Source organism: Oncorhynchus tshawytscha, linkage group LG28, assembly GCF_018296145.1.
Source record: "Oncorhynchus tshawytscha isolate Ot180627B linkage group LG28, Otsh_v2.0, whole genome shotgun sequence".
Classification (NCBI taxonomy): Eukaryota; Metazoa; Chordata; class Actinopteri; order Salmoniformes; family Salmonidae; genus Oncorhynchus; species Oncorhynchus tshawytscha.
In genome coordinates, this window is record NC_056456.1 from 8,323,605 (window position 1) to 8,395,693 (window position 72,089).

At 43.9% G+C, this 72,089-nt stretch overlaps 2 protein-coding genes across 3 annotated transcripts; one reads left to right on the forward strand and one right to left on the reverse strand.

Moving 5' to 3' along the window:
* Nucleotides 1–7,708: 7,708 nt before the first annotated feature.
* Nucleotides 7,709–32,940, reverse strand: LOC112226595 (fizzy-related protein homolog). Of its 2 annotated transcripts, XM_024391026.2 has the most exons (14): nt 32,778–32,940; nt 30,977–31,086; nt 28,504–28,574; nt 22,532–22,660; nt 22,350–22,413; nt 22,120–22,250; nt 21,876–21,958; nt 21,526–21,709; nt 18,485–18,550; nt 16,561–16,663; nt 16,111–16,295; nt 15,536–15,769; nt 9,551–9,748; nt 7,709–9,359 (listed from the first exon to the last, which is right to left on the reverse strand). In XM_024391026.2, exons 2-14 carry the CDS (start codon nt 30,987–30,989, stop codon nt 9,318–9,320), a joined length of 1,503 nt encoding a protein of 500 aa, XP_024246794.1. In that variant the 5' UTR covers nt 30,990–31,086; nt 32,778–32,940; the 3' UTR covers nt 7,709–9,317. The 2 variants fall into 2 exon arrangements, with proteins under 2 accessions (XP_024246794.1, XP_024246795.1); XM_024391027.2 differs by lacking the exon at nt 30,977–31,086.
* Nucleotides 32,941–33,623: 683 nt separating this feature from the next.
* Nucleotides 33,624–37,866, forward strand: LOC112226596 (splicing factor 3A subunit 2). Its single transcript, XM_024391028.2, has 8 exons — nt 33,624–33,780; nt 34,064–34,350; nt 34,444–34,490; nt 34,580–34,689; nt 34,794–34,843; nt 36,667–36,807; nt 36,930–36,998; nt 37,108–37,866. Exons 2-8 carry the CDS (start codon nt 34,153–34,155, stop codon nt 37,417–37,419), a joined length of 927 nt encoding a protein of 308 aa, XP_024246796.1. The 5' UTR covers nt 33,624–33,780; nt 34,064–34,152; the 3' UTR covers nt 37,420–37,866.
* The last annotated feature ends 34,223 nt before the right edge of the window (nt 37,867–72,089 follow it).

The following is a 72,089-nucleotide window of genomic DNA, read 5'->3' on the forward strand; positions in this document are numbered from 1 at the left end:
AAGACTGCTTCCATCACGTGGACTGGGAGATGTTTCGTATTGCGTCAGACAACAACATTGACGAATACGCTGATTCGGTGTGCGAGTTCATTAGAACGTGCGTTAAAGATGTCGTTCCCATAGCAACGATTAAAACATTCCCTAACCAGAAACCGTGGATTGATGGCAGCATTCGTGTGAAACTGAAAGCGCGAACCACTGCTTTTAATCAGGGCAAGGTGTCTGGTAACATGACTGAATACAAACAGTGCAGCTATTCCCTCCGCAAGGCTATCAAACAAGCTAAGCGCCAGTACAGAGACAAAGTAGAATCTCAATTCAACGGCTCAGACACAAGAGTCATGTGGCAGGGTCTACAGTCAATCACGGACTACAGGAAGAAATCCAGCCCAGTCACGGACCAGGATGTCTTGCTCCCAGGCAGACTAAATAACTTTTTTGCCCGCTTTGAGGACAATACAGTGCCACTGACACGGCCTGCAACGAAAACATGCGGTCTCTCCTTCACTGCAGCCGAGGTGAGTAAGACATTTAAACGTGTTAACCCTCGCAAGGCTGCAGGCCCAGACGGCATCCCCAGCCGCTCCCTCAGAGCATGCGCAGACCAACTGGCCGGTGTGTTTACGGACATATTCAATCAATCCCTATACCAGTCTGCTGTTCCCACATGCTTCAAGAGGGCCACCATTGTTCCTGTTCCCAAGAAAGCTAAGGTAACTGAGCTAAACGACTACCGCCCCGTAGCACTCACATCCGTCATCATGAAGTGCTTTGAGAGACTAGTCAAGGACCATATCACCTCCACCCTACCTGACACCCTAGACCCACTCCAATTTGCTTACCGCCCAAATAGGTCCACAGACGATGCAATCTCAACCACACTGCACACTGCCCTAACCCATCTGGACAAGAGGAATACCTATGTGAGAATGCTGTTCATCGACTACAGCTCGGCATTCAACACCATAGTACCCTCCAAGCTCGTCATCAAGCTCGAGACCCTGGGTCTCGACCCCGCCCTGTGCAACTGGGTACTGGACTTCCTGACGGGCCGCCCCCAGGTGGTGAGGGTAGGCAACAACATCTCCTCCCCGCTGATCCTCAACACTGGGGCCCCACAAGGGTGCGTTCTGAGCCCTCTCCTGTACTCCCTGTTCACCCACGACTGCGTGGCCACGCACGCCTCCAACTCAATCATCAAGTTTGCAGACGACACAACAGTGGTAGGCTTGATTACCAACAACGACGAGACGGCCTACAGGGAGGAGGTGAGGGCCCTCGGAGTGTGGTGTCAGGAAAATAACCTAAGGAGATGATTGTGGACTTCAGGAAACAGCAGAGGGAACACCCCCCCATCCACATCGATGGAACAGTAGTGGAGAGGGTAGCAAGTTTTAAGTTCCTCGGCATACACATCACAGACAAACTGAATTGGTCCACTCACACAGACAGCATCGTGAAGAAGGCGCAGCAGCGCCTCTTCAACCTCAGGAGGCTGAAGAAATTTGGCTTGTCACCAAAAGCACTCACAAACTTCTACAGATGCACAATCAAGAGCATCCTGGCGGGCTGTATCACCGCCTGGTATGGCAACTGCACCGCCCTCAACCGTAAGGCTCTCCAGAGGGTAGTGAGGTCTGCACAACGCATCACCGGGGGCAAACTACCTGCCCTCCAGGACACCTACACCACCCGATGCTACAGGAAGGCCATAAAGATCATCAAGGACATCAACCACCCGAGCCACTGCCTGTTCACCCCGCTGTCATCCAGAAGGCGAGGTCAGTACAGGTGCATCAAAGCTGGGACCGAGAGACTGAAAAACAGCTTCTATCTCAAGGACATCAGACTGTTAAACAGCCACCACTAACATTGAGTGGCTGCTGCCAACACACTGTCAATGACACTGACTCAACTCCAGCCACTTTAATAATGGGAATTGATGGGAAATGATGTAAATATATCACTAGCCACTTTAAACAATGCTACCATATATCATGTTACTTACCCTACATTATTCATCTCATATGCATACGTATATACTGTACTCTATATCATCGACTGCATCCTTATGTAATACATGTATCACTAGCCACTTTAACTATGCCACTTGGTTTACATACTCATCTCATATGTATATACTGTACTCGATATCATCTACTGTATCTTGCCTATGCTGCTCTGTACCATCACTCATTCATATATCCTTATGTACATATTCTTTATCCCCTTACACTGTGTATAAGACAGTAGTTTTTTGGAATTGTTAGTTAGATTACTTGTTCGTTATTACTGCATTGTCGGAACTAGAAGCACAAGCATTTCGCTACACTCGCATTAACATCTGCTAACCATGTGTATGTGACAAATAAAATTTGATTTGATTTGATAAAAAAACAAAGTTTGAGTTTCCCCACCAAGATGTACATGCTAAAATCACCACTAAGTGACCCCTGTATCGAAATTGACCCCTGAAACATTCCAAAGTGTAGCTGAATGTGTTTTGCAGGTTGTCCTCTAACCAGTGATGTAAAAACATATCCAGTTTCCATGTGGTTTTTGGTGCCTGTGCAGTTTACAAGGTGCTCATTTAAAAAAAGTGATATGATTACTATTGTTGCACAGTCACTTCAGAAATTATTCACTCACAACCCTTGAATTTTTCCACATTTGTTGTTTGTTGTGTTACAGCCTGAATTTAAAATCAATTAAATGTAGATGTTTAGGTACTGGCCTACACACAATACACCATGTCAAAGTGGAGTTATATTTGTCAAAATTTTTACAAATTAATAAAACATGAAAAGCTGAAATGTCTTGAGTCAATAATTATTCCACCCCTTTGTCATGGCAAGCCTAAATAAGTTCAGGAGTAAAATGTTGCTTAACAAGTCACAAGATAAGTTGCATAGACTCAGTCTGTGTGCAATAATAGTATAACATTCTTTTTAAATGACTACCTCATCTCTTTACCCCACACATTCAATTATCTGTAGGGTCCCTCAGTCGAGCTGTGAAATTATTTAATATTTTTTGCTCCCCAATTTTTTGTGATATCCAATTGCGATCCCATTACGATCTTCTCTAATCGCTTCAACTCCTCAATTGGCTCAGGAGAGGCAAAATTTGCATCATGCGTCCTCTGAAACATGACCCGCTAAACCTTGCTTCTTAAAACCCGCCAGCTTAACCCAGAAGCCAGCTGCACCAGAGTGTCGGAGGAAACACTGTTCAACTGATGATTGAAGTCAGCCTGCAAGCGCCTCGCCCACCACATGGAGACGCTAGAGTGCGATGAGCCAAGAAGTTGAGTGTCATCCACATAGCAATGATAGACGATACCATGTGAGGTTATGATGGACCCGAGTGACTTTGTGTATAGAGAAAAGAGGAGAGGGCATAGAAGCAAGCTCTGGGGGACACCAATAGTGAGAGTATGTGGTGCAGACAAAGATTCTCTTCATGTCACCTGGTAGAAGCGGCCTGCCAGGTAGAATGTGCAGAGCCTGAGGGGCACAGCCATGAGAGGGTGGAGAGGTGGATCTGATGGTTCACCGTGTCGAAGGCAGCGGACAGATCTAGGAGGATGAGGACAGAGGAGAGAGAGTCAGCTTTAGCAGTGCGGAGAGCCTCCGTGACACAGAGAAGAGCAGTCTCGATTGAGTGACTGGTCTTGAAGCCTGACTGGTTAGGGTCAAGAAGATCGTTCTGAGAGAGATAATGAGAGAGTTGATCAGAGACAGCATGCTCAAGTGTTTTGGAAAGAAAAGAAAGAAGGGACACAGGTCTGTAGTTTTTGATGTCAGGGTGTTGGTTTCTTGAGGAGGGGAGCGACTCGGGACATTTTGAAGTCAAATGCGACGCAGCAGGTGGTCAGGGATGAGTTGATGAGGGAAGTGAAGAATGGGCCAAGGTCTCCAGAGATGGTCTGAAGAAGGGAGGAGAGGATTGGGTCGAGCCGGCAGGTTGTCAGGCGGCCAGGGCACACTAGTCACAAGATTTCATCTGGAGAGAGGGGAGGAAGTGGTCAAGGCGTAATGTAGTTCTGTGTGAGTGGGACCAGTGGACTCAATAGGCTGAGTAAATGAGGAGTGGATGTCAACAACCTTCTTTTCAAAGTGGTTGACAAATTAGTACGCAGAGAAGGAGGAGGGAGGGGTTAAAGGATTAAGGAGGGAGGAGAAGGTGGAAAAGAGTTGCCTAGAGTTAGAGGCAGAAGCTTGAAATTTAGAGTGATAGAAAGTGGCTTTAGCAGCAGATACAGAGGAAGAGAAGGTAGAACGGAGGGAGTGAAAGGATGATAGGTCCTCTGGAAGTTAATTTGAATCTATTTTCGCTCAACTGCCTGCAGCCCTGTTCTTTAAGCTCACGATGAGTCACTCAGCCACAGTGCCGGAAGGGTGCCAGGAGGATAGGGGACAGTGCGAGTCATATGATGCAGAAAGAGAGGAGAATTAGGGGACAGGAGGGTGACGAATTTAGCAAAAAGGAGAGATGATAGGATAGAAGAGGAGAGAGTAGTGGGGGAGAGAAAGCGAAGATTACGACAGCGCATTGCCAGCTGGGTAGGGGCTGAGTGGCTAGGGTTGAAGGAAAGGGAGACAGAAAAGGACACAATGTAGGAATCGGACACCTGGGAGGGGGGGGGTTGCAGTGAGATTATTCGGCGAGCATTCTCTAGTAAAGATGAGGTAAAGAGTTTTGCCTACCTACCTGAGTTGGAGAGGATTGGGAAAGGGTGAGGTCAAAAGAGACGAGTAGGGGAAAGAGAGAGTTGGAGAGAAATTAATCGAAGGCAGACGTCGGGAGGTTGAAGTTGCCAAGTACGAAGAGCGGTGAGCCATCTTCAGGAAATTAGCTTATCAAAGTGTCAAGCTCATTGCGGAATTCTCCAAGAGCCCCTGGTGGGCGTTTGATAACAACAATATTTGAGTGAACAACTGACAGTTTCAGCATGTAATTCAAATGAGTAAATGGACAGGTGAGTAAAAGTTGTCAAATAGTAAAGTATAGATACCTTAAAAAACTTCCAGAAAAAATTACTAAGGGAGTACTTTTAATTATTTTTAATCAAGTACTTTATACCCCTGCATGTTGGTTATTGATTTGGCCACTTTAAAAAAAAGAATTAATGCAAGTCTTGTCAACAGGAAGCAGCGACAGCATCATTTTCAACTTAAGTTTAAGGAATATGTAACTTTCAACATGAATTTCCAATGTATTGTACTTAATCAGGTAAAAACTGGTGAATGAGTCCAAAAATGTTCTGTTATTGATACATTTTGATGATATACCAGAAATCACCAAAATGTGTTTGGTTTTTTGATAACGTTGAGTTTTATTGCATATTTCCGGTGGTTTTGACCCACAGATTTGCAGATAGACTGGCAGGTCAACTATTTTTTGGCTTGTCTAGCTAGCTAATTGTTTTTATTATAATTTTTTCGAATGATGCACCTGGACACTGTACCATTTATTTATTTATTTTTTCACCTGGCTGCTGGATCCTGATATTTTGAAAACATAAACTGAAGAGTCACCTGAAGCTTAAGAGGAATATGAGATGCGGTAGAGGGCTTGTAGTAGCAAGGAAGACTGGCTACTACTGTGAACTATGTGTGGTGGGCTTTCTGGCACCCAGAGCTGCTGAGGCATCATCCAAGTGTGTGCTATACATAATGAAGGAGAAGTACAGTGGCTACATGACACACAATGGTTCCCAGAGTAGCCTTCTACAAGATTGTCGCCAGACTCTTCATCAACCATCTCCCTGACCACCCTTCTTTGATCAAGCCATAAACTGTCTCTCTCCATCTTTGGAGGATGCATCATGCACTCAAATACTTACTATTGGTTGACCTAGCTAACTATATGGGCTACTCATGATGTATTGCTTCTTTGCTTTTTTTTGCTTTTGAAGCGCTTTTTAAAATAATTTATTATTATTATTATTGAGTGCACAACCTAATGTTTACCAGTAAATAGGCTATGCATGGTATTATATCCTATTAATAGGATATGGCATCAAATCATATATCCTTACAATGTTGTATTGCAAACCAACCCAAGATATAGGTCTATCCTGTCTTTCAGGTCTGAAGAAATCCTTCCATTTTGAGCCAACAGGTGGTTGGGGGGACAGGCAGGATGAGAATCCATTTGCAAAAGAGCTTTATGACCCACTACAGCTCCATTCTGTTCAGGAAATGTCAGCAGGGCGGGCCTGGGTAGCCAACACTCAGCTCCACTCCTTTGGTAGCCAAGAAGCCTGGTGGTGACTAGCACTACAACTGGGTTTAATATGGATCATACAGACCTCTCTCTCTGGGCTGTCTCCTGATAGACTCATCGGGAGGCAGGATTATCCAGATGAAGACATGTACCTCTATTCTCCAACCTTCTCTCAAGGCTTAATGATACAGGTTCTAAGCTGGAGCTGCTGTAGAGATGTAATGCTGTGCGTGTCCTGGTGTATCCCTACATCACAATAGAATATCTGTGTAATTTGCATGGGATTATGATCGGTCTGGAGGAAAGGTTTCTACAAGAAGATGGAAGACACAATCCATTATCTGTCTGGTGAGCACACCGCTTTGATCCTTCATTGTTTTGTGGTCCAATAGTCTTCAGTAGTTTCCATTTGTCTATCTGGTTGAAAAACAAACTCATATCTGCTAACATCTGTGTTTGCAGAACTGAAGGGACTGGATAGGTGAAAACAACAGATTTGCAAACAAGCAACCAGTTTAGACAGGGGGGAGGGGGCTTGGTAAGTTGTTTTTAGAATGGGCTTCTATCCCCTCTCTCACCATGACCAGTGAAGGGTAAAGAGACACCTTATTGGCCTCTCCTTTCACTTCAGTGGTCATGAAGAAAAGGAAGCAATTCAATACTGTTAAGAAGCAGCTGTGATATGGGCCCATATGGAACATTACCAGTTCCTGACCCTTTGATTTTGTCTAGTCTCTAAAAACAATATTGTTGAAAATCTTAACCGTTTGAAGGACTAGTTTAAGCAGAAGCTCCATATTTCTCACAATTCCTCAGTCCTTTCACATGTGAACACTGAAGGGGTGGGAGCTAGGGCACTAGCTCAAGAGGGCTCTGAACGGTCAGTGTGTGTGCTGGCACATTCAACCCATTCAACAAATCCACTTACTTTTTTTATGCAACCATTAGTTCAATCAAATAGCACTGGGCTGGAACAAAAGTTTGCACATACTGCAGCCTTCCAGAACTGGAGTTGTCCACCACTGGCCTGATCTTGGTGCGGAAATGGAACAGAGGTGTGGATGAAAGGCTGCTGCTGCTGTAGAAGAGAAGACTGGTGCCCTCTGGTGCTTCCTTTGTATTAGGACAGCTTTACAAGAGCCATCTCACACTCGACTTCAGTTTCTGGTACAATAACAACATGTGATGAAACCCACCAAAAAAACAGTGATGAAACCCACCAAAAAAACTGAACTACTGCTGCTCCATTTCACACATCCCTTTCAGTCCTGGCAGAATCTCTCGGTCTACATGCAGAATCTGCCCACGGGAGATTAACGGTATGATAGTCATCAACACATACAGCAGTTAAAGCTCTTTAGCAAGAATGATGTCTATCAGGGGACTATTCAACACTACGCCAATCATACATGCTCTGCATTCCCTCTCCTACACACACACTTTATAATGCAAACCGATAATAGCATACACTCGAAAATAGTGATGTGATCACTTTATTTTTTTCAGTACAGAAATATTTTTTGACCTTCATAACATTCTTTATGAATTTCAATTTGGCAGCATTCTTTGTTTTGTTTCTGTGGCATAAAATAATAAGTACAAACACTTAGCTAGGACTGGAGCTAGTATATACACTGTACAGGTCAGCATTCCATCTTTCAACTATCAGATAATAATCAACTCTCAGAATAATACACACATGCTGTGTGTACTGGACACTTTTACACAGCTCAAATAAATAGCACTCATTCAAAGACGGCACACAAGGTCACTCAAAACCCACATCCAAACTGAGAAAATGAAAAAAGGTACCACTACAAGAATCAAACAAAGCAATGCTGAGAAAAAAAATAAGTACACTGGATTAAATATCTTTATACCACAGACAGAAACACATAGCACAATGCAACCATCAAGGCCTTTAAGAGACCATGAATGTTTTTCCCTTTTCTTTAAAGCGCATTTCAGTTACTTCTACACCCAGGAAAAAAATTACATTTTTAATATTTTTCAGGTTTTATCCTGTATAAGTATAAATTCCAAAGTTTATGCCTAGTTTTTTACCTATATGTTCCCAAATACTACTTGCTCGTTATCAGACTGAGTGCAATGACATTTTCTTAGAACTCAAGACACCAAAAATGGTCATTTGTCTCTGTAAATGTAGGTTAACCTACATATATCCATGCAAGTGATTACTGAGTACTGATACTTTGGTTAAAAAAAATTAAAAAGACAATTAACTGGCAAAACAACACAATTTACAGAGAAAAACTGTAAGTGATTCTATGTAGTTAGTATTTGGCCACTGCTCAAATTTCAAAATGACAACTGCAGATTTGTTTTCTAATTAAAAAAATGTAAGATTTCCACCATTATTGACACGCATCACACAATTAACTTAAAACTTTTTTTTTTTACCGTGTGAATAAATTAGAATGGTCTACAACATGTAAAAAAAAAAATGTTTACAAATAGGTACAGGACAGCTCACCCTGAAGTCAAAGCATGTCACACATTTTCATACCTCGTGAGGCAAAAAAATATTTGACACACTTTCATTTTAAGATGTAAACTATCCCTTTAAGGCAGGCACAAACAAAACTTTCAGGCTCTTCGCTGAAGAGTCCGACACTCAACATTCACTCACACAGGAAACAAAACAAAGTCTGCTGTTGCACACTGGCGACGTTACGTGATAAACAATAAATAAAACATTTTAAAAAAGGACAAACTTCATATTTGGCAGGTATGCACAGTCTGTCTGTAAACAAAACAGAATCACTTGGGGAAGATAACAGCCCAGAATCCTCCTCTTCCAGGGAAAATCACCAATGGTACTATATGGGGGTGTGGCCTTGTAATGTCACACTGGTTGTGATGGGTGTTGTGAGGATAGGATTTGTTCCACTGGAATATTGACTCCCATCTATCGGCTTGACGACCTGGCCTTGGGTATTTGAAAGGACCATAGGCTACCAGAGGCCGAGGAGGACATAAGGGGGGCAGAGAAAGGGGAGTTGTTTTTTTAGAATGAAATCCATTGTGCTGGTTCACCCCCTTGTTGGACACAAGCTTCCCTCTGGCTACCGGATCCTGGTAAACAGGTTCAGAACAGATACGGACTCCTGCAGAGGAAGAGAGCAGGGGTCAGTTCTCTAACACACTAGAATCTTCTATACCAGTGTTTCCCAAATGAGACACTGGTTTTGCTTATTGGGTTGGTATTGGTAACAAAATCATTTAAAAACAGGTAGACTTTAAGTGGGGCACAGGCAGCACAAAATCAATGTCGCCAGTCAATGAGGTGTGGGGTTACCTTGGTGGACCTCATCTTGCTGAAGACGTTCCAGAAGCGTAGGGTCTCGTCTCCGGCGCCTGTCACAATGGCCTCTCCGTCAGGGGACATGGCCAGGTAGAGCACTCTGTAGGAGTGGCCTGTGAGTTTCGCCACCTGTGTGAGGGAGGGGTACTTCCAGACCAAGATCTGGTTCTGGGAGTAACCGTGTGTGCTCACCTGGAAGTAAAAATAATAGTTACAAATGCTTAAAGGGGATAATCCACCCAATTTTGTGAAAGACTATGTTCAGTAAAACATTTTTTCTCCCCCATGATTTAACTTCTAAGTGGTCGGGCTGAAATAAAGAAATCATGTAGGAATGTGTCATAGCTACATGGTTCTTGTTACTGGAGATCGGGTTATAGCCCATCACATTTCATAATTACCTGGGTCTGGATTCACAAAACATTAAGAAAAAAAAAATAAAGAAGTTTAAGGAAAAATATAAGTTCCTAAGATAGTTCATTCTTAGGAACTTCGTAAATACCTTGTGGGCGGCAGGATAGCCTAGTGGTTAGAGCGTTGGACTAGTAACCGGAAGGTTGCAAGTTCAAACCCCCGAGCTGACAAGGTCTGTCGTTCTGCCCCTGAACAAGGCAACCCACTGTTCCTAGGCCATCATTGAAAATAAGAATTTGTTCTTAACTGACTTGCCTAGTTAAATAATGGTAAAATAAAAAATTAGTGACCCAATAAACAAGCCTGTGACCGGGATGATAGGATTTGGCCCACTATAATAAAGTGTTGATATTTGTTTTTTGCTTTGAGTCTCGAAATGATTCTTTTTTTGTTGGCTCGCGAAACCTTGATGCACAAAAACAAACATTTTTTCCACACATTACAGCCATAAATGGATAACCAAGGAAAGCGCAATAAAATGTTCAGCAAACAAGAGTTTGAAGTGATGGTGGAGGAAATAGCAGGTTGCTATTGGGGAGGTTGCTGTTGGGGAGACTTAAACTGTGGGGTCACTGCAGAGACCAAAAAGATAGGATTGGCGAGAGTGGGCGAGTCGGTCTCTGCCGTCGGGGGTATGGCAAGTGATGTCACCGTAAAATAAAATAGTGGTCCGACATCAAGTCGGCTGCTAAGAAGAAGGGAGCTGAGAGACCATTCATGGGGACCAGCTGGAGAAGGTGTTGTCCATGATAAGAGAGATGGTGGTAGAGGGACTGCACGACCGGTAAGTTAGCTATCATAAACTCACCCCATTCCGTACAAATGTGCGCAACCGCGACATTCAAACGAGGCTACAAAGAAAACTAATGGGACTGTATTGCGACTGTTGTTGACTTCAAAATCTGGGGTGTGAACTATGTTTCTATTCAACGGTTGATTGACATGGTAATGGCTCTATAGTATTGGAGAAAAGTTGAAAAAAATGGACATTATGACGTGTCATGCCGTAATGTACAGCACGCATAAAGCTACTATTTCTGTCTTACAATCTCTCTCCACCAGGTTTAGCACTTCTCTCATCGTTTAAAAACAAGAAATGGACAGTGACGGGGGTATATTTTGCATCGTCACTGCAAGCGATCACGACTCTCAAAAAAATGGTTTACTTATGAAGATCACACAAACCTTCAAATAGGTATGTAATCACACATTATACAAACTCTTTAGTGTTTTATTTACATTTTAGAGGCGATAAGGTGGACAGATCGAGTGAAAAAAAGCAATTTTCCCACACATCATCTCTCCTTCTTACTATCATGCATTAGTTTCGCTTCCTCACCCGCCATTTTTAAAAAGACCCGACGGGGCTCATTGCCTGCTTGAATTATGCAGAAACGGGCAGCGTTTAGGTCATGTCATTTATTTTGTTTGAAAGGGGAAAAAGTATGATTTACAATGGTGTTGATCTGGAAGTATTACGTTTTTGGTGCGCTAAAATAAGGTCAATTGTACGGACCAAGGCGATGTGCAAAAGTGAGTGAGTTTACATTAGCTAACGCATAACGACATTATAGCCAACATTGCTAACGTTAGCTAAGTTAGCCAAGTTCTTCTTTGCCATTTGACGAGCTAACGCTAGCTTTTTAACACTTCTATAATATGGTAATATATTGTTAATTACTAGCTAGCTAGATAACTAATTAAACGCGCTTCATCTTTCTTTCTGAATGTAAATGTCCGGTAGCCAACTGTGTGTGACGCAAGAAAATGTTAATTAATGGTTCCAACAGTATCCACTCGTCACAAGACACGCATTTAGCTGTCCTAAAGTTAAGTACATTTCCAAGAAGAAATCCTAGAACATTATTTTCAAGTATCCCATTTAACTTTTTGGGGGGAAATAAACATAGGAAAAAAATGAATAACATTTCCAATAACTTTGAGGTTACGGAAATAAAAGGCAGTTAAGAAATTTCAAATTAAGATTGCATTGTGGGTTTTATACACGACTTCAGCTGCAACAGATTTCCACAATGAATTTCATGTTGAAACTAACCTTGTTTTAACAAAATAGTGTTATTTAACACTTAATCATAGGCATTAGTGGATTGTGGTGTATTGGGGGGAGGGGGTACTAAGCAAACATATGGAATTGTTTTAACCTCTACGGGATCGGTCTCCCTAAACCAGGACGGTTGTTGCTAACATGCGCTAATGTGACTAGAATGACTTCCATTCAGTAATCTTGCTCTGATTTGTCATCCTGAGGGTCCCAGAGAAAAAAATATAGCATAGTTGTGTTTGATAAAATCCATTATTATGTTCAAATGTAGGAACTGGGGTCTACAGTTCGACCCCACTGCTGTCTCTGGCTCCACACCCACCCCGCCATCTAGATGTGTAAAAGTATATAAGCTAATGATCCATCATGTATGACATTCTTGGGACTATGTTAATTTTGTTTTTTTAATGTCATAGCATTTTTGTATGTTCTCTATAGTTATGTACATAAAAATGTATAAATTCGGCACATTTGGGCAAACTCCTGGCAGATTTGACACAAAATATTGTGCAGTAATGTAGATCTTCACAGGATCCAAATTACACCGACTCCTATCTGAAAGTATGGCCTTGGTCTAGCATTTCAAAGTTGATGAAAAAGCATGTTTTTTGTTTGTATTATCTTTTACCAGATCTAATGTGTTATTCTCCTACATTAATTTCACATTTCCACAAATGTCAAAGTGTTTCAATTGAAATGGTATCAAGAATATGCATATTCCTGCTTCAGGTCCTTAACTATAGGCAGTTTGAGTTGGGTATGTCATTTTAGGAGAAAATTGGGGAGGGGGGGGGGGGGCTCAGACCCTTTAAAATGGTCATACCAAGGATAATCTAGCAATTTGATTTTTAATTTTAACAGCCTTTAAGAATCCCCAAAAATGCTTTAAAAAATATTTGACAAATAAAAAAATAAAAAAGTGTCTGCCCGATATCTAAGATAAATAACAAAGATCAGGAAACTGTTTGACACATTTAATACCTATGGAAGTAGTTTAGGTACTAAAATACTTCCACAAAATGTGGAAAAAGTCAACGGATCTGAATACTTTCCCAAGGCACTGTATATGGGTTACAGCCTTATATATATATATATATATATATATATATATATATAAAAACTGAAATATCACATTTACATAAGTATTCAGACCCTTTACACACTACTTTGTTGAAGCACCTTTGGCAGCAATTACATCCTCGAGTCTTCTTGGGTATGAAGCAAAAAGCTTGGCACACCTGTATTCGGGGAGTTTCTCCTATTCTTCCCTGCAGATCCTCTCAAGCTTTTTTCGGGTTGGAAAGGGGAGTGTTGCTGCACAGCTATTTTCAGGTCTCTCCAGAGATGTTCGATCGGGTTCAAGTCCAGGCTCTGGCTGGGCCAGTCCTGCATTGTCTTGGCTGCGTGCTTAGGGTCGTTGTCCTGTTTGAAGGTGAACCTTATCCCCAGCCTGAGGTCCGGTGCGCAATGGAGCAGGTTTTCATCAAGGATCTCTCTATAGTCTCCCAGTCCCTGCCGCTTAATAAGATCTCCACAGCAGGATGCTGCCACCATGCTTAACCTGGCAGCATCCCTACAGTGTTTTCCAGACGTGACGCTTGATATTCAGGCCAAAGAGTTCAATCTTGGTTTCATCAGACCAGAAAATCTTGTTTCTCAAGATCGGAGAGTCCTTTAGGTGCCTTTTTGGCAAACTCCAAGCGGGCTGTCATGTGCCTTTTACTGAGGAGTGGCTTCCATCTGGTCATTCTACCATAAAGGCCTGATTGTTGGAGTGCTGCAGAGATGGGAGAACCTTCCAGCAGGACAACCATCCCCAGATTGCTCAGTTTGGCCAGCTCTAGGAAGTGTCTTGGTGGTTCCAAACTTCTTCCATTTAAGAATGCTGGAGGCCACTGTGTTCTTGGGGACCTTCAATGCTGCAGAAATTGTGCCTTGACACAATATGGTATCTGTTTTATATCTTTAATAGTTGGAAAAATTTCGAAAAAACAGTTTTCGCTTTGTCATTATGGGGTATTGTGTGTAGATTGATGAGAGAAATAATACAATTTAGAATAAGGCTGTAACATAAAATGTGGAAAAAGGCAATGGGTCTGAATGCTTTCCAAAACTGTATAAAACTGTGCAATGTATACTATATATACAAAAGTATGCGGACACACCTTCAAATGAGTTGATTCAGCCATTTCTGCCACACCAGTTGCTGACAGGTTTAATAAAATCGAGCACACAGCCATGCAATGTCCATAGACAAACCAATGGCAGTAGAATAGCCTTATTGAAGTGACTTTCAACTGGGAGGTCCGTGGGGCGACGCACATTGGCCTAGCGCCGTCCGGGTTAGGGTTTGGCCGATAGGGATATCCTTGTCTCATCGCACACCAGCGACTCCTGTGGCGGGCCGGGCGCAGTGCACGCTAACTAAGGTCACCAGGTGCACGGTGTTTCCTCCGACACATTGGTGCGGCTGGCTTCCGGGTTGGATGCGCGGTGTGTTCAGAAGCAGTGAGGCTTGGTTTGGTTGTGTTTCGGAGGACGCATGACTTTTGACCTTCGTCTCTCCCGAGCCCGTACGGGAGTTGTAGCGATGAGACAAGATAGTTCCACGAAATTGGGGAGAAAAGGGGGGTAAAATTCAACAAAAAAACAAACAAAAAAATTACTATGAAATGTGAACTTTTTTTATTTATTGTCTATATTTATACATTTTGAAAATTTTTACAGTGACTTTCAACGTGGCACCGTTATAGGATGCCAATTTTCCAACAGGTCAGTTTGTCAAATTTCTGCCCTGCTAAAGCTGCCCTGGTCAACTAAGTGCTGTTATTGTGAAGAGGAAACATCTACCGCAAAGTGGTAGGCCACACAAGCTCAAAGAACGGGAACGCCAAGTGCTGAAGCATGTAAAAATCGCCTGCAATACTCACTACCGAGTTCCAAACTGCCTCGAAGCACAAGTTCATCGGAGCAGCCGGACACAAAATCTGTCTAGATCTGTTCCAGATTTTTTTTGTTTTTTTGTTGAATTTTACCCCCTTTTTCTCCCCAATTTCGTGGAACTAACTCCCGTACGGGCTCGGGAGAGACGAAGGTCGAAAGTCATGTGTCCTCCGAAACACAACCCAACCAAGCCGCACTGCTTCTTAACACAGCGCGCATCCAACCCGGAAGCCAGCCGCACCACTGTGCACCAGGCGACCTTAGTTGTGCACTGCGCCTGGCCCGCCACAGGAGTTGCTTTTGTGCGATGAGACAAGGATATACCTACCGGCCAAATCCTCCCTAACCCGGACGACGCTAGGCCAATTGTGCGTCGCCCCACAGACCTCCCGGTCATGGCTGGCTGCGACAGAGCCTGGGTGCGAACCCAGAGTCTCTGGTGGCACAGCTAGCGCTGCAGTGCCCTAGGCCACTGAGCAACCCGGGAGGCCCCATTTCATAGTCATTGTTGTTCAGGTTTCCCAAAGAATGAACTCAAAAAGCACCCACTAGCTACGTACCAGTTCATTGGTGTGTTTGGACCAGGCCAGGTTGCACACCTGGGATCCGGTGTCGGTGCACTGCAGGGGCTGGCCCGTCAAGGTGTTCCAGAAGCGGATACAGCGGTCGGCTGTGCCCCCTCCAGATGCAAGCAGGCCATGCTGATGGGGGGACCAAGCAATGGCCTTCACCGCAGCCAGGTGCTCTGTGTACTGCTGCACCGGGAGAACACTGGAGTGGTTCCATACCAGTAGCTATGGGGAGGGGGAAGGATTGTTAGTTTAGGAAAATAATTCTATAGGATAAAAGGATAAAAGCAGTCGTGTAGTTAATCAAGAGAGGGTTTAACTATTGTGAGATGGGATAGGTCAGACTGCAGGTTTGTGTTTCTGTGTGTGTCTTGTAATTACACCGATACCAGTAGTTGGTGGTCTGTGCTGTGCAGGGCTGAGGTCAATTCCATTTAAAATTATAGTCAATTTAGAATATAAACCAAATTCTAAATTTTCCTCATTGATAAACATTGGAGAATCAGAATTTCAATGTACTTCCTGATTTCAAATGGCATTGACTGGTGCCTTGTCTGTGCATGTACCTTGTTGTCGTTTCCCCCCGAGGCCAACAGCTGATGGTCTGTGCTCCATTTGAGGCCGCAGACTTCCTGTCTGTGTCCCTGGAGACGGCGTTCTGACTGGAGGGGTGGGGCTCGGATATCCCTCTGCAGGATCACCCTATCACGACTGCCCGACGATAACTGGTCGGCATTCCACGCCAACGCACCTAGAGAGAAAGTTTGCAAATAAATGATATTCAAATCATACAAAATAGTTGAAATGCACTCAATTTTCATAGTTGTTTTGACTAAACGCTAAATATTTACATGAAGCCATAGCAATATAATTAATAGATTATATTCTAGATCAATCTATATCTATGTATTCTGTATCAATCTATTTCTATGGTGCATCACTACTGCTCCTCTCTCTAAGGAGAAGCTGTCCTGTTCTCTCTGTAAGACGGGCAGCATCAGTCTACACCCACTCACCCACTCTGGCTGTGTGTCCCTCCAGTACAGACAGCTTCTTCCCTGCTGCCGCATCCCAGATCTGTACATAGCCCTTATGAGTCCCCACTGCTACCAGGTTCCCCTGAAACCACACACACACAAATACAATAACCAGGCATGGTATCAGGGCAAATCCACCACACCCCCTGAAATCTCTAGAAACACATGACTACAACGGGATATAGGATCGACTAAGGGGCAGAGCCATATATTTAGCCAACTTTCTGAATTTATTTAATTCAGTTATATAGCATTGTTTAGATATTACTCATGTAATGGTAATAGGGTGCAAACAATGGCTGCCATAGAATGTTGTAGTGTCCTGTACAGTGCATTCGGAAAGTATTGAGATCCCTTTACTTTTTCTGTTACGTTACAGCCTTATTCTAAAATGGATTAAAACAACTGTTTCCTCAATCTACACACAATATCCCATAAGGAAAAAATGAAAACAGGTTTAGACATTTTTGCAAATGTATTAAAAATAAAACAAATACCTTATCAACACAAGTATTCAGACCCATTGCTATGAGACTCGAAATTGATCTCAGGTGCATCCTGTTTGCATTAATTATCCTTGAGATGTTTCTACAACTTGACTGGAGTCCCACAGTTGACAGTGCATGTCAGAGCAAAAACCTAGCCATGAGGTTGAAGGAATTGTCCGTAGAGCTCCGAGACAGGATTGTGTCGAGGCACACACAACAAATTTATGCCGTATTGAAGGCCCCCATGAACACAGTGGCCTCCATCATTCTTAAATGGAAGAAGTTTGGAACACCAAGACTCTTCCTAGAGCTGGCCGCCAGGTCAAACTGAGAAAATCGGGGGAGAAGAGACTTGGTCAGGGAGGTGACCAAGAACCCGATGGCCACTCTGACAGAGCTCCAGAGTTCCTCTGTGGAGATGGGAGAACATTCCAGAAGGACAACCAACTCTGCAGCACTCCATCAAGCAGGCCTTTATGGTAGTGTCCAGACGGAAGCCACTCCTCAGTAAAAGGCACATGGCAGGTCACTTGGAGTTGCCAAAAGGCACCTAAAAACTATCAGACCATGAGAAACAAGATTATCTGGTCTGAATGGCAAGTGTCACATCTGGAAGAAACCTGGCACCATGCCTACAGGTGGTTGCAGCGTCATGCTGTGGGGATATTTTTCAGTGGCAGGGACTGGGAGACTAGTCAGGATCAAGGCAAAGATGAACAGAGCAAAGTACAGAGAGATCCTTGATGAAAACCTGATCCAGGGTGCTTAGGACCTCAGCCTGGGGCGAAGGTTCACCTTCCAACAGGACAATGACCCTAAGCACACAGCCAAGACACTGCAGGACTGGCTTCGGGACAAGTCTCTGAATGTCCTTGAGTGACCCAGCAACAGCCCAGACTTGAACCCGATCTAACATCTCTAAAGAGACCTGAAATAGCTGTGCCGCAACGCTCCTCATCCAACCTGACAGAGCTTGAGAGGATCTGCAGAGAAGAATGGGAGAAACTCCCCAAATACAGGTGTGCCAAGCTTGTAGCATTATACCAAAGAAGAATTGAGTCTGTAATCGCTGCCAAAGGCACTTCAACAAAGTGCTGAGTAAAGGGTGTGAATGCTTATGCAAAATGTGACTTACATTTTTTAAATATTTTTTTTTTACTGATTCGCAAACATATATAAAAACCTGTTTTTGCTTTGTCATTATGGGGTATTATGTGTAGATTGATGAGGGAAAAAACTATTCAATCAATTTTAGAATATGGCTGTAACATAATAAAAAGGTCTGAATACTTTCTGAATGCACTGAAAATGCATCATAATGCAAAGTCTCAATGTCCCAACTCTATAAATACAGTACATGGCTCTGATAAGGGGTATACATGAGAACATATCGGAGGCAAAGTAGACAGACACACCCTCTCTGACCAGCCCACTGACGTGACAGAGTCCCCCTCCACTGACAGGTCACACAGACGCGTCACCTGGAGACCAAAAGACATAATTGATATATTGTCAATTACCAACTCATATCACATGAAAGAGCTTACAAAAGGCCTTTGAGATAAATGGAAACATCAAATAGTAGGCCGGTGAGAAGGTGGTCACTGATTTCAGTGTATCAAAGAGTAACTTTCATGATTATTTTTTATTGTTGCTGAAAACCAGATGTTCCGGCTTAGTTATAGTAAAACATGTCAATTCTGGTCTTCATTTTGACAGTTTGTTGCAAAAGTGACACATTATGGTCTTTTAATAGTAAATCTAGCCAGGATTTTATCATACATGTCAAGCAGTGCAGTTTCAGCTCTGTCTGTCCGTGGCCTCTCTTCCACGGTACGCACTGTCACTGTGACCGTTTCCATCTTGTCCAGCTGTGTCTAACATTTCACTTAAAACCTGTTTCATGTCTGCATCGAAGTAGCGGTCCTTGTACCTATCATCTAGCATGGTGGCAACACAGTAAAGAGACTCAGAGAATGCCACCAAATCGCTTGTTCACAGCCTCAAGTACTTTTGTAAGTTAACCCCACAGTCTGTGTCGGCAGTTTTGTTGAGCAGGCGTTTCAATGACATGACAGAGGGTATCACGTCTGCTGCAGGCGCAATTGAGCTTATTTCTTTAGTCCGTTGTTCGAATGGAGCTAGGAGTGTGTTCATGTTTCCAAGTTTCAAACATGTTCTCAAATGCCATTGAAATGGCAGCAGCGGTATGAGAACCAGCACATTCTTGAGCATGCAATAAATACGGCTTTCAAATCAAATGTATTTATATAGCCCTTCGTACATCAGCTGATATCTCAGTGCTGTACAGGGGAAACCCAGTCTAAAACCCCAAACAGCAGCAATGCAGGTGTTGAAGCATGTTGGCTAGGAAAAACTCCCTAGAAAGGTCCGTATGAAATCCTCGTTTACCAACGGTGCTGTCAGACTCCATGCTCATGGGGCTGACATCGCTGGTCCAAATGTCAGATGTGAAGCTAACAGCAGTGATGCTCATGGATGTGAATTTCAACAATACTGTGTAACTCTGGTAGGGCAACATCTGAAAAATAGTGTGTACCAGGGCTCGAACAATCAGAGAAAGCCAACATCATCCACAACAGAGGACGGTTGATTGTCAAGGGCAATGAATTCCATTATCTTGGCGTTAAATGAAGTTCGCCTTTGAGTTGTCTCGCTGAAATGTTCTTACTACTTCAAAGGACAGCTCGACTTGAACTTGTTTAGTTGTTGGAAGTGTCCGTTGAGAATTTCTCTGCTTTTGTTCTGTGTAGCGCTGTATTTTTCGTGGAGTCATTACGTCATCTACTTACGTTATATAGGTATGCACGTCAGCTTTGACATTGGATTTGGCGTTAAACTAGACATCAGGCCGATGTTGGGATTTTTAGCTAATATCGTCCGATTCCGAAATGCTCACCGATATATCGTGCATCCCTACAAGTAAGTGAAAGAAATAGGTTGATTATGTTTTCATATGGGTACATCTCTAATCTGAACTAAAATAACTATTGCCCCGTAGCACTCACTTCTGTCATCATGATGTGCTTTGAGAGACTAGCCAATAATCATATTACCTCTACCTTACCTGACACCCTTGACCCATTTCAATTTGTTTTACCGCCCCATTAGATCCACAGACGATGCAATCGCACACTGCCCTATGCCATCTGGACAAGAGGTACACCTATGTAAGAATGCTGTTAATTGATTATAGCTCAACATTCAACACCATAGTACCCTCCAAGCTCATCATTAAGCTTGAGGCCCTGGGTCTGAACCCCGCCCTGTGCAACTGGGTCCTGGACTTCCTGACGGGTTGCTCCCAGGTGGTGAAGGTAGGAAAAAACACCACTTTGCTGATACTCAACACAAGGGGGCCCCACAAGGATGCATGCTCAGGCAACCCATGACTGCGTTGCCATGCACGCCTCCAACTCAAATCATCAAGTTTGCAGACGACAGCCGTAGTAGGCCTGATTACCAACGATGACGAGACAGCCTACAGGGAGGAGGTGAGGGCCCTGCGAGTGTGGTGCCAGGAAAATAACCTCTCACCCACAACGTCAACATGACAAAGGAGTTGATCGCGGACTTCAGGAAATAACAGAGGGAGCACCCCCCTATTCACATTGACGGGACCGCAGTGGAGAAGGTGGAAAGCTTCAAGTTCCTCAGCGTACACATCACTGACAAAATGAAATGGTCCACCCACACAGACAGTGTGGTGTAGGCAAAACAGAGCCTCTTCAACCTCAGGAGGCTGAAGAAATTTGACTTGGCACCGAAAACCCTGACAAACTTTTACAGATGCACAATTGAGAGCATCCTGTCGGGCTGCATCACCGCCTGGTCTGGAAACTGCACTGCCTGCAAGTGCAGGGCTCTCCAGAGCGTGCGGTCTGCCCAACGCATCACTGTGGGCAAACTACCTGCCCTCCAGGACACCTACAGCACCCGATATCACAGGACGGCAAAAAATATAATCAAGGACAACCACCACCCGAGCCACTACCTGTTCAACCTGCTTATCATCCAGAAGGCGAGGTCAGTACAGGTGCATCAAAGCTGGGACTGAGAAACTGAAAAACAGCTTCTGTTGGCCATTGGAAAAAGAGCAACTGCGTAATAATGCAATACGGGATGGATTGAATTGAGCCCCTCATTTTCATTTTCTTCCCAGCACAATATGCAATAAATGGGAGTTTACATCTCAAAGATTATTTTTGCACCCCATAGATGTCAGGAATTCGCCACCTTACCACTGTGAGCCAACTGTCCAAAGCCCTATTTACTTGCGATGCGCATTCATTTCATCAGATTAATATTCATGAGCAATTCCCCACACTCACATCTTCTCACCTGAATGCATTTTTTTTTTTTGAAGGGGTTGGGCAAAGGCTGAAATTTGGGTTGAGAGTTACCCTTTAACACACAATCACACACACACCCCCACCTGGCTGGTGCAGGCACTCCACAGGTAGACACAGGTTCCCAGGCCGACACTGAGGACATTGAGGGAGGACCAGTCCACCAAGTTGAGGTAGAAGTCATCCTGCAGCTCCGGAGCATCCAGCACCTTGAAGGGGATCTTAGAGATCTTACGTGTGGGTTTCCTAGGCGACCGTAACAGCTTCTGACTAGGAGGGAGACAAGGAGGGCTGGATTGCTCATTCAATGTGAAACAGAAGACTCTTCTTCACCAAGAGTAATATCATTAGAATGGAATGAGAGGGAGAGGAGAAATAAAACATCACTGTTGGCCATATAATATAAAATGTATGAGAAAGTGAAGGTGGTGGTTACCTGTTGCTGCTAACAGGAGACAGGGAGTATGGAGAAACTGTGTTGCCATCCTCAGGGAGAGACCGTTTGGCACAGACAGAATACTGTAAACCCACACAAGTGGCATATTGAGAATCAAAAGTTAACATTTTGTAGTACGACTAACAAATATTAAAAGTGGCTAACTCCAGCATACAGCACACTAGTCCTGGTAGTTTTGAAAAAGACGCCATTGCCCCAGAATGTATAAGGGCCTACTACGGACACTAAAGAGGCTCCTCTTGGCAGGGGTTGAGGGCTGGAGGCGGCGATCCTCTGACTGGGGGTCCTGGACCTTCTCTATGCCTGCCCCCAGCAGCTCGTTCTTTAGCAGGGCAGAGTACGCCAGGCCGTCTGCTAAAGGAGAAATAGTGGAGGACAGAGGGGGTGAGCAGACATGCATGAGCAGCACAGATTAAGTGTGTAGGAGACTTTTAAAGAAGTCAAGAGGGTTACCTTTGCTAGTGTCTGTTGTGCCATCCTTTGTCTTCCTGTTCTGATTGTGGGACTTCTCATTCTCCTACACAACATCAACACAGTGATTACATGTGCTGAAACCCAGAAAGTGCTTACAATCAACACAGATGTAAAACTTTGGGCAGAAGACAAAATCCCAGGGTGCATTGCAGGGGACTCACGTTGATGCGGTGGAAGTTGACGCTCCAGTTGGCGCCGGCGCGGGAGGGAATGAAGCGGTCGCCATGTTTGCTTGGTGACGACAGAGGGGAGTTGGTGGGTGTCAGCGCTCGCACTGCATCTATGGCCTTCTTTACAGGGGGGAAGAGCGAAGGATAGTGTAAGACGGTGAAATCGTCAGAGGACACCATTTTTTAAGCCAATTTCCTGCAATTCTACACATTTCTCCAATGGAGCTGAGCTAAAATGTTTGCAGTTTTAAAGCTAGGGCACTATACACATATGTTTTATTTTGAGTAGATACCACAGACTTCCAGTCATTGCGCTAATGCTAGCGGCTCCCAAAAACTACCAACTTCCTTCATACTGGACAGACATACAAATTCACGACCTAATCTGCCTCTAGGGAAATAGATAGCCAAAATCCCTTTCAAACACGTTAGGAAAAAATCTAAAGAAACTTAGAATTTTGGGTGTAGTTATCCTTTAATGCAAGTGCATTTATTAATGTATTTGTATCGCCATTTAATCCACCGAAAAAAGGACCAATATAAGATTAGAAGAAAACAGACTTCAGGACAAATAATGAATAGGGTACTCTTTACATGACTATGAGCCCATTTGGCTTGGCGCGCGATCACCCAACACTTGAATTACTGTGAACTAACTGTTACGGCTTCTACGTTGAGTGCTGCGTAGATAGAAGCTTGGCAGCTCAATAAAGTGCCAGAAATGCACACTGGCCATATACTGTTACATTAAGTGTCATGGTATGGTGTTGGGTGTCGTAAAAAACAATTGATGCTATGCCCAAATGTAAAGCCGGGCTAAGAACGTTCAACTCTGTGGTGATGTTAACATTGCACCCTTTTCGTGAAGCCGGCAAAATCTGTTGTTTTATATTTGCTCTTTGCAAAGGTTATTCCTCAAGCTCGGTCATTCAAATGTTTATATAGACATACACACAAAAAAACAGCAGGTTACAAAATAACGCTTATTTTTGATATATGGGTTGTCATTTGTCAGGGACTGGTCCAAATTCACGTTTCGTCACCCCCATCTTGCCAGCAGTGTGAGAGTAGTGAACACCGTTCACTGAGGGTAGTGTTAACAGGAATCCTTGGGACGTTTAGCATAGGCTAAACCCTATCCTAATCATAAACCTTACCTAACCTTAATCCTTACCATTTTAAAAAGTTAAACTTCAAATTGGGTAGGGACGTCCCAAAGATCCCGCACTGAGGCAACGCCTTGGGCGAGAGGCAGCGCTATGCCAGCTGCAAATGTTGCGATTGTTGTTTTTCCTTTCTAGTGATTACTACCAGAATTCAGTGGCTACAACCCTACACTTTACGAAAATATAGTTAAGTATCAATACACTGAAAATGTGTCCCAAGTCATTGTTTTCCAGCTGGCTAGTATGAGGCAGCTCAGTCTTCAGATAATTATTTGCTGGAATCTGTGCAGTTTATCCTTTCAATAGAGTAACAGTTTTTCTATTTTAAAAAATATGTCTTTTGGTGCTCCTAAATTTTACGTGGTGCTTACATTAATGTCCTTTCCTCAAATTTAAGAAATCAGCTTTGAGTATCTTTGTTTGTGCTTAAAACAGCACTATCATTTCATATTTTTTTGGTCCAGCTATAATAAAAATATCAGCAGATACTGTATAAGTCAGTGAAACCCATATCGGTGGGGGTTTACACAACACACAGAGATGGACAGCCTCTCGCAGACAGTCTGAGCACTGATGGAAGGATTGTGCATTCCTGGTGTAACTCAGGCAGTTGTTGCTGCCATCTTGTACCCGTCCCGCAGGTGTGATGTTCAGATGTACCGATCCTATGCAGGTGTTGTTACACGTGGTCTGCCACTGCGAGGACGATCAGCTGTCCATCCTGTCTCCCTGTAGCGCTGTCTTAGGCGTCTCACAGTACGGACGCTGCGATTTATTTCCCTAGCCACATCTGTAGTTCTCATGCCTCCTTGCAGCATGCCTAAGGCACGTTCATGCAGATGAGCAGGGACCCTGGGCATCTTTCTTGTGGTGTTTTTCAGAGTCAGTAGAAAGGCCTCTTTAGTGTCCTAAATTTAAGCTGTTAGTGTCTTAACAAACACAGGTGCATGTTCATTAATTGTTCATGGTTCATTGAACATGGATGGGAAACAGTCTAAACCCTTTACAATGAAGATCTGTGAAGTTTGAAAGACAGGGTCCTGAAAAAGGGACGTTTCTTTTTCTGCTGAGCACACACAAACACACAGTGCCTTCGGAAAGTATTCATACCCCTTGACATTTTCCCACATTGTTAGGCCTTAATCTAAAATTGATTTTTTTATCCCCTTAATCTACACACATTATCCCATAATGACAAAAAAAAATAGACTTTTTTGCTAAGTTATTAAACATAAACTGAAATATCTCATTTACATAAGTATTCAGACCTTTACTCAGTACTTTGTTGAAGCACCTTTTGCAGCAATTACAGCATCACATATTCTTGGGTATGACACTACAAGCTTGGCACACCTGTATTTGGGGAGTTTCTCTTATTCTTCCCTGCAGATTCTCACAATCTCGGTCAGGTTGGATGTGGAGCGTTGTTGACAGCTATTTTAAGGTCTCCTCAGAGACTCGTACTCCTGACCTACTATCAGGGGATTTGGATCTCGGGTGACGCAAATATCGGTACATTTTTCTGCCAACTAACATACCTTGTTAACCAGGTTACATTTTTTTCAAAACACAAAAATGACATGGCCAACAGAAACCACATTGCATGCATACAAGGAACACACATTTTTCATTAACAGCTTAATGGAAACATGCAACAATAGCAAACCTATTATCTTAAAGTAAAAATACTCTATATATATTGGAGGTCGACCGATTATGATTTTTCAACGCCGATACCGATTATTGGAGGGCCAAATAAAGCCAATAACGACAATTTTTTTAATTTATTTGTGATAATGACAATTACAACAATACTGAATGAACACTTATCTTAATACATCAATAAAAATCAATTTAGCCTCAAATAAGTTTAAATAATTTTGGTTTAAATAATGCAAAAACAAAGTGTTGGAGAAGAAAGTAAAAGTGCAATATGTGTCATGTAAAAAAGCCAACGTTTAAGTTCCTTGCCCAGAACATGAGAACATATGAAAGCTGGTGGTTCCTTTTAACACGAGACTTCAATATTCCAAGGTAAGAGGTTTTAGGTTGTAGTTAAAATAGTATTTAGAGGACTATTTCTCTCTATACGATTTGAATTCCATTCTTATAGGGACTTAGTATTGCCAGTGTAACAGTATAGCTTCCGTCCCTCTCCTCGCTCCTACCTGGGCTCGAACCAGGAACACATCGACAACAGCCACCCTCGAAGCAAGGGGAACAACTACTCCAAGTCTCAGAGCGAGTGACGTTTGAAACGCTATTAGCGCGCACCCCGCTAACTAGCTAGCCATTTCACATCGGTTACACCAGCCTAATCTCGGGAGTTGATAGGCTTGAAGTCATAAACAGCGCAATGCTTGAAGCAGAGTGAAGAGCTGCTGGCAAAACGCATGAAAGTGCTGTTTGAATGAATGCTTACGAGCCTGCTGCTGCCTACCACCGCTCAGACTGCTCTATCAAATCATAGACTTAACTATAATAACACACAGAAATACAAGCCGTAGGTCATTAATATGGTCGAATCCGGAAACTATCATTTCGAAAACAAAACATTTATTATTAATCGCATATACCCTGACTCTGCGTGCAATGAACGCAAGAGAAGTGACAATTTCACCTGGTTAATATTGCCTGCTAACCTGGATTTCTTTTAGCTAAATATGCAGGTTTAAAAATATATACTTCTGTGTATTGATTTTAAGAAAGGCATTGATGTTTATGGTGAGGTACACGTTGGAGCAATGACAGTCCTTTTTCCGCGAATGCGCACCGCATCAATTATATGCAACGCAGGACATGCTAGATAAACTAGTAATATCATCAACCATGTGTAGTTAACTAGTGATTATGATTGATTGATTGTTTTTTATAAGATAAGTTTAATGCTAGCTAGCAACTTACCTTGGCTTCTTCGCGTAACAGGTAGGCTCCTCGTTGAGTGCAATGAGAGGCAGGTGGTTAGAGCGTTGGACTAACGTTAGTTAACTAAGGTTGCAAGATTGAATCCCGGAGCTGACAAGGTAAAGATCTGTCGTTCTGCCCCAGAACAAGGCAGTTAACACACTGTTCCTAGGCCGTCATTGAAAATAAGAATGTTTTTCTGCTGTTTTTCTGCAAAGGGACCAGGACGACTGATCCGTGTAAAGGAAAGAATGAATGGGGCCATGTATCGTGAGATTTTGAGTGAAAACCTCCTTCCATCAGCAAGGGCATTGAATGTGAAACGTGGCTGGGTCTTTCAGCATGACAATGATCCCAAACACACCGCCCGGGCAATGAAGGAGTGGCTTCGTAAGAAGCATTTCAAGGTCCTGGAGTGGCCTAGCCAGTCTCCAGATCTCAACCCCATAGAAAATCTTTGGAGGGAGTTGAAAGTCCGTGTTGCCCAGCAACAGCCCCAAAACATCACTGCTCTAGAGGAGATCTGCATGGAGGAATGGGCCAAAATACCAGCAACAGTGTGTGAAAACCTTGTGAAGGCTTACAGAAAACGTTTGACCTCTGTAATTGCCAACAAAGGGTATATAACAAAGTATTGAGATAAACTTTTGTTATTGACCAAATACTTATTTTCCACCATAATTTGCAAATAAATTCATTCAAAATCCTACTATGTGATTTTCTGGATTTTTTTCCCTCATTTTGTCTGTCATAGTTGAAGTGTACCTATGATGAAAATTACAGGCCTCTCATCTTTTTAAGTAGGAGAACTTGCACAATTGGTGGCTGACTAAATATAACCTATTACTGAACACGCAACTCCTGTAAATGAGGTAGCCAATTAAAACATCATTTAACATTTTCCAAAATGCAATTAGTTGGAAAACACAGTTCTAAACAGCGCAACTGATGGCGAGCAGTTCCATGAAAATATGTGTTAGAAACTTAGAGAAGAGGGGGAATCTAACAGCAAAAACTAGCATAGGTTGCTAATATGACTAGGATTGTACCTCCGGCTTCTGGACAACTAAATAAAGTTTATGAAAACCAATAAAACAGAAGGAGAAAAATTCTGTATAACGGCCTTTCTAAAATAATTTCCTCCACATTTCTATCGTTGGATTTTGGCTACCCTTACAAAAAAAAGATAGCAGTTTTGAAACTGCAGTAAAAGTGCATTAACTGCAGTCGACGGTGTTATTTTGGATGCAGTTATACTCTCTAGTTACGCGCTGATAGCCTGTCTACCGTTGGTAAAGCCTATGCATTCGAATAGGAGGCGCGATTTAATTACAAGTCCATAAAAATAGCTCTTTAAATCATGGCCATCAAAATATTTGCATTTAGAATTATTGGTGGCGCAATGACTGGGCTTACAAAAGCACATTTCACTCCAGTAGCACATTTCTGATGAGCTGCTCTCGCTCTGTTTGACAGGTGATAGGCTATTCCGCTCCACAAACTAGGCTGTGTGATAAATGAGATACATGACAACTAACGAAAATACACACACGCGCCAATTTAATTCCACCAAATTATGCAAATTAACCTGTACACTGAAGCGTTAACATCACCAGTATCTCTGGATAGATTACCTTCACCCCATGTCCCATCAATTGAACTAAAACTCACTCTCCAAATCTCTGAACATTCTGTGGTCAGCTAAGTGTGTGCCAAGCAATTCATACATGAATACATTTAGACACCATCTTGAGGTTTGAATTCTAAGATATTTGCAAAATGTAAACAAGGGAACATCATACCATCTCAATACAGAATGATATTGGACAACACAAGCCAATACAGAATAATAAACAGTACAGACAATACCTTTTAAAAAATCAATCCACTTACAATAGGGCTGGCATTCTCGTTCTGAATGTTGATCTGCCTGAGCAGCCGACACTCATAGTCCTGGTCCATAGCTGTAAAGGAATAGGAAATTATATAGCATTGATTTACATAAAAAACAAAACTACTGACCAAAAGTATGTGGACACCTGCTTGAACACCTCATTCCAAAATCATGGGCATTAATATAGAGTCGGTCAACCCTTTGCTGTCATAAAAGCTACCACTCTTCTGGGAAGGCTTGCCACTAGATATTGGAACATTGCTGCAGGTACTTGCTTCCAATCAGCCACAAGATCATTCCAATTCATCCCAAAGGTGTTTGATGGGGTTGAGTTCAGGGTTCTGTGCAGGCCTGTCAAGTTCTTTCACACCATTTCTGTATGGACCTCGCTTTGTGCAAGGGGCCATTGTGTTGTTGAAACAGGAAAGGGCCACAAAGTTGGAAGCAGAAAATAGTCTAGAATTTCATTTTATACCGTATCGTTAAGATTTCCCTTCACTGGAACTAAGGGGCCTAGCCCGAACCATGAAAAACAGCCCCAGACCAGTATTCCTCCTCCGCCAAACTTAACAGTTGGCACTATGCATTGAGGCAGGTAGCGTTCTCCAGGCATCCGCCAAATCCAGACTCGTGCGTCGGACTGCCAGATGGTGAAGCATCACTCCAGAGTCCAACAGCTAAGAGCTTAAAATCAAATCAAATTCTCTTTGTCAGATGCGCCGAACACAACAGGTGAAATGCTTACTTTTACAAGCCCTTAACCAACAATGCAGCTAAGAAAATACCTATATATATATAAAAAAAGAGAAATAAGAATAACATAATTAAAGAGCAGCAGTAAATAACAATAGCGGGGCGATATACACAGGGGGTACCGGTACAGAGTCAATGTGTGGGGGCACCGGTGTCGAGGTAATATGTTCATGTAGGTAGAGTAATTAAAGTGGCTGTGCATAGATAACAACAGAGTAGCAGCAGCGTAGAAGAGGGTGGGGGAACAATGTAAATTGTCTGGGTAGCAATTTGACTAGCTGTTCAGGAGTCTTATGGCTTGGGGGTAAAAGCTGTTAAGAAGCCTCTGGGACCTAGACTTGAAACTCCGGTACCGCTTGCCGTACAGTAGCAGAGAGGACATTCCACGCCAAGGGTGGCGGGAGTCTGACAATTGAGGGCCTTCTGCTGACACCACCTGGTATAGAGGTCATGGATGGCAGGAAGCTTAAACTCTGCAGTGACATGCCGAGCAGTTGCCATACCAGGCAGTGATGCAACCAGTTTGGAACATGCTCTCGATGGTGCAGCTGTAAAACCTTTTGAGGATCTGAGGAACCATGCCAAATCTTTTTAGTCTCCTGAGGGGGAAAAGGTTTTGTCGGGCCCTCTTCACGACTGTCTTGGTGTGCTTGGACCATGTTAGTTTGTTAGTGATGTGGGCGCCAAGAAACTTGAAACTTGACCTCGGATGGGGCCACAGTGTCTCCTGACCCCTCCTGTCTCAGCCTCCAGTATTTATGCTGCAGTAGTTTATGTGTCGGGGGGCTGGGGTCAGTTTGTTATATCTGGAGTACTTCTCCTGTCCTATTCGGTGTCCTGTGTGAATCTAAGTGTGCGTTCTCTAATTCTCTCCTTCTCTCTTTCTTTCTCTCTCTCGGAGGACCTGAGCCCTAGGACCTGAGCTCCAGGACTACCTGACATGATGACTCCTTGCTGTCCCCAGTCCACCTGGCCATGCTGCTGTTCCAGTTTCAACTGACCTGAGCCCTAGGACCATGCCCCAGGACTACCTGACATGATGACTCCTTGCTGTCCCCAGTCCACCTGGCCATGCTGCTGCTCCAGTTTCAACTTCCACCTGACTGCTGCTGCTCCAGTTCAACTGTTCTGCCTTATTATTATTCGACCATGCTGGTCATTTATGAACATTTGAACATCTTGGCCATGTTCTGTTATAATCTCCACCCGGCACAGCCAGAAGAGGACTGGCCACCCCACATAGCCTGGTTCCTCTCTAGGTTTCTTCCTAGGTTTTGGCCTTTCTAGGGAGTTTTTCCTAGCCACCGTGCTTCTACACCTGCATTGCTTGCTGTTTGGGGTTTTAGGCTGGGTTTCTGTACAGCACTTTGAGATATCAGCTGATGTACGAAGGGCTATATAAATAAATTTGATTTGATTTGAAGCTCTCAACCTGCTCCACTACAGCCCTGTCGATGATAATGGGGGCATGCTCGGTCCTCCTTTTCCTGTGGTCCACAATCCTCTCCTTTGTCTTGATCACGTTGAGATAAAGGTTGTTGTCACATTATTATTTTAGGTTCAAACATAATTCTAGTTTTTCCTTATCCTTCATTCCAGGTGTTGAAAACCAGTACTTTCTGGTGGATGTCATTTTCATGGAAAGATGCAACTACTCAACGTTTTCCCAAGCTATACTATATACATACAAGGAGTGATGCCCAACAGTGTCCATGTTACCTGTCTCTGCCATGTCATCAATCTGGTGGGTGAGACCTGGCAGCACTACAAATAGTTCTCTGAAGTTGCATCACGTGTGACATGGATGAGAGCTGTCTTCTTCAAGAAGCCTGCCAGAAAGAGAAGAAGGGTGAGCTTCCTCATTATGAAGGAGTTTGTGCTGGCCAAGGCTCCTGAAGCAGAGAGCTCCAGATGGAATAGCTGGTTTGAGGCAGTGAAGTACCATGCAGAGCATGTTCACCTCTACAGAGTTTTTGTTGGCACAAAAGTCATCATCCCAGGCAGTCACAAACATCCTCCAGCTGGAAACAGGAGAAGGTTGCTGCATTATGGCCTAGATTCTTGCATTATTTTTTTTAATTTATGAAACACTTAGTAAGAACTCAGTTTTGAAGCACTTGCCTTGATTTTTTTTTAAATTGTGCAATGTGTTGCATTACAAATGTACTGTTATACCTTATTAAATTGTTGACCTTTTATTCATTCACATTAATAGACTCTTTCTGATGATGAAATTAGAGTAAACGGTAAAACACAGAATTTTGAAAAATGTACGGAGAAAAAATGGAATTTGGAAAAAAATTAAACGGATTTCATAGGGCCATACATCACCACTCCAGCCGACACTTGGCATTGCGCATGGTGATCTTAGGCTAGTGTGCAGATGTTCTACCATGGAAACCCACATCATGAAGCTCCCGACAAACAGTTCTTCTTCCAGAGGCAGTTTTGGAACTCGGTAGTGAGTGTTGAAACCGAGGACAGACGATTTTTTAAACGCTACAGCCCTGGGCAGTCCTGTACTGTGAGCTTGTGTGGCCTACCGCTTCACGGCTGTCCATTGTTGCTCCTAGACCTTTCCACTTCACAACAGCACGTACAGTTGACCGGAGCAGCTCTAGCAGGGCAGAAATTTGACAAACTGACTTGTTGGAAAGGTGCCACATTGAAAGTCACAAATATCTTCAGTAAGGCCATTCTTCTGCCAATGTTTGTCCATGGAGATTGCATGACGGTGTGCTCGATTGTATACACCTGTCAGCAACAGGTGAGGCAGAAATAGCCAAATACTCTAATTTGAAGGTGTGTCCACATACTTTTGTATATATAGTGTACTTGTCAGCTGCATATTATGCATCTCCTATGTGATACTGGGCTTTGCCTTAATGATGTAGATTAATTCAATACTTTAGTTCCAAAGCACTGTTTTGTTTTCTGTAAATTGTACCTAGCTATTCGGGTTGTTTTGTGTGGAGACTTGAATAGCTGGCGCACTAATCTCGCTGGCTGTAAATTAATTTATCCTCTGCAGCAGGGGTAACTTTAGGTCTTCCTTTCCTGTGGTGGTCCTCACGAGAGCCAGTTTCATCATAGAGCTATATGCAACTGCTTCTGTCGTGCATAATCAGAAAACTGTTGGCATAGCTTACTGATGTTGTTCTCTCTAAACTAAGCCCGATGGCCTATGTTACAATTTTAATTGCCAGAAAACTAATGTTAGATCTCTAGTTCAAGAATGCCGGATAGCACCGTGAACTAGCTCGCCATATTATAGTTCAAGACTTGAGCCAATATGAAAGCCACTTTCAAACACCGTCCAAAAATACAATTATTCGACGACACTAAAGCCACTGATTGTAGAAAGCTAACTACAATTACCACGATAAAGCCATGCTAGTCATAAATCACAACTGTTCCTTTCGCTGACCAGTAACGTTAGTACCGCGCTAACGTTAGCAACCTATCAATCTCCAAACGTTCGAACTTGTTTCTCACACAAACATTTTTCAAATGGACCTACCGTGCAGTGTGAAAGATTCTCGGTTATGCACTGAATCTGAGATTATTTTTGTCTGGCGATATCTATGTGGAGAAAAAATACATATTATTTATTATCCAGCCCAGAAAGAGACGAATGTTTTCACCAACAAACGCTTGACCGGGATTCGCAAAGGAACATGGGAAAAACGCGGTGACGTCACTTTTTTCGAATCACACATTTTGCGTTGTCAAGGGAACCAGACATGCAGAAGTGATTCTGACGAGTCATGGGTAACTGCATGGAGTGTCTGAAAGTGGGTGTGTCAACAGAAGTGGGAGGATCAACATAAGTAGGTGTAAAGAAGGGCAGATTTGTTGCCACTCAAAACAGTTTTGCTTTTAGTTAAGCCTAACCCCAACACTTTTCCTAGCCTCATTCTCCTAACCTGCTGCCCATTCTACCTAAACCCAACCCCTTTCCTAATCTTAAATTAATTATCTTTAATTATTCTAACCTGCCATGTTATTTATCCTAACCTTCTATTCATTTTAGCTAAGCCTAACCCTTTTCTTATCAATGCGCTAAGTAGATATCAATAATGATCGCCATTGACTACACCACTGCTGTAATTTGTTGTACCCCCTAGCATATGTTATTATTGTCTATTTATGTACTTATTGTATGTATACAGACTTTTTCTACATGGGTAATAAAACAAATATATATATATTTTTTTTTAAAGGCAGTTAACCCACTGTTCCTGTTAACTGACTTGCCTAGTTAAATAAATAAATACAAAATACGCATTTGAACATTGTAGGCTATAAATTATAGACAAACGGACGTCTTGCATTTTAGAGAGGCTTAACTTCAAATATTCACGTTTCTGCTCAACTATCGTAAAATATATCAAAAATACATTGTTTGAACTATGTGTTGTGTAGTTTTGTCAATAAAGTTATACACATGTACGAAACGGAAGTTTGCCTATGCGCATTAGTGTTTACGTTGTGAACGGCGTGACACAAACGTTGAGGAATTGGTGAGTTTAAAAACGAGTAATTCTGTGGTAAATGAGATATTAAATATATTCCATTAACTTGATTAGATGCACCTACATTTACTACAGCAACAGATATGAAAAGAAGTCCCGTTTTGTTCGTTAAAGTCGTAGCTGCTTTGCCGGTTACCTCAACAAAGCTAACACAAGCTAATATTAGCATAGCTAGCTAATCCACCCTCTGCACCAAAACCCAGTGTATAAGATAGCTATAGTAGTTGTCTTATAATAGTGTAAACTTTTTTTCCCCAATATGTTTCTCCAGAGTGAAGACGTCTACCTTGAGTATTTGATCAGTTGTCCAGGAGGTGGAGTTGAGTGTTTTGACTGTGAGTGAATCCATTGCCCTGCAAAATGGATTTCCAACACAGAGCTGGGGGCAAGACTGGGAGTGGTGGGGTTGCGTCCTCCTCGGAGAGCAACCGGGACCGGCGAGAGCGGCTCCGCCAGCTGGCCCTGGAGACCATTGACATCAACAAGGACCCCTATTTCATGAAGAACCACCTGGGCTCTTATGAGTGTAAACTGTGTCTGACACTCCACAACAATGAGGTAAGGAAGTGCTCATTTTAACATAACTCTTTATATGATGATCAATTGTCATTGGAATTACAGATTGTAACCATTGTTGTTTTCTCTTTACAGGGCAGCTACCTGGCCCATACACAGGGAAAGAAGCATCAAACAAATTTGTAAGTACATATGGATTACTACTACTTTTGTGTCATTTTAGCACTGTGTATATTTGGTTGTGCTCACTTCTCTATTTTGTTGAATGCAGAGCGAGAAGAGCAGCCAAAGAAGCAAAAGAAGCTCCCGCACAGCCAGCCCCCGAAAAGGTGAAGGTTGAGGTCAAGAAATTTGTGAAAATTGGTCGACCGGGGTACAAAGGTAGGTTAATATGTGTTGTGTTAGTCATCATCAGGCTCTCAAAGGATTTGATGACTCTAGAACAATCTAATGTAATGTATTGATATTATTTCCCTTCTCAACAGTAACAAAACAGAGAGATCCAGAGAGCGGACAACAGTCTTTACTTTTCCAGGTGAGTCTGAATCAGAGTATGTGAGCGGAGCTGGCGAGGAGTGGAGAGTGCCCAATTTGACTGGAGAGGGGAGTGAGATTCCCAAAGGCTGGAGCGTTGGCATTCTCGCTTGCCCCAATTTCGCTCCAGTAGCGCTCACATCACAAGCTCAGGGCATGCCAGCCCCAGCATGCATTTGTAGTCTACTTGTGTGCTGCAAATAGCCCCTTGCTAATGTCATGGAGTTTGTTAAATATTTTTTATAAAGAAACTGATTAAACACACAGGTGCTAAATCAAGGTGACTTACAAAGACGAGGTCCAAGAGGGAGTGCAGTGATGTAGTGTCCACAACTAAAGAATCATTGGAATCTAAAAGACATTTATCCCAAAAGCCTGAAGCCACAGACTGGCCAAACTTTATTTTACATTTTAATTTCACCTTTATTTAACCAGGTAGGCCAGTTGAGAACAAGTTCTCATTTATAACTGCGACCTGGCCAAGATAAAGAAAAGCAGTGCAACAAAAACAACAGAGTTACACATGAGATAAGCAATCGTACAGTCAATAACACAATAAAAAAATCTGTATACAGTGTGTGCAAATTAAGTAAGGAGGTAAGGCAATAAATAGGCCAATGGTGAAGTAATTACAATTTTGCAATTTACACTGGAGTGATATGTGCAGATGAGGATGTGCAGGTAGAAATACTGGTCTGCAAAAGAGCAGAAAAACTAAAACAAATATAGGGATGAAGTAGGTAGTTGGTTGGGTGGGCTATTTACAGATGGGCTGTGTACAGCTGCAGAGATCAGTAAGCTGCTCTGACAGCTGATGCTTAAAGTTAGTGAGGGAGATATGTCTCCAACTTAAGTGATTTTTGCAATTCGTTCCAGTCATTGGCAGCAGAGAACTGGAAGGAAAGGTGGCCAAAGGAAGTGTTGACTTTGGGGATGACCAGTGAAATATACACGGGTGGGTGTTGCTATGGTGACCAGTTAGCTGAGATAAGGCGGATCTTTACCTAGCAAAGACTTATAGATGACCTGGAGCCGGTGGGTTTGGCGACGAATATGTAGCGAGGACCAGCCAGCAAGAGAATACAGGTTTCAGTGGTGGGTAGTATATGGGGCTTTGGTGACAAAACGGATGGCACTGTGATAGACTGCATCCAATTTGTTAAGAAGAGTATCGGAAGCTATTTTGTAAATGACATCGCCAAAGTCAAGGATCGGTAGGATAGTCAGTTTTACAAGGGTATGTTTGGCAGCATGAGTGAAGGAGGCTTTGTTTTCGAAATAGGAAGCCAGTTCTAGATTTAACTTTGGATTGGAGATGCTTAATGTGAGTCTGGAAGGAGAGTTTACAGTCTAACCAGACACCCAGGTATTTATAGTTATCCATATTCTAAGTCAGAACCATGCAGAGTAGTGATGCTGGTCGGGTGGGCGGGTGAGGTCAGCAATCGGTTAAAAAGCATGCATTTCGTGTTACTAGCATTTAAGAGGAGTTGGAGGCCATGGAAGGAGTGTTGTATGATGTTGAAGCTCGTTTGGAGGTTTGTTAACAGTGTCCAAAGAAGGGTCCGTGGCCTCCAACAGAATGGTGTCGTTTGCATGAATTCTAAAAATGAATTCAAAGGCACTGTTTAATTTGTATTTCATTCTAAGTAAGTCACAGCCTAAATGCACAATTTATAGACTATCATGATTTAATACAACAAAATGTTGTATGGCCTAGCCCAAACCATTATTCCTCCTCCACCTCCTCCACCAAACGTTACAGTTGGCACTTTGGGCTGCATTTTCTGAGACACTGGCTACTTTCTCTTCCTCCCCTATCAGATTGATTACCCAGAGATAGCAGAGGGCATAGGACCCAGGCATCGCTTCATGTCTGCATACGAGCAGCGCATCGAGCCCCCAGACCGTCGTTGGCAGTACCTTCTACTGGCTGCAGAGCCCTACGAGACGATCGCCTTCAAGGTGTGTGCGTGTCTTCATTTGGACCTAAGAAAATCCCCAATCACTCTCATTTGTCTTTGCTTCGTTCAGTTTTTCTATGAATGACAACTCGTACCTTTTTGGTATCTTCTATATTTATGCAGGTGCCAAGCAGAGAGATTGATAAAGGCGAGAGTCGCTTCTGGACCCACTGGAACAAAGATACAAAACAGGTAAAGTACATTTGGTGTTGACAGTCCCATGGTTGGTCTTATCTGACTTGTTCTTTGGAGTATATTTAGGTATTAATGGAATCCAACTAAATGTACCGTCCCTCTCCAGTTCTTCCTGCAGTTCCACTTCAAGATGGAGAAAGCCCTGGCCCCACCCAGCGGACCCGTACCCCCCATGGGTATAAAGCGCCCACCTCCCCTGATGAGTGGGATGGGGCCTCGACCCCCCAGTGAGCCCATGCCCCCTCCACTTCCAGGGGGGATGAATATGCCCCCTTTACCCCCTGGCGCCCCCGGCCCTCCCCAGATGCACCACCACCATCAAATGCAGCACAGTGGCCCCGGAATGGGTATGCCACCCCTGATGAGACCCCCACTCCCCTCTGACAGCCATGAAGGAATGCCCCATCAAAACAACTGATCTCCAACCAGCACATCATCCTTCTGTTAGATTGTTTGCCTATCATTTGGTTGCTATAACAGCGCCCCATTTTAGGACTATGTCAAGTGTACTGTTTCATTGTGAGATGTACTTTTTCTAAACTCTGAAAGAAACTTTGTATACCTACATATATTCTACAGATGCAAAATGGGCCATATTCAATAGGTTTTGTACACAGTTGCCAAGGTATTGGATTTATCATGCTCGTCTAATATCCACACTATCATACCATTTTTAGAATGAGGCAATATAATGTGCAAGCTTTAAGTGTTATGCTAGTGTGGCTATAGGAAGATATCCATTGTTTTAGGCACTTTGTGATGGCACCAATATTAATAGGATCCTGCTGTATTGTAAATGTTGAGTCCTGTGTATGAAACAACATATTTTAAGGTTCTTTTTTATAATAAAACATGTGGAAAAGTGTATCATGATCTTTCTCTGTGTGCTTGGCTGAAAATAAAATGTGTTTAGAGGCAAAGATATGATACATAACAGGGAAAGCTTCATTGACAATTAGGGTAGCAAAAAAAGGATTTCAGATTAAAGCATTTAAACAATTGTAACAGTTGCCCAGCAGTTATAGGCAATCTGAAACATTCCCATAGTCCCTACAAAGAGTCCCCAATAAAGCAATTAAATTTGCTTTATTGGCATGATGTAACAATGTGCATATTGACAAAGCTTACTCTGGAGATTTAGAACATTAACAATTAAAATAATAATACTGTCAATGGAGCAACAGTAACAACAAGCAAGGGTCCAAATAACAATACATTGAAAAATGACAATAAGCATAGAGGACATGTTGGTTTACAGTAGCACCCAGACAATTACTCAAATGAGACGTCTTGCTCAACTATGGTGACCAGTGAGCTGAGATAAGGCGGATCTTTACCTAGCAAAGAATTATAGATGACCTGGAGCCGGTGGGTTCGGCGACGAACATGTAGCGAGGACCAGCCAGCAAGAGAATACAGGTTTCAGTGGTGGGTAGTATATGGGGCTTTGGTGACAAAACGGATGGCACTGTGATAGATTGCATCCAATTTGTTAAGAAGAGTATCGGAAGCTATTTTGTAAATGACATCGCCGAAGTCAAGGATCGGTAGGATAGTCAGTTTTACAAGGGTATGTTTGGCAGCATGAGTGAAGGAGGCTTTGTTTTCGAAATAGGAAGCCAGTTCTAGATTTAACTTTGGATTGGAGATGCTTAATGTGAGTCTGGAAGGAGAGTTTACAGTCTAACCAGACACCCAGGTATTTATAGTTATCCATATTCTAAGTCAGAACCATGCAGAGTAGTGATGCTGGTCGGGTGGGCGGGTGAGGTCAGCAATCGGTTAAAAAGCATGCATTTCGTGTTACTAGCATTTAAGAGGAGTTGGAGGCCATGGAAGGAGTGTTGTATGATGTTGAAGCTCGTTTGGAGGTTTGTTAACAGTGTCCAAAGAAGGGTCCGTGGCCTCCAACAGAATGGTGTCGTTTGCATGAATTCTAAAAATGAATTCAAAGGCACTGTTTAATTTGTATTTCATTCTAAGTAAGTCACAGCCTAAATGCACAATTTATAGACTATCATGATTTAATACAACAAAATGTTGTATGGCCTAGCCCAAACCATTATTCCTCCTCCACCTCCTCCACCAAACGTTACAGTTGGCACTTTGGGCTGCATTTTCTGAGACACTGGCTACTTTCTCTTCCTCCCCTATCAGATTGATTACCCAGAGATAGCAGAGGGCATAGGACCCAGGCATCGCTTCATGTCTGCATACGAGCAGCGCATCGAGCCCCCAGACCGTCGTTGGCAGTACCTTCTACTGGCTGCAGAGCCCTACGAGACGATCGCCTTCAAGGTGTGTGCGTGTCTTCATTTGGACCTAAGAAAATCCCCAATCACTCTCATTTGTCTTTGCTTCGTTCAGTTTTTCTATGAATGACAACTCATACCTTTTGGTATCTTCTATATTTATGCAGGTGCCAACCAGACATGTTGGTTTACAATAGCACCCAGACAATTACTCAAATGAGACGTCTTGCTCAACTTTATAATACAAACCAACATTTTCAAAACGGCATCACTGAACAATATTCTAAGCAACAAAGACATGGCAGACTGAGAAATCAGTCATGCCTCTCTTCTGACTGGCACTTGCAATGACTGCCAATGAGCCAGCAGCAATTATAGTTGGAACATTCATTTGTGCAGAGAACCCATAATGTGTTCACAATGATGCCCATCCACATTACCTTATTTTACTATTATGTAGAACTACTGAACTTACTTAATTCTTCATCAGACTGCATGCCATTTTCCCTCCTATGATTTGCTGGCTTTTCATTTCTTAACCTTTTGTATCATGAGTTTAACTTCCTCCTCTGTTTTTCCGCCACTTATTTTTCCTCCCCTCTCAGCTTGACCTGTTTTCCCTTTTTCTTCAGCTTAGTTTCTTCATCTCTCTCTCTCTTAGCCCTCTTTTCCTCCCCTTCTCTGCCTTTGGACAGTATTCTCTGTGGTGGAATGTTGTCCCACTCCTCTTCAATGGCTCTTCAAAGCTGTTGATTATTGGCGGGAACTGGAACACGCTGGTCAATCCAGCCTGCCCATACCATAACCCCACCACCACCATGGCACACTCTGTTCACAATGTTGACGTCAGCAAAACACTCGGCTACAAAACGCTCGCCATACATGCTGTCTGACATCTGCCCGGTACAGTTGAAACTTGGATTAATCCGTGAAGAGCACACTTCTCCAGCATGCCAGTGGCCATCAAAGGTGAGCATTTGGTGAGCATTTTCCCACTGAAGTCAGTTACAATGCCAAACTGCAGTCAGGTCAAGACCCTGGTAAGGACGACGAGCACGCAGATGAGCTTCCTTGAGACGGTTTCTGACAGTTTGTGAAGAAATTCTTCGGTTGCGCAAACCCAGTTTCATCAGCTGTCCGGGTGGCTGGTCTCAGACGATCACGCAGGTGCAAAAGCCGGATGTGGAGGTCCTGGGCTGGCGTGGTTACACGTGGTCTGCGGTTGTGAGGCAAGGTAGAGTACTGCCAAATTCTCCAAAATGACATTGGAGGTGGCTTATGGTAAAGAAATGCATGCCAATCACATGCGGCAGGATAGCCTAGTGGTTAGAGCGTTGGACTAGTAACCGGAAGGTTGCAAGTTCAAACCCCTGAGCTGACAAGGTACAAATCTGTCATTCTGCCCCTGAACAGGCAGTTCACTATTCCTAGGCATCATTGAAAATAAGAATTTGTTCTTAACTGACTTGCCTAGTTAAATAAAAATACATTTAAAAAACATGCCAATTGCACGGTCCCCCTAGACATATGTGGCATTGTGTTGTGTGACAAAACTGCACATTTTAGATTGGCCTTTTATTGTCTCCAGTGCAAGGTGGTCATGCTGTTTAATCAGCTTTTTGATATGCTACATCTGTCAGGTGGATAGATTATCTTGGCAAAGGAGAAAGGCTCACTAACAGGGATGTAAACACATTTGTGCACAAAGTTTTAGAGAAATAAGCTTTTTGTGCATATAGAACATTTCTGGGATCTTTTACTTCAACTCATGAAACATGGGACAAACATTTTACATCTTGCATTTATTTTTGTGTTCCGTATAGTATATATAGTATATAGTTTGTTTGCAAACTTCAGCATACAATCACTCATCGTCGAGACACAGAGGTCTCAGCCCTCAATGCATTCAGGGCAGAGGAGGCTGGTGAGCCATATGAGTGCGGGCACATTGTAATGGCTGGAATCAATAAATAGAACCGAGTCAAACATGGTTACTCTATGTTTGATACCGTTCCATGTATTTAATTACAGCCATTACATTGAGCCCCTCCTCCTATAGCTCCGCCCACCAGCCTCCTCTGATTCAGGGGTATAATAAAAATGTTTTTGAGGAATTTAGAGGTCACATACACATTATTTCACTGAATGTCACTGAATGTGTATGCATTCACCGAATGTGTATACTACCTAATAAATGTTCACATATACTCATACCTACTAAATATTATAGAAGTATGATTCCATACACACCCGTTGTCACCTAAATGTCCTTGAGAAGCCAGCCATTTGATTGGATGCTCCAGCTAACCGTCAGTGACAGCAGTGGCTGATTTGCAAAGTGCAGATGAAAACCAGCACACACGGCAGCCCTTAGGAGTGGCACTTTGCAGCAAATCTCCTGTAATTCATACCATGTTGGGAATGAGGATTCTGAGCCCGGAGAGACAGGTGAGTATTTTGTTTCTGTGCCACTACCTCCTGTGGTTGGACTTTGTGTCTCAATGCAGAGTGCCTCACAGTCAGCGCATCAGCATACACCTCTTCCTCCACAGGCCGTTGACCTTTAATGGTTTCTATAGGATGACAGGGCGCTCACATTATGGATGGAAACCTACAACAAAAATGTGTGTCTGTATGTGTCATTGTCACTGACTGGTTTGAGTTAAAGTTTACCCCCCAAATGAATATTAATTGTGCTTTAACAACTCAACATAATTGTATATAGTAAGTGTAGTGGACTGTGGTCCACACTAGTGTACATGCCATGTAGTTTCTGAAAGCCGGAGCTGAGCAGCAGGATTGTGATAGCTATGAGCAGACAGCGGTTAAGTGTGACCCCTTCCCAGGTTGTCTCTATCTGGTTCAGGTTCTGGGGGGATATAGCCTTACGCAGAGACACTGATGAATGCAGAGACAGAGGGAAAGACACGGGTTATAACAGCATAAATCACAGTGTCGTAAAGTAAAGTGCGTAAAGTACTTTGAAGTACAGCTTAAGTAGTTTTTTGGAGTATTTCTACTTTACTTTACTATTTATATATACAGTACCAGTCAAAGATTTGGACACATCTACTCATTCAAGGGTTTTAATTTATTTTTAGTATTTTCTACATTGTAGAATAATAGTGAAGACATCAAAACTATGAAATAGCACATATGGAATCATGTAGTAACCAAAAAAGTGTTAATATGTCAACCAGCTTCATGAGGTAGTCACCTGGAATGCATTTTAATTAACAGGTGTTTTTTTTGTGGAATTTCTTTCAAATGCGTTTGAGCCAATCAGTTGTGTTGTGACAAGGAAAGGTAGGTATACAGAAGATTTAGAGAAAGACCAAGTCCATATTATGGCAAGAACAGCTCAAATAAGCATAGAGAAACAAACGTCTATCATTACTTTAAGACATGACGGTCAGTTAATCCGGAAAATGTCAAGAATTTTAAAGTTTCTTGAAGTGCAATCTCAAAAACCATGAAGTGCTATGATGAAACTGCCTCTCATGAGGACCGCCACAGGAAAGGAAGACCCAGAGTTACCTCTGGTGCAGAGGATAAGTTCATTAGAGTTAACTGCACCTCAGATTGCAGCCCAAATAAATGCTTCACAGAGTTCAAGTACCATACACATCTCAACATCAGCTGTTCAGAAGAGACTGCGTGCATCAGGCCTTCATGGTCAAAATGCTGCAAAGAAACCACTACTAAAAGATGTGCATGGGCCAAGAAACACAAGTAATAGACATTAGACCAGTGGAAATCTGTACTTTTTTTGGTTCCAACTGCCATGTCTTGTGACGCACAGTAGGTGAACGGATGATCTCTGCATGTGTGGTTCCCACCGTGAAGCATGGAGGAGGAGGTATGATGGTGTGGGGGTGCTTTGCTGGTGACACTGTCTGGGATTTATTTAGAATTCAAGGAACACTTATCTAGCATGATTACCACAGCATTCTACAGCAATTTGGTTTGCGCTTAGTCCCATTTGGTTTGCGCTTAGTGGGACTGTTCTGTTTTTGAACAGAACATTGACCCAACACACCTCCAGGCTGTGTAAGGGCTATTTGACCAAGAAGGAGAGTGATGGAGCGCTGCATCAGATGACCTGGCCTCCACAATCACCCAACATCAACCCAATTGAGATGGTTTGGGATGAGTTGGACCGCAGAGCGAAAGGAAAGCAGCCATCAAGTGCTCAGCATATGTGGGAACTCCTTCAAGACTTTGGAAAAGCATTCCTCACAAAGCTGGTTGAGAGAATACCAAGAGTGTGCAAAGCTATCATCAAGGCAACGGGTGGCTACTTTGAAGAATCTAAAATCAAAAATATATTTTGATTTGTTTAACACTTTTTTGGTTACTCCATGATTCTATTGTTGTTATTTCATAGTTTTCATGTCTTCACTATTATTCTACAATGTATAAAATAGTAAAAAATTAAGAATGAGTAGGTGTGCCCAAACCTTTGACTGGTACTACTATATATATTTTACCCCTTTTTTTATCCCAAATTTCATGACATCCAATTGGTAGTTACAGTCTTGTCCCATCGCTGCAACTCCCGTACGGGCTTGGCAGAGGCGAAGATCGAGAGCCATGTGTCCTCCGAAACATGACCCTTCCAAGCCACACTGCTTCTTGACACAATGCTCGCTTAATCAGGAAGCCAGTTACACCAATGTGTCTGAGGAAAAACCGTACAACTGGCAACCATGTCAGCGTTCATACGCCCGGCCTGCCACAGGTGTTGCTAGATCGCGATGGGACATGTAGATCCCGTTAGGCCAAACCCTCCCCTAACCTGGATGACGCTAGGCCAATTGTGCGCTGCCTCATGCGTCTCTCGATCGCGGCCGGCTGCGACACAGCCCTGGATCGAACCCGGGTCTGTATTGACGCCTCAAGATCTGCTATGCAGTGCCTAAGACCGCAGCACCACTCAGGAGGCCGACTAATATTTACATTATTTACTTTTACTTCACTACATTCCTAAAGAAAATAATGTACTTTTTACTCCCTACATTAACCTTGACACCCAAAAGTACTCATTAGTACTCACATTTTAAATGCTAAGCACGATAGGAAAATTCACGACGTCCAATTCACGAACATATCATCCCTACTGTCTCTGATCTGGAGGAATCACTAAACACAAATGCATTGTTTGTAAAGTGTTGGAGTGTGCCCCTGTCTATCCATACATTTTAAAAACAAGAAAATAGTGCTGTCTGCTTTGCTTAATATAAGGAATTTTAAACGATTTATACTTTAGGTACTTTGATTCCAGGAACACAGGATGAGATGTTACTATCCTTTGTGCAAGCACTTCTAAGAGTTCATGAACAGTGAGCCTGGTGAAATTTGGGGAGCGCATTCCCAGTAGTGTACCTTTGGTTCCTAGGGTGTTTCGGCCTTTCACACTATACACCCTCCCCAAAGGCGGCCAGCGACAGGGTGATCAATCCTACACGTGCGTCCCATTACCAATTAGTCCTAGGAGTTGCCTTGTACCCTGGGAGGACTCAGTAGATAGCCAACATCTCATGGGACTATGCATGGCAGGGGCATCCTCCTCCCTGAGTCAAGCATTGTTGACCGCATACCTCCTGGCCCTCTCACTTCTGGGCCCAGCTGGGGTCTTTCCTCTTCATCCAGAGCCACTGACTGCTGCCTTCTGCCGCCTCCGATACAGCTTTGATTGCCGAACGCTGGCTCTGGCCCTTAATTCCCAGGTTTCTAAGCAGTCTGGTTGTAGATGTTTGCACAAAACCTCTGCAGCCCACCTCCACTAGTCGGACTTCTGTGTTCCAGCCATGATGCCGTGCTTCGGCAGCTAGATCGGCATAGCGCAGATATTTTCACTCATAAGCCTCATCTACTGAGTCCTCCCAGGGTACTGTGAGCTCAATGATGAAGACCTTCTTGAGCGAACGGGACCAGAGCACCATGTCAGGTCTTAGGGTGGTGGTTGCAATCTCCGGAGGAAACACAAGTTGCCAGCCAATGTCAGCTAGCATTTTCCAGTCTCGGGCCAAGCGCAGCTGGTCTCGCTCTAATGGTATAGAGCCGCTCTTCGGTGGATTAGCCCCTTCGCGGACAAAGGTCGTCCGTAAGGGGTGTGATGCTGCTGGGGGTGGTAGGGAGTTGGTGGCAGCTCGCTTGTCCTCCAGGGTGGACGCAAGGTTTTTAAGGACTTGGTTGTGACGCCAAGTGTAGCGTCCTTGGGTGAGGCTTGTTTTACACCCTGTGAGAATGTGCCTGAGGTTGGCTGGCATGGAACAGAGGGCACAGTCCGGATCTTCACCATACCATTGGTGAAGATTAACTGGTGTTGGAAGGACGTCATAAGTTGCTCTGATGGAAAAGCTCAACCGCCTCGCTTCCATGGCCCACAGATCCTTCCAGCTGATCTTCCTCTTCTTCACACTGTCCCATCGAGTACACTGTCTCTGTTTGGCAAAAGAGACTGCCTTGGCCCACCTTGCAGCCTCCTCCTGATGGCGTACTTCCTGCACTACCATCTTCTGCCGCTCTGGTGCAGTGGCCTTACTCGAAGCAGCACGGCTAGTTAGCCCAAGGCCTCCTCTCCCTTGCTGAACATGACCCACAATGTCAGCATGTCTGAGGGCTGCTGTTGCCTCCTGGACTGCTTTTCCTGGCCTCCATTTGCGCCCAGTTGCCAAGGTCGGCGCGTTGTTGCTCACCACTGGATCTCGAGATTCATTCAGTGTCATCTGGGGCCTGGTTTTTGCACACTTGAATTCCTCTGTTAGACTGGTGAGGGGCAGCTTGAGGACACCATCTCCATAGAGGCCTATGGTGGTAAGGCATCGTGGAACTCTGAGCCACTTCTTTAAGTAGCCTGTGACTCCTCTTTCCATCTTCTCCACTGTTGAGATTGGAACCTCATACACTGCTAGGGGCCACAACAACCGGGGTAGGAGACCAAACTGCAGACACCAGGCCTTTAACTTTCCAGGTAGCTGGGTGTTGTCGATGGACTGTAGGCTACTACTGATGTCTTTACGCAGCTGTTGCACCTGGTCTTTGTCCTTCAGGCTTGCATCATACTACCTTCCAAGGCTTTTTACCGGCTGCTCAGACACTGTTGGGATTTGGTCATCTCCGATGAAGAACGTGACTTGGATGGTTTAATCTTCATACGGGCCCAGCTGATGTTCTCCTCGAGTTTTTTGAGCAGTCTCCTGATGCATGGGACAGTGGTGGTCAATGGTGTAATATCGTCCATGTAGGCTCTGAGTGGAGGGAGGCGGAAACCAGAGTCGACTCGCTGTCCACCAGCAACCCATTTTGAGGATCTGATGATAACCTCCATTGCCATTATGAATGCCAACGGAGAAATGGTACATCCCACCATTATACCTACATTCAGGCACTGCCATGAGGTGGTGAAGCAGAACTGCGGATCCTGGAAGTACGACTTCACCAGGATTGTGATGGTGTCCGGTATGTGGAAAAATCTGAAGGCAGACCACAGGAGTTCATGGGGCACAGAGGACGAGGAAGACTACACGGAGGTCCCTTTTCTCCACCTTGGCCATTTGGATCTGGTGCCAGATCATGCTGGAATGTTCCAAGCAGCCAGAGAACCCTGATATTCCTGCCTTCCGTGCAGATGTATCGGCGTACGCATTCCTTTGCAGGTACTCGGCCATCCTCTGGGCAATGAAGATTTTACCCTCGATATTCAGTAAGGAGATTGGGTGGAATTGGCTGATGTTCACCGCACCCTTCTCCTTCAGGGAGAAGGCGGGGTATATTTAGAACCAAATACTTTTAGACTTTTACTCAAGTAGTATTTTACTGCATAACTTTCACTTTTACTTGAGTAACTTTCTATCAAATCAAATCAAATTTATTTATATAGCCCTTCGTACATCAGCTGATATCTCAAAAGTGCTGTACAGAAACCCAGCCTAAAACCCCAAACAGCAAGCAATGCAGGTGTAGAAGCACAGTGGCTAGGAAAAACTCCCTAGAAAGGCCAAAACCTAGGACGAAACCTAGAGAGGAAATATAAAGGTATAAAGGTATCTATAAAGGTATCTTTACTTTTACTCATGTCTGACAATTGGGTACTTTTTCCACCACTGATAAATCAGGTGACTTTGTCATGTTATTGTGGGAAAGAGACAGAAAGAGCGAGAGAGAGACAGAGAACGAGAGATAGAGAGAGAGATGAAGGGCAGAGAGAGACAGAGGAGAGAGAGAGGTGGGCTCACTGCTTCTGCCGGGGACACTGGGTTCTCTGGGCATTATCTTGGGGACTTGCTGCTGCAAGATTGGAGGTTCCTGTTGAGAAGGCATGGTCTGTTCCTGTAGGGTTATTCTTCTTTCCTTGGCATTCATTTCTGCAAAGAAACAGTACAGTTAGCCAGGGGCTATGTTGACCACCAGATAACCACATAATATACACTGAACAAAAATAAAAACGCAACATGCAACAATTTCTACGATTTTACTGAGTTACAGTTCATGTAAGGAAATAGTAAATTCAAATAAATTAATTAGGCCCTAATATTTGGATTTCACATGACTGGGAATACAGATATGCATGTTGGTCAAAGATACCTTTAAAAAGTAGGGGCTTGGATCAGAAAACCAGTCAGTATCTGGTGTGACCACCACATAGATTGATCAATCTGTTGATTGTGGCCTGTGGAATGTTGTTCCACTCCTCTTCAATGGCTGTGCAAAGTTGCTGGATATTGGTGGGAACTGGAACACGCTGTCAAACACGTCAATCCAGAGCATCCCAAACAGGCTCAATGGGTGACATGTCTGGTGAGTATGCAGGCCATGGAAGAACTGGGACATTTTCAGCTTCCAGGAATTGTGTACAGATCCTTGCAACATGGGGCCGTACATGAGGTGACTGCGGCAGATGAATGGCACGACAATGGGCCTCAGAATCTCGTTATGGTATCTCTGTACGTTCAAATTACCATCGATAAAATGTTGGAGACGACTTATGGTAGGGAGATTAGCATAAAATGATTTGGCAACAACTCTAGTGGACATACCTGCAGTCAGCATGCCAATTACATGCTCCCTCAAAATTGTTGACATCTGTGGCATTGTGTTGTGTGACAAAGCTGCACATTTTAGAGTAGCCTTTTATTGTCCCCAGGACAAGGTGCACATGTGTATTGATCATGCTGTTTATTCAGGAGAAATGCTCACTAACAGGGATGTAAACAAATTTGTGCACAACATTTTAGAAAAATAATCTTTTTGTGCGTATTACACATTTCTGGGATCTTTTATTTCAGCTCAGGAAACATGGGACCAACACCTTACATGTTGCATTTATATTTTGGTTTAGTATAGTATTAGAAGCATCATGTTACATCCATATGTCACATTTAGCAGGGATGGACAGGGTTTTGGTACTGTATAATGGCTAGTGCATTGGCGAGGTCGAGGTGTAGTGATGTAAAATGCGGTAAGTAAAGGAGCGTGAGAGAAATTAAATGAGAGGAAGAGAGAAAATGTATACTCAGTTGTAACTAACCTCCCTTGCTTTAAGGATAGCAGCTCTGCTGCCAGTAAGTTACTGTAGTTGAAACTCCCCCAGTGCATCTGTGTGAGGTGAATTCACACTACGGTGCTCATAGGACCAGAGATCATATTTCAACAGCATGGTGAATATTTAGAGGTATGCTGATACCACCAGGCTGCACCAATTACGTTATTAGATACCGGTGTTCTGAAATAGGGCCCATAATGGTTTTAGTACACTTTGTGTAAAGGCTTCTTAACATCAAGACAGCCATGGCAGACGGTTTACATCGTTTTAATGCTCATCAAACCATTCAGTGACCACTCGTGGATCGGGGAATTGTCATTCTATGGGGGAATAGCCATGGTATCCAAAATAATGGGTAACTGGACCTGCCCAGCATTTTTATACATGACCCTAAGCATGATGGGATGTTAATTATTTAATTACCTCAAGAACCACACCTGTGTGGAAGCACCTTCTTTCAGTATACTTTGTATCCCTCATTTACTCAAGGTGTCCTTTATTTTGGCAGTCACACTATATATTCAAAAGTATGTGGACAACCCTTCAAATTAGTGGGTTTGGCTATTTCAGCCAAACCAGTTTCTGACAGGTGTATAAAATCGAGCACATAGCCATGCAACCTCCATGCACAAACATTGGCAGCAGAATGGCCTTACTGAAGAGCTCAGTGACTTTCAACGTGCCACCGTCATAGGATGCCACCTTTCCAACAAGTCATTTCGTCAAATTTCTGCACAGCTAGAGCTGACCCGGTCAACTGTAAGTTCTGTTATTGTGACGTGGAAACGTCTAGGAACAACAACAGCTTAGCTGAGAAGTGGTAGGGCACACAAGCTCATAGAATGGGACTGCCGAGTGCTGTAGCGCATAAAAATGGTCTGTCCTGTCCACAGTGCACAAAGCGAGATCCATACAGAAATGGTTTGTTGAGATTGGTGTGGAAGAACTTGACTGGCTTGCACAGAGCCCTGACCTCAACCCCATCGAACACCTTTGGGATGAATTGGAACGCCGACTGCAAGCCAGGCCTAATCGCCCAACATCAGTGCCGACCTCACTAATACCCTTGTGGCTGAATGGACGCAAGTGGAAAGCCTTCCCAGAAGATTGGAGGCTGTTATAGCAGCAAAGGGGGGACCCACTCAATATTAATGCCCATGATTTTGGAATGAGGATTTTGAAGTGTCACATACTTTTGGTCATGTAGTATACCTATAGATCACACAGCTGGTAAAGGAGAAAAGCCAATCACAATGCTTGGTTGTGTCACTCATGTTTCCTGGCTCAGTAATACTTAGCAATATTTGATTGATGGTCTGCCACAGGAACTAAAACAGTGCCTGACTCATGCTCTTTGTTGCGGTCAGTGAGTTTTAGTTGCGTCAGTGGTCTACACCAAGTGTGTGTGTGTGTGTGTGTATATATGCGTGTGTGTGTGTGCGTGTATGTGCATGTGCATGTGTGTGTTCCTTACCTGGAACTGGTCTGTGGGCTTTTGAGGGGGAGGCTCTGGCCTGCCTAACTCCTCCTCAAACATCTCAAAACTCTCTTCCATCTTTGCCCTGACAGGGAGAGAAAAAGATAGAGGGAGAAATAGAGGGGGAAATGAGAAAAGGGAGGGAAAGAGAAAGAGATTTATAGAACTGGCACAGTCTGTATTTTTAGATGAGCTATTTTTGCTTGTTGTCAATAGACATGTAGTTTCATTATTCACATATTGCAGATCTGTATATCAGCTATTATATAATCAGTCATTACAAAAATAGATATTGTGTATAAACCAACGCATTACAGCTATTGTATGCTCAATTGCTTTGTAATAGACCTAAATACCTTGGTAAAGCAACAACAACAAAGCAATAAAGGCCTCCCAACAACTTCTTTAGCACGTGAATAACTTGAGGCCCTAAATGATTACATTCTAATTCACTGAAGCCATAGCTGAGGACATTACATTTTTGATCTAACCCTGAACTAATTTTATAACAGTCCTAAAAATAGGGATGAGTCCAAACCAACTTTTCTTATAGTATATGTCGTGACCCACGGACCTGTTAATTGTGGGTCGCGATGTGTTACTGCAGCCTTTCTTAAAAGTATGGGTCACGACCCAAAAGTCGGTCGCAGACCTGTTAATGGTGGGTCGCGAAGTGTTAGAGTAAATGTATCATTATTTAATGAATTACTGGAATTTATTTGGCCTAGTGCAAATGCGCTTTGTTCAGTGCGCTCTCTGCTTGGCAGCGGTGTCAGTTTGGCAGCTGCCGAGTGGGAGGGAAATGCCCGTGTGCTTCGTGGTTTACCAGATATTTTTTCTGCAGTTTTCTTGAAGATCACTCCAAGACCCACACGCTGCAGCGCTGTCGTTCAGCAGCAGATGATGTGCTGTCCGCCAATGACTTGTCATTCCTACTCGCCATCACTCACAGCTAGTCACACATTTTGACTGAGCTCAATCATCATGAAACGCAAATACAGCGACTAGTTTCTCTCTCTTGGGGTGTGTTCGTAACTTCAATCTGGAGTGCCAGAGTGCGCGTTCGTAAATTCAGAGTTGTCAGATTGTCCTTTCGTAAATTCAGAGCGTTGCGGTCTCGGGGGGTACAATGGATGAGTAAGGTTGATCCGAGCGTTTTGACCTCACAACCGCAGTCAAGCACTGAAGCTAACTGGCTAACTTGCTGGTTACTTCCAGACACAAATGAGAGAACACCTCAGACTATTTTACTCACTCTAGCAGAACTGGTTATACTGTTTTCATGTTATCCAGAGCCTTGTTGACTGTAACTGTGCTACTGGCAACAATTGAATTACATTTTTTCCCCCAACGTTTACTGGCACCGACCATATTCAACGGGTGTTGAGCGTTCGTAAATGCATCAGTTATTCTGCGCTCTGGCACACTCAGACGAGAGTGCTCTGAAATCGGAGTAGATAGCCAGATCGAACTTACGAACCCACCCTTGTTTTCGTACAAACTTTGAGAAATAAAGAGGAGTAATAAGTCTCTCAAAAGGAAAACATTTAAATGACACAACCTGACCAAACATCAACAGCATGACGGTAAAACCAGGGAGTTCTTTCAGAACAGGGTGGAATGCTTCAGGAAACTGCTTCGACAGTGGAAAAGTAAGTCGGCTAGCATGGCATTGTTGTCATTTTATAACAGGTGATGATGATAAGCAGAAATAAGGGAGTACTATCTCTCACAGTAGTAGAAGTGAGTTTCTCTTTCAAACAATTCCCCTGTACACAGCTAATAGCTAACGTTAGCCAAAGCTAGCTACTGATAGTGTGCAACCCTAAGTAACAGTATATAAACTCAACAAAAAAAGAAACGTCCTCTCACTGTCAACTGCGTTTATTTTCAGCAAACTTAACATGTGTACATATTTGTATGAGCATAAGCTTCAACAACAGACATAAACTGAACAAGTTCCACAGACATGTGACTAACAGAAATTGAATAATGTGTCCCTAAACTGAACAAAGGGGGGGGTCAAAATCAAAAGTGGCCACCAGCTGCAATAAGTACTGCAGTCCTCATGGACTGCACCAGATTTGCCAGTTCTTGCTGTGATATGTTACCCCACTCTTCCACCAAGGCACCTGCAAGTTCCCGGACATTTCTGGGGGGAATGGACCTAGCCCTCACCTTCCAATCCAACAGGTCCCAGACGTGCTCAATGGGATTGAGATCCAGGCTCTTCGCTGGACATGGCAGAATACTGACATTCCTGTCTTGCAGGAAATCTCGCACAGAACGAGCAGTATGGCTGGTGGCATTGTCACGCTGGAGGGTCATGTCAGGATGAGCCTGCAGGGAGGGTACCTAATGAGCGAGGAGGATGTCTTCCCTGTAATGCACAGCGTTGAGATTGCCTGCAATGACAACAAGCTCAGTCCGATGATGCTCTGACACACTGCCCCAGACCATGACGGACACTCCACCTCCAAATCGATCCCGCTCCAGAGTACAGGCCTCGGTGTAACGTTCATTCCTTCGACGATAAACCCGAATCCGACCATCACCCCTGGTGAGACAAAACCGCGACTTGTCAGTGAAGAGCACTTTTTGCCAGTCCTGTCTGGTCCAGTGACGGAGAGTTTGTGCCCATAGGTGACATTGTTGTCGGTGATTTCTGGTGAGGACCTGCCTTTGCAACAGGCCTACAAGCCCTCAGTCCAGCCTCTCTCAGCCTATTACGGACAGCCTGAGCACTGATGGGGGGATTGTGCGTTCCTGGTGTAACTCGGGCAGTTGTTGTTGCCATCCTGTACCTGTCCCGCAGTTGTGATGTTCGGATGTACCAATCCTATTGTTACACGTGGTCTGCCACTGCGAGGACGATCAGCTGTCCATCCTGTCTCCTTGTAGCGCTGTCTTAGGTGTCTCACAGTACAGACACTGCAATTTATTGCCCTGGCCACATCTGCAGTCCTCATGTCTCCTTGCAGCATGCCAAAGGCACGTTCACATAGATGAGCAGGGACCCTGGGCATCTTTCTTGTGGTGTTTTTCAGAGTCAGTAGAAAGGCCTCTTTAGTGTCCTAAGTTTTCGTAACTGTGACCTTAATTGCCTACCGTCTGTAAGCTGTTAGTGTCTTAACGACCGTTCCACAGGTGCATGCTCATTAATTGTTTATGGTTCATTGAACAAGCATGTGAAACAGTGTTTAAACCCTTTACAATGAAGATCTGTGAAGTTATTTGGATTTTTACAAATTATCTTTGAAGGACAGGGTCCTGAAAAGTGGACGTTTCTTTTTTTGCTGAGTTTATGAAGATGAAAAATGATCAGACCAATTGTAGTTCTTACTGTAAAAATGATTGGTGAAAACACATCTAGTTTGCAACTATTGTGGTTAAAATACAAGTAATTTTTTTTCTGAACTGGAATAAACTGATTGAAGCAAGATTCTTTTTGAGGCAAACACACTCCCACAGTTCTGGGTTGCTCATCTACAGCAGGAAGCGGTCTCCTGCCTGACTGAGAAAGCAGTAGATGTTCTGATCCAGTTTGTCACCACATGCCTGTGTGAGTTAGGGTTCTCAACTCTGGCGTAATTAATAAACAAGTACAGAAACAGACTCAATGCTGAGGACGACCTCAGGGTTGCAGTGTCCAAAACTGAGCCCAGAATAAGCATGCTTGTTGAAAACTTCAACCAGCCACACACCTCTCATTAGGATAGTGTGTGTTTTTCTGGTCTAGATCTGTGTGATATGATCAGTCAGTTAATTCCAATTTAGAATACAAATGATGTATTGTATTTTAACAATAACAGTTCCAACCTAGATTTGTTTTCAACAATACTTTATACTGTAAGATGTACAGTAGGCCTGATCATTTTTCATCTGTACTGTTACTTATGGTTGCACTGTCAAAAACGGAGCCTGTGTGTGTGTTTGTGTAATGTTATACATCTGTGTCATGTGATCAATCCCTTTTTTCCAGCTCAGAATGAAAATGATTTATTGTATTTTAACAGCAACCGTTCCAACCTAGACAGATATGTAAGAGTGTTTTTAATGGGGGAAAATAAACATGAATAGCTATTTTATATTTACTTTATTTGTTATTTGCCTATATTGCATTTGTTTTAGGCTGGCATAAGGGCAATGACATGTACTTGAAATATAGTTGCATGTTTTCATAAGTGTGGGTCCCAGGAAAACACAGAATTTCGAATTTTGGTCCCAGGCTGAAAAAGTTTAAGAAACTATAGACAGAGACATTCTAGATACACAGAATTGCAGAGATACATTGATGTTCTAGCTGTGGTAGCAGCTTGTCACTCCAATTACATGGACGATTCTAACCCTTGAACTCAGACTGTGTCCCCCAGAAAACACCAAGGACCTCTATCACAAGCAGTTGTTCTGTAGCAGGGCTGGGGTGGTGGTAGAGACATCCTCTGTGTGGAGGGTGATAGCCAAGCACAGGTGCAGCCTGGAGAAATAAAAAATAAAAAGCATTTTGTGTCAGCCAGAGGGCTTGAACAAGGCTGGGTGGACTACATCCCAGCTGCCAAATCCAGAGAGAGAAAGAGGGATGGGGGGAGAAAGCAAGGCCAGGGTTATGCTAAATCAGGAATGGCCACTCTTGATGCTGCAGGGATGCTTTGTATGTAGGCTTTTGTTTCAGACCAGAACCCACCTGAGTCAATTATTTCCTTATTTATGAATTAAGTTACCCATGGATGCTTAGAATTCAACTTTGATGTTTTTGGGTCAACACTAAGATGTTTTATTTGTATCAAGCTTTATTGGTGATAACTGGGCCCGGTTTCCTAAAAGCATCTTATGGCTAAATTAATCGTTGGAACCTTTGTTAAATCTCAGATCTGTTTCACCAAAACCATAGTTTCTAAAGTTGCACTTAACAACGCTTGCTAAATAATCATATTGAAATCAATGTCATGTTCAATCAATTTATTCTATTTTGCTAATTGTAGGCTACTGTCTAATTTGTGCCTCAATTTATTTCATGTGTAACAATGTATGCCAAATCGGTGATTTAGTGCATTATTATATGGTAGCCTACGATAAGCCGCAATATTTGCAGCCATAGGCCTAGGCCTGTAGGTGATAATCTCTCTATGAGCTGATCCGTCATCACTATTGTGGAATAATTCTAATGTTAAAGTATGATTTGAATGGAAAAGACTGATCATAGAGCATCGCTGCTGTTCTTTTGATTCTATCAATACACGACACGCCTCAACTACACACTTGAGCGAACGTTCTCTCTGCATGGTGTTTTGGGAAACTTATGTTACATCTTCAGCCCTTCTACGAAAGATACATTCATAAACCGAAAATCCTTTGCTCATTATTTCAGTAGCCTACCAAATGAGGGTGTCATTTGCAGAATCGGCCACCAGGGAGCTGTACAAGGCCAGAGGTACAGTAGAGGCCAAGCCGGGGCTGATTCAGGTGGTTGAAGTATCCAGTGCATTTCAGTCAGCTGTGCTACCTAATAGTCACATTTAGAGAGAATATGCACATTTCAATGTGTGTCCTTTTGTGATACACAATATTAACTCAAGAAAAATGAGAAAATGCTGAATAATTTGTTTTGGTGATAGTGTTGGAGGGGGTTTTGGAAGGGATGTGGGTGAGGCTTTGGGACAGGATTTGGGGGTACGGGAGAAACGAGCTGGGAAGCAGGATTAGCTAGTGGGGAGGAAGGCTGAGTAGTGGCATTGTTTGTGGCTGAGCCATTCTTGGTACTGCATGTGATCCGGACGGTGCCTGCCAGTGGTCACCCTCTATCGGGTACAGTGGACAGGATCTGTGGCTCAAATTACCCCCTATTCTTCAGATAAGGTACTACTTGGAAATTCTACTCCCCCTATAGTGTACTGCTATTGATCCGTCTGCATAGCAGTGCACTACATAAGGAACAGGGTGTTGTTATTTATTTGGCCCCCTAAGACTCGTTATTTGGTTTTCCTCTAAGACTCGTTGAACGACCCTGAGATTCTATACCAGGCATTATGCACTACTGTATATGCTGCAGTCTATCTCATACCCATACAGTACATTGATGGAATGTCTAATTTGGAAGTTATAATGCAGAAGTCTTACTGACTTAATTTTAAAAAATGTATATATTTTCTCGCTTAGATGGCTTGTCATCATTGATTAGTCCAAAGGATATGAACTTGTAAGAACTGGAGAGCGGACTGAGTTATTTGTTTGATCAACAAGATTGTGTGTTTTTCCCCTAATTTAATCCGATTTGAAATAACCAGAGAAATCAGAGTGACTCTCTTGTCAATGCTGTGAGTTAAAATGTTTTAATTTAACCTTTATTTAACCAGGCAAGTCAGTTAAGAACAAATTCTTATTTTACAATGACGGCTTACTCCGGCCAAGCCCCGCCTAACCTGGATGACGCTAGGGCAATTGTGTGCCGCCCTATAGGACTCCCGATCACGGCCGGTTGTGATACAGCCCAGGATCAAACCAGGGTCTGTAGTGATGCCTCTAGCACTGAGGTGCAGTGCCTTAGACCGCTGCACCACTTGGGAGTACAGTAGGTAGAAGTCTTGCAAGTTTATCCCAAAGTCTTGGGACTGTTTCAAGGTCTACGGAAGACCCATACGGACATAGTTTTGGGTAAAGTGGGCTAACAAAGCCTCCGAACTCCCTGTGTCTCAAATTCTCTCACATGGGCGTGCTCGGGTTGGATGTGGCGCTTCTGAATCTGCCGCTTTTGACCTTATGTAATGAAGAAATAGTTCAGAGGGCAAAGTGACTGTGTCTGTCAACCACGTTCGACCCTCTCTATGCCCTGCCTCCCTACGGGACAGTATGAAGCGTAAAATCCCATTAGCTCTTATTACCTGGCTGCCATTTAGAGGGTATGATGACTTCACAGACTAAGTAAGCATGACTGTTAATTGTTAATTCTATTGTTGAACAGGCAGCGACAGTCTGACGATGAGGAACGCAGCCACAGATTGTAGTGGTAATGGCTGTAACAGCAATTGACAATGTGACCACAGTGCCGGATATGCTCCATTTACGGTTTGTACCAATACTGTGTAAAGTTTGTACCTGTGATTATTAAGAGGGAATAAAATAGAAAATAGTATAAATAAATACTCTTTATTTTGGTATTTTATGAACTTATCATTGTCACGCCCTGGTCTTAGTATTTTGTGTTTATATATTTATTTGGTCAGGCCAGGGTGTGACATGGGGTTATTTTGTGTTGTGTTGTGGTATTGGGGGTTTTAGTAGGTATTGGGATTGTGGCTGAGTAGGGGTGTCTAGCATAGTCTATGGCTGCCTGAGGTTCTCAATCAGAGTCAGGTGATTCTCATTGTCTCTGATTGGGAACCATATTTAGGTAGCCTGGGTTTCACTGTGTGTTTGTGGGTGATTGTTCCTGTCTCTGTGTTAGTTGTCGCCAGACAGGCTGTATAGGTTTTCACGTTCCGTTTCTTGTTTTTGTATTGATCGTGTTTTGTCTTTATTAAACATGTATCGTACTAACCACGCTGCATTTTGGTCCGACTCTCCTTCGACGGAAGAAAGCCGTAACCGAATCACCCACCACACCCGGACCAAGTGGCGTGGTAACAGGCAGCGACAGCAGAAACAGCGAAAGGAGGAATGGACATGGGAAGACGTTTTGGATGGCAAAGGTTGTTACACTTGGGAGGAGATACTGGCTGGAAGAGATCGCCTCCCATGGGAACAGGTGGAGGCACTTAGGAGAGCAGAGGCAGCCGGAGATAGGAGCCGACAATACGAGGGAACACGGTTGGCAAGGAAACCCGAAAGTCAGCCCCAAAAATTTCTTGGGGGGGGGCTCAGGGAGAGTGTGGCAGAGTCAGGGTTCAGACCTGAGCCAACTCCCCCTGTTTATTGTGAGGAGCAGCGATCAAAGGACTTCTGGACTTGGGAGGAAATATTGGACGGAAAAGGACCCTGGGCACAGCCTGGTGAATATCGACGCCCCAAAGAAGAACTGGAGGCGGCGAAAGCGGAGAGGCGCTGGTATGAAGAGGCAGCACGGCGACGCGGATGGAAGCCCGAGAGTCCGCCCCAAAAATGTATTGGGGGGGCTCAGGGAGAGTGTGGCAGAGTCAGGGTTCAGACCTGAGCCAACTCCCCCTGTTTAATAGTGAGGAGCCAAGGAGGAGACCAGAACCAGAGCCGGTGTTAGAGGTGAGCGAAGCAGAGACTGTGAAGGAGTTAATGGGGAAATTGGAGGAGAGAGTAATGAGGGAGTTGCTAGTTTGGTGCTTTAGATATGATATTCGTCCGACGGAGCGTGTCGGGGATTTGATGGCACCTGGGTCAGCGCTCCTTACTCGTCCTGAGGTGCGTGTTAGTCGGCTGGTGAAGAGTGTGCCAGCCTCATGCACTAGGCCTCCTGTGTACCTACCTAGCCTTGCACGTCCTGTGCCAGTCCTGCTCTCAGGCTCTCCAGTACACCTTCACGGTCCGGTCCATCCAGTGCCACCTCCACACACCAGTCCTCCGGTGGCAGCTCCCCGCACCAGGCTTCCTGTGCATGTCCTCTACCCAGTGCCAGCACCACGCACCAGGCCTTCAGTGCGCCTCGCCTGTTTAGCGCTGCCAGAGCCTTTCTCCTCTCTAGCGCTGCCGGAGCCTCCCGCCTGTTCAGCGCAGCCAGAGCCGCCCTCCTCTACAGCGCTGCCGGAGCCTCCCGCCTGTTCAGCGCAGCCAGAGCCTTCCTCCTCTACAGCGCTGCCGGAGCCTCCCGACTGTTCAGGGCAGCCAGAGCCTTCCTCCTCTACAGCGCTGCCGGAGCCTCCTGCCTGTTCAGCGCAGCCAGAGCCTTCCTCCTCTACAGCGCTGTCGGAGTCTCCCGCCTGTTTAGCGCTGCCAGAGCCTTCCTCCTCTCCTGCGCTGCCGGAGTCTCCCGCCTGTTCAGCGCAGCCAGAGCCCCCCTCCTCTCCTGCGCTGCCGGAGCCTCCCGCCTGTTCAGCGCTGTCGGAGCCTTTCTCCTCTACAGTGCTGCCGGAGCCTCCCGCCTGTTCAGCGCAACCAGAGCCTTCCTCCTCTACAGCGCTGCTGGAGTCTCCCGCCTGTTCAGTGCTGCCAGAGCCTTCCTCCTCTACAGCGCTGCTGGAGTCTCCTGCCTGTTCAGCGCAGCCTGAGCTGCCAGTCTGCATGGAGCAGCCAGAGCTGCCAGTCTGCATAGAGCTGCCAGTCTGCATAGAGCAGCCAGAGCTGCCAGTCTGCATGGAGCAGCCAGAGCTGTCAGTCTGCATGGAGCAGCCAGAGCTGCCAGGTTGCATGGAGCAGCCAGAACTGCCAGTCTACATAGAGCTGCCAGTCTGCATAGAGCAGCCAGAGCTGCCAGTCTGCATGGATCTGTCAGTATGCATAGAGCTGCCAGTCTGCATGGAGCAGCCAGAGCTGTCAGTCTGCATGGAGCAGCCAGAGCTGCCAGTCTGCATGGAGCAGCCAGAGCAGCTAGATCCACCAGTCAGCCAGACTCTTCCAGATCCGCCAGTCAGCCAGACTCTTCCAGATCTGCCAGTCAACCAGACTCTTCCAGATCCGCCAGCCAGCCAGGATCTGCCAAAGCCTACTACCTGCCTGAGCTTCCTCTCAGTGCTGAGCTTCCTCTCAGTGCTGAGCTTCCTCTCAGTGCTGAGCTTCCTCTCAGTGCTGGGCTTCCCCTCAGTGCTGGGCTTCCCCTCAGTCCCGAGCTGCCCCTCAGTCCCGAGCTGCCCCTCAGTCCCGAGCTGCCCCTCAGTCCCGAGCTACCCCTCAGTCCCGAGCTTCCCCTCAGTCCCGAGCTTCCCCTCAGTCCCGAGCTTCCCCTCAGTCCCGAGCTTCCCCTCAGTCCCGAGCTTCCCCTCAGTCCCGAGCTTCTACCTCAGTCCCGAGCTGCCCCTCAATCCAGTGGGGTCCTTGGTGAGGGTTATTAGGCCTAGGTCGGCGGCGAGGGTCGCCAATCAAAGGACGCGTTACAGGGGGACTAAGACTTGGTTGGAGTGGGGTCCACGTCCCGAGCCGGAGCCGCCACCGTGGACATACGCCCACCCGGACCCTCCCCTATGGGTTTTAGTGTGCGGCCGGGAGTCCGCACCTTGGGGGGGTTCTGTCACGCCCTGGTCTTAGTATTTTGTGTTTATATATTTATTTGGTCAGGCCAGGGTGTGACATGGGGTTATTTTGTGTTGTGTTGTGGTATTGGGGGTTTTAGTAGGTATTGGGATTGTGGCTGAGTAGGGGTGTCTAGCATAGTCTATGGCTGCCTGAGGTTCTCAATCAGAGTCAGGTGATTCTCGTTGTCTCTGATTGGGAACCATATTTAGGTAGCCTGGGTTTCACTGTGTGTTTGTGGGTGATTGTTCCTGTCTTTGTGTTAGTTGTCAGCAGACAGGCTGTATTAGGTTTTCACGTTCCGTTTCTTGTTTTTGTATTGATCGTGTTTTGTCTTTATTAAACATGAATCAAACTAACCACGCTGCATTTTGGTCCGACTCTCCTTCGACGGAAGAAAGCCGTAACAATCATGCCTTCTCATCCCTCAAGCCTGCCTCAGTAACATGCAGGGATTAAAGACCAGAGGACATAGCACTTCTAAAACATTTGAAGAAAAGGAGGAATACGGAACTGGAATGGATGAAGGGATGATGATGATGTAGGGATAGAAAAATGGAGGAGAGGTACAGTCATCACAAAACCTGACGAGAAGGCAGGCAAAGCCTGTAAAAAAAAAAAGTTGAGTATGAATCACTGCTTCTGGATTGTTTTCTGCACCGCCTCTGGAGTGTTTTTTTCGGGAGAGAGTGAGGGTAAAGCCATTCAATGCAGATCTCTTCAGAATGCTGTAGATTAGTGGTGGGGAATCACGAATCTGCATCCAGCAGAGTGGGATAAACTGTTCTAATCTAGGAGGATTCCACATACGGAGTAACGGAACACTCAGGAGGGGGTCAGTGTTCCGGAATTAGAATGTTCAAATATTCTAATGTTCAGACCAAGGACAGAGGTGTGAAAGGACGTTTGGTCGTTTCTGTGGGAGTTCGTCAAAGTGGGTTGATGGAATAAAATGAAAGTGAAGAAGTAGTGTGTTGGCCCGTGTACAAACAACAATTTACCACCTCCTTGGCTCTGAAATGACATTTCTGTAGGCCTGTAAGGATGGTTATAGATGAGCATTATCCTGAATAATACATCTTAAGACTGGACTGTCATCTGATTGATATTATTCAGCAGTTGTGTCCAGGACATGTTGGGGTAGATAGAAGGTATCACAACTGAAACTCCAGGCTTCCTCTGATACAGATCGAAATCAATGCATTTTGTTCTCTTTGATATTTTTCACTGAGTCTACTCTGCTCTATCTCTCTCTCTCTCGCTTTCTCTATTTGTCTACTTCCCACCTTTGATCTCCCATAAACTACTGTATGTGCTGTACCATATGTACATACCCTCTCTAGTTCTGTTGGAAAATACAAAAATACAAAAATTCTCACTCAGGCCTCAGGCGGATGACTGTTCAGACATCTCATCTGGGTGGTGATCCATCCACCATTCTCCCACCAGAGGAGAGGAAAGCAGAGGAGTTACGCCTGAGAATAAAGGGCAGAACAGAGAGTTTTGGGGCTTGGCATGCAGTGGCCTGTAATGAGCAACTGACCCAGAGGTGGGCTGACACATCCACATTCATGATGTGTTAAATCAAATCAAATCAAATCAAATTTTATTTGTCACATACACATGGTTAGCAGATGTTAATGCGAGTGTAGCGAAATGCTTGTGCTTCTAGTTCCGACAATGCAGTAATAACGAGCAAGTAATCTAACTAACAATTCCAAAAAAAAAAAACTACTGTCTTATACACAGTGTAAGGGGATAAAGAATATGTACATAAGGATATATGAATGAGTGATGGTACAGAGCAGCATAGGCAAGATACAGTAGATGATATCGAGTACAGTATATACATATGAGATAAGTATGTAAACCAAGTGGCATAGTTAAAGTGGCTAGTGATACATGTATTACATAAGGATGCAGTCGATGATATAGAGTACAGTATCAACGTATGCATATGAGATGAACAATGTAGGGTAAGTAACATTATATAAGGTAGGTGCATTGTTTAAAGTGGCTAGTGATATATTTACATAATTTCCCATCAATTCCCATGATTAAAGTGGCTGGAGTAGAGTCAGTGTCATTGACAGTGTGTTGGCAGTAGCCACTCAATGTTAGTGGTGGCTGTTTAACAGTCTGATGGCCTTGAGATAGAAGCTGTTTTTCAGTCTCTCGGTCCCAGCTTTGATGCACCTGTACTGACCTCGCCTTCTGGATGACAGCGGGGTGAACAGGCAGTGGCTCGGGTGGTTGATGTCCTTGATGATCTTTATGGCCTTCCTGTAGCATCGGGTGGTGTAGGTGTCCTGGAGGGCAGGTAGTTTGCCCCCGGTGATGCGTTGTGCAGACCTCACTACCCTCTGGAGAGCCTTACGGTTGAGGGCGGTGCAGTTGCCATACCAGGCGGTGATACAGCCCGCCAGGATGCTCTCGATTGTGCATCTGTAGAAGTTTGTGAGTGCTTTTGGTGACAAGCCGAATTTCTTCAGCCTCCTGAGGTTGAAGAGGCGCTGCTGCGCCTTCCTCACGATGCTGTCTGTGTGAGTGGACCAATTCAGTTTGTCTGTGATGTGTATGCCGAGGAACTTAAAACTTGCTACCCTCTCCACTACTGTTCCATCGATGTGGATGGGGGGTGTTCCCTCTGCTGTTTCCTGAAGTCCACAATCATCTCCTTAGTTTTGTTGACGTTGAGTGTGAGGTTATTTTCCTGACACCACACTCCGAGGGCCCTCACCTCCTCCCTGTAGGCCGTCTCGTCGTTGTTGGTAATCAAGCCTACCACTGTTGTGTCGTCCGCAAACTTGATGATTGAGTTGGAGGCGTGCATGGCCACGCAGTCGTGGGTGAACAGGGAGTACAGGAGGGGGCTCAGAACGCACCCTTGTGGGGCCCCAGTGTTGAGGATCAGCGGGGAGGAGATGTTGTTGCCTACCCTCACCACCTGGGGGCGGCCCGTCAGGAAGTCCAGTACCCAGTTGCACAGGGGGCGGGGTCGAGACCCAGGGTCTCGAGCTTGATGACGAGCTTGGAGGGTACTATGGTGTTGAATGCCGAGCTGTAGTCGATGAACAGCATTCTCACATAGGTATTCCTCTTGTCCAGATGGGTTAGGGCAGTGTGCAGTGTGGTTGAGATTGCATCGTCTGTGGACCTATTTGGGCGGTAAGCAAATTGGAGTGGGTCAAGGGTGTCAGGTAGGGTGGAGGTGATATGGTCCTTGACTAGTCTCTCAAAGCACTTCATGATGACGGATGTGAGTGCTACGGGCGGTAGTCGTTTAGCTCAGTTACCTTAGCTTTCTTGGGAACAGGAACAATGGTGGCCCTCTTGAAGCATGTGGGAACAGCAGACTGGTATAGGGATTGGTTGAATATGTCCGTAAACACACCGGCCAGCTGGTCTGCGCATGCTCTGAGGGCGCGGCTGGGGATGCCGTCTGGGCCTGCAGCCTTGCGAGGGTTAACACGTTTAAATGTCTTACTCACTTCGGCTGCAGTGAAGGAGAGACCGCATGATTCCGTTGCAGGCCGTGTCAGTGGCACTGTATTGTCCTCAAAGCGGGCAAAAATGTTATTTAGTCTGCCTGGGAGCAAGACATCCTGGTCCGTGACTGGGCTGGGTTTCTTCCTGTAGTCCGTGATTGACTGTAGACCCTGCCACATACCTCTTGTGTCTGAGCCGTTGAATTGAGATTCTACTTTGTCTCTGTACTGGCGCTTAGCTTGTTTGATAGCCTTGCGGAGGGAATAGCTGCACTGTTTGTATTCAGTCATGTTACCAGACACCTTGCCCTGATTAAAAGCAGTGGTTCGTGCCTTCAGTTTCACACGAATGCTGCCATCAATCCACGGTTTCTGGTTAGGGAATGTTTTAATCGTTGCTATGGGAACGACATCTTCAACGCACGTTCTAATGAACTCGCACACCGTATCAGCGTATTCGTCAATGTTGTTGTCTGACGCAATACGAAACATCTCCCAGTCCACGTGATTACCGCACTGTTCTCTGGTTACGTTGGTGTCAAACTACATTGTTTTCCATCAAGTTCAGGCCTTGCATTGCTGCTCATTGATCTTATTAATAGAGCCTCCAGAGGATCCTGGCAGGCTTCTTTTTTCTGAGTTCTGGCAGCAGGTGTAGTTCTCGAAGGGAAGAGGATTGAGTCAGCAAAGAATGAAGAGGTAGATTATTGGAGTACACGTGAGGGTGAATATAGTAGGTGGGTAGGTGTGTGAGTGTGTATACAGTGTATGCCTGTTTCCTTCTCTGGTGATGAGTTGGGGAGAGGCAAATGATGTCCCTAGGTAATGACAGCCCCAGTCATTAGAGCTGGCAGTACTTGATACTGGAGTAGCAGGCACAGGTGTTGGTGGGGTGGCTGATAACCACGTAATAAGACCCTGTGCTGAGTGGACACCCGTGGTGACAGGAGAGGAGAGGAAAGAAATGAGAGGAAAAGGGAAGGAGAAGGAGGAGAGGAAAGAAATGAGAGGAAAAGGGAAGGAGAAGGAGGAGAGAAAAGAAGCAGAGCCAGGCTGAAGAGCAGCTGAAAAGGAGCTCTGACATTGGAGAAGTGCACTGACTGTACTGAAGTAATGGAGAGGAGCATCAGAAAGGAGGATGTAGGGCAGCTGGGCAGGGCCAATCAAATCTGCTGTTGGTCAACAGCAGAGACGGTAGAGAAAGCAAGACATCTCATGGATGTTTGTATATACAGTACTAGTCAAAGTGTGGACACCTACTCATTCAAGGGTTTTTCTACATTGTAGAATAATAGTGAAGACATCAAAACTATGAAATAACACACATGGAATCATGTAGTAACTAAAAAAATCGAAATATTTTTTATATTTGAGATTCTTCAAAGTAGCCACCCTTTGCCTTGATGACAGCTTTGCACACTCTTGGCATTCTCTCAACCAGCTTCACCTGGAATGCCTTTCCAACAGGAAGGAGTTCCCACATATGCTGAGCACTTGTTGGCTGCCTTAACTTAACTCATCCCAAACCATCTCAATTGGGTTGAGGTCGGGTGATTGTGGAAGCCAGTTCATCTGATGCAGCACTGGAGGTGTCTTTTGGATCATTGTCCTGTTGAAAAACAAATGATAGTACCACTAAGTGCAAACCAAACGGAATGGTGTATCGCTGCAAAATGCTGTGGTAGCTATGCTGGTTAATGTTGCCTTGAATTCTAAATAAAATCACAGACCGTGACACCAGCAAAGCACCATCACACCACCTCCTCCATGCTTCATGGTGGGAACCACACATGCGGAGGTCATCCATCCCCCTACTCTGCGTCTCACAAAGCCACAGAGGTTGGAAACAGAAATAAAAAATGTTGACTATTCAGGCCAAAGGACAGATTTCCACCTGTCTAATGTCCATTGCTTGGCCCAATCAAGTCTCTTCTACTTATTGGTGTCCTTTAGTAGTGGTTTCTTTGCAGCAATTCGACCATCATTTGCCTGATTCACGCAGTCTCCTCTGAACAGTTGATGAGATGTGTCTGTTACTTGAACTATGTAAAGCATTTATTTGGGCTGCAATTTCTGTTTTTTGCAACTGCACTTGAAGAAACTTTCAAAGTTCTTGAAATTTTTCCGAATTGACTGACCTTCGTGTCTTAAAGTAATGATGGCCTGTCATTTCTCTTTGCTTATTTGAGCTGTTCTTGCCATAATATGGACTTGGTCTTTTACCAAATATGGCTATCTTCTGTATACCACCCCTACCTTGTCACAACACAACTGATTGGCTCAAACGCATTAAGATGGAAAGAAATTCAACAAATTAACTTTTACAAGGCACACCTGATAATTGAAATGCATTCCAGGTGACTACCTCATGAAGCTAGTTGAGAGAATGCCAAGAGTGTGCAAAGCTGTCACCAAGTCAAAGGGTGGCTACTTTGAAGAATCTCAAATATAACAAATATTTCATTTTTTTTAAACACTTTTTTGGTTACTACATGATTCCATGTGTGTTCTTTCATAGTTTTGATGTCGTCACTATTATTCTACAATGTAGAAAATAGTAAAAATAAAAACCCTGGAATGAGTAGTTGTACAACATTTTTACTGGTACTGTATATTCTGTCTAAAACAGATGACCACCTCTATGTACACTTTAAATTGGGCACACCTTAAACAACATTAATCATGAATTGTTAGGTGAATGGAACTGGCAAATGGCGGCAACCCAGTAACTTCTAGCAATAGAAAGTTGCGCATGCTTTTGATGCACAACACCAATAACAGGCACAGACACAGTGCATTCGGAAAGTATTCGTACCACTTGACTTTGTCCTCAATTTGTTACTTTACAGCCTTATTCTAAATTTATTAAATAATCCCCCCCATCAATCTACACATCTCATAATGACAAAGCAAAAACAGGTTTTTAGACAATTTTGCAAATATCACATTTACATACAGTGGGGAGAACAAGTATTTGATACACCGCCGATTTTGCAGGTTTGCCTACTTACAAAGCATGTAGAGGTCTGTAATTTTTGTCATAGGTACACTTCAACTGTGAGAGATGGAATCTAAAACAATAATCCAGAAAATCACATTGTATGATTTTTAAGTAATTAATTTGCATTTTATTGCATGACATAAGTATTTGATACATCAGAAAAGCAGAACTTAATATTTGGTACAGAAACCTTTGTTTGCAATTACAGAGATCATACGTTTCCTGTGGTTCTTGACCAGGTTTGCACACACTGCAGCAGGGATTTTGGCCCACTCTTCCATACAGACCTTCGCCAGATCCTTCAGGTTTCGGGGCAATACGGACTTTCAGCTCCCTCCAAAGACTTTCTATTGGGTTCAGGTCTGGAGACTGGCTAGGTCACTCCAGGACCTTGAGATGCTTCTTACGGAGCCACTCCTTAGTTGCCCTGGCTGTGTGTTTCGGGTCGTTGTCATGCTGGAAGACCCAGCCATGACCCATCTTCAATGCTCTTACTGAGGGAAGGAGGTTGTTGGCCAAGATCTCACGATACATGGCCCCATCCATCTTCCCCTCAATACGGTGCAGTCGTCCTGTCCCCTTTGCAGAAAAGCATCCCCAAAGAATGATGTTTCCACCTCCATGCTTCACGGTTGGGATGGTGCTCTTGGGGTTGTACTCATACTTCTTCTTCCTCCAAACATGGCGAGTGGAGTTTAGACCAAAAAGCTCTATTTTTGTCTCATCAGACCACATTACCTTCTCCCATTCCTCCTCTGGATCATCCAGATGGTCATTGGCAAACTTCAGACGGGCCTGGACATGCGCTGGCTTGAGCAGGGGGGCCTTGCGTGTGCTGCAGGATTTTAATCCATGACGGCGTAGTGTGTTACTAATGGTTTTCTTTGAGACTGTGGTCCCAGCTCTCTTCAGGTCATTGACCAGGTCCCGCCGTGTAGTTCTGGGCTGATCCCTCACCTTCCTCATGATCATTGATGCCCCACGAGGTGAGATCTTGCATGGAGCCCCAGACCAAGGGTGATTGACTGTCATCTTGAACTTCTTCCATTTTCTAATAATTGCGCCAACAGTTGTTGCCTTCTCACCAAACTGCTTGCCTATTGTCCTGTAGCCCATCCCAGCCTTGTGCAGGTCTACAATTCTACCCTTGATGTCCTTACACAGCTCTCTGATCTTGGCTGTTGTGGAGAGGTTGGAGTCTGTTTGATTGAGTGTGTTGACAGGTGTCTTTTATACAGGTAACAAGTTCAAACAGGTGCAGTTAATACAGGTAATGAGTGGAGAACAGGAGGGCTTCTTAAAGAAAAACGAACAGGTCTGTGAGAGCCAGAATTCTTACGGGTTGGTAGGTGATCAAATACTTATGTCATACAATAAAATGCAAATGAATTACTTAAAAATCATACAATGTGATTTTCTGGATTTTTGTTTTAGATTCCGCCTCTCACAGTTGAAGTGTACCTATGATAAAAATTACAGACCTCTACATGCTTTGTAAGTAGGAAAACCTGCAAAATCGGCAGTGTATCAAATACTTGTTCTCCCCACTGTAAGTATTGAGACCCTTTACTCAGTACTTTGTTGAAGCACCATTGCCAGCGATTACCTTCTCAAGTCTTCTTTGGTATAACACTACAAGCTTCGCACACCTGTATTTGGGGAGTTTATCCCATTCTTCACTGCAGATCCTCTCAAGCTCTGTCAGGTTGGATGAGAGTTGCTTGCACACCAATATCAGGTCTCTCCAGAGATGTTCGATCGGCTTCAAGTCCGGGCTCTGGCAGGGCCAGAGCTATAAACTGTAGCTTACTGCCATCAAAGGAGCTTAAAGTGGACCTGACAGCATTTTAGCAACATGAAATCTTAATAAAAATCTGTTCATATACACCCTCAAGGAGAATATGACACTTTTTAAAACATTTTTTGACAAGCGAGCACTTAGATATGATAATTTTCACGTATTCATAAATTCTTAGAATGTTGGGGAATTATGCATATGTAGCCAGGTGGTAATAGCATGTAGCTGTATTCATTTATATCCACTTGATGGCACTGTCCCTTTAGAGATCCCTAAAGAATATGTGCAAGCGGTTATGGGATTGCGCATGCACAGTGTGAAAGAGTGAGCACAAGCAATTACACTGGAGAGCTGTTGAAATCCATTGTGGGTCCAACGTTACTTTAGATAGATTGACAAGAGGATGTTAGCTTCTTGCTAGCTGAATACCAGTGCTCTCAGAACCACATTGTGGAGTTGATGATAACATTATTTGAAGCTGCTGTACGGACGAGATGAGGATGCACTTTACACTTTACTTTACTAACATTTATTTCACTTGATTCTGATTTAGACTGAACTTTACTCTATGATGACTTCACCTTGCTGTGATTTCCGCTCTACGTTATCCTATTTTAAATTTGAGCTTTGACAGAATAAGCAACCCCAAATGAGTTTGAGTCCTGTGCTGGGTTTACTTTAGCCAGGCTACATATACTAAGGCATTTGTGAAAGTTCTAGAGCAAAATAGAGTGGGAAATCAGCCGTGAGTTTGGACAATTAATAGACGCTGCAGTAAATAAAATCTAATAAAATCATCTGCCTTGTCCAGGACCAGAGTCTACGCAGAGCAGTGCGCCATAGCCAATCAGAGCTACAGTAGGCCTTTATGCAAACAAGCCATTTGCACAGAGGCCTGCCATCATTCACTTTGAACTGGACTGTGTGTTTACAGGAAGTTGCAACAGCACGACATTAGATCATTAGAATACATTTGCCAAAAGCCTCAAAATACACCTGAATGGTTAGGATTTCTGCAAATATGTCAATACCCCTTGGGAGTCCTTTTACATTTGGGAACATTACAGCCCTATTGATCAAACAACCATGAAAAGGTAGACTCTCTCCCTCAGTTATGCACATCAACAACAAAATGAACAACAGCTAATCCTCACCAGAGAAGGATGAGCTAACATCTAACGAATGAACATTAGATAAATCCTCTCAAACTTTTTCAGCTGGTTGGTCTTCAAAATTGCACGGATAAACGATGGGGAATTGTAGCCTACTCATCCTTGCCTTCCAACAATGCATGCTTGTCCCAACCATGCACCCAAGGCTAAATGGCTAAAGTTGGCTAGCTTGCTAGCTAGCTACTTCCAGACACAAATGAGAGAACACCTTACTCTGACCATTTTACTCACCCTAATAGAGCTGGTTAGGTTGTTTACATGTTATCTAGATCTTTCGTGACTAATGTAAACTCACCCACTTTTGTACATCGCCTTGGTTCGTACAATTGACCTTATTTTAGTGCCCCAAAAATGTAATACTTCCAGATCAACTGTAATGCCAATACCATTGTAAAGCACACTTTCTCCCCTTTCCAACAAAATAAATGACATGATTTAAACGCTGCCCGTTTCTGCATAATTCAAGAAGGCAATGAGCACCGTCTGGTCTTTTTAAAAATGGCGGGTGGGGAAGCGAAACTAATGCGTGATAGTGAGAAGGAGAGATGTTGTGTGGGAAAATTGCTTTTTTTCACTCGATCTGTCCAACTTATCACCTTATTGCCTCTAAAATGTAAATAAAACACTATAAAGAGTTTATATAATGTGTGATTACATACCTATTTGAAGGTTTGTGTCGAATTTGAATCGGGTGTTTAGGACGTAGCTAAAGTGATTTTCATAAGTAAACAGTTTTTTTGAGAGTCGTGATCGCTTGCAGTGATGACACAAAAAGTGACTAGGTATCCCTCCCTTACCCCGTCACTGTCCATTTCTTGTTTTTAAACGATGAGAGAAGTGCTACACCTGGTGGAGACAGAAATAGTTGCTTTATGCATGTTGTACGGCATGACACGTCATAATGTAACGGAGGGTCCTTTTTTTAAACTTTTCTCCAATACTATAGAGCCATTACCATGTCGATCAACGCTTGAATAGAAACGTAGTTCATTCCCCAGATTTTGAAGTCAACACAGTCCCATTAGTTTTCTTTGCAGCCTCGTTTGAATGTCGCGGTTGCTCACATTTGTACGGAAAAGGGGTGAGTTTACGTTAACTATTACTTTCTTTGCCAACATCTACTGACACTGGTCATATTCAGTGGATGTTGCGCGTTTGTAAACGCACCTCCAATTACATGACATCCTCCTAGCAGCTAGCTACTGTAGCTAGCTAACATTAGGTGCCATATTTTTTAGCTTGCTACATAAATAGATACACTAGCCTATTAACCACATTAGGACTGACTTGTGATCGTTGCCCTTGCTAGCTTGATTTTATTGTCATTCCCAGCCTTAGTTACATTTGTCCATTTTTGTCCAAAATATTTAGCCATTGAAACTGAAACGGTGCATCCCGAAGGGAGGCAACAAACAATGTACCAGGCCAGCTGTGATTTACAACCCGATAGCAATATTTTTTGGACTAGCAACAAATGTGTTGGTGAATTATGCTGTGTTAATCATGCATTGAACTGCATCAATCTATTCTGCCAACAATGCCTTAGTGTACATCATGGAATGTGGAGGCAAATAAATAAATAAATAAAACTATTTTGAAAACCTCTTATAAAGTTGGTTTTGTAGCAAACTGGGAATTATATATTTTTTAGTGATATGATTGTTTCATATCTGCAAAGTAGATAAAACACTGTCCGTTCCACTTTGCCAACCAAAACAAATGCCCCAAACACGGGGGACTTAAACAGTCCAGCTAAAACCCAAACACACGGACAACCGTGACATACAGCCGTTTACACATGAACATCGAAATAATCCCGCACAACCAGCAATCAGCCTAAACTAAACACAGATGAAACCAATAAACAGAAAAGGGGAAAAAGTGATCAGTGGCAGCTAGTAGGCCGGTGACAACGACTGCCGAGCGCCACCCGAACAGTAAGTGGAGCCACCTTCGGTAGGAGTCGTAACACGTACAAGCGTTTTACTCTGTGTGAAGTTTCAAATGCATTCTGTCATTATTAAAATGTGTAATGTGATAGGTATTTTAACATGACTATTTTTTTAACACATGCAAAAAAAACATTTGATTAATAAAATATTTCATCATTTGTCTTCCTCAAATGAAGGGGATGCCAACGCAAACTTTGCGAAAGAGGGGGAATCTGATTTCATTGGTTTTCAACACTTCATTCAGGATAAATGGAGTTAGCCTGCCCGGGAGCC

Bases quoted from the DNA above. Each gene is read 5' to 3' on its own strand.
- LOC112226595 (XM_024391026.2), bottom strand. The intron at 22,661-28,503 runs GTAAGTGGATTG...CCCCCTGTAAAG, and splicing joins ACGAGAATGCCAGCCCTATT to AAGGCCATAGATGCAGTGCG. The intron at 15,770-16,110 runs GTACATGCACAG...CCCTCCCCATAG, and splicing joins CGGGGGGAAACGACAACAAG to CTACTGGTATGGAACCACTC.
- LOC112226596 (XM_024391028.2), top strand. From the start codon at position 34,153: ATGGATTTCCAACACAGAGCTGGGGGCAAGACTGGGAGTGGTGGGGTT. The intron at 34,351-34,443 runs GTAAGGAAGTGC...TTCTCTTTACAG, and splicing joins TGACACTCCACAACAATGAG to GGCAGCTACCTGGCCCATAC. The intron at 34,491-34,579 runs GTAAGTACATAT...TGTTGAATGCAG, and splicing joins AAGAAGCATCAAACAAATTT to AGCGAGAAGAGCAGCCAAAG.